The following is a 72,089-nucleotide window of genomic DNA, read 5'->3' as shown; positions in this document are numbered from 1 at the left end:
GATATGATGGAGTAAGAGAACTTATTAAGAACTTCTTGGAGAAAGAAAATTTCAAGTAAATTCGAAGATGGATAAAGATTTGGCTAATGATAAAAAAATGTTATGTTTTTTCAGCTCCAGCTAGAAATTTACTTTTTGTAAAACCATCACAGAGATAAACAAAAGTGGATTCTAGTCCAGGCTTAGTTACTGATTCATTTTTACTATGGGCAACTCTTTCAGTCTTTGAAACTCAGTTTACTCATCTACAAAATATGGACCATAATATCTGCTCACCAATTCATGGAATTCACATAAGATTTATGCCAGTGGACAAATATTAAGCACACTGAAAAAAAATAGAGTAAAAGCTCTATTCAAGCAAGAGCATTATTTTCATAGCATATGCTTCCTCTGTGCATAAATTGTAGTCATTTTCTATCAACATTATTTATAAAAGCCTGAAGAAATTAAGTCCCTGTTACAAGAGCAGGTTTTAAACAGGTAGCTAAAGGAACAAATTTTATACCAACTAATTTATCCATTAATTAATATTTTATCCTAAACCATTCTTTTAATTTGATGAAGCTAATTTAATTTGACTAAGCATTCCTCTGTAGTAGAATACTTATAAATTAAATACTATGCCTCGAATATTCTTTTAAATTGCATCCAGGTGAAATTTTTGAGTCTGTATGTGGGTTGTGTAATCGTGAGTAAACAGGGGAGTCTTTCTCCACACTGACCACTCATTTCCCCTGAATCTTTCCTTGGGTAATGTGAGCCCTCCTCTAATTTCTCCTTATGAGAAATGTCTTTCTTACCCCATGCACTCCAACCCTCTTGAGGGACCCTCTTCCCATGCAACTCCAGGTGAAAATAAGTCATTGATATATGCTAAGCCTTTATCCACAGCCTTAAGAAAAATAGTGAAATGCCACATTTTGTGAATAACTGGTTCGTAAAACAAACCCAGAGACAAAAACAACAATAAAAAACACCCAATGGAATTTGTATTCCATCTCATTTATTTTGACAGTTGCAGGAATTCAAGTCCAATCATGCATGTTGATACTGGTAAGCAAAGGTATATAGGGGAAAAAAATTTATTCAAAGAAGACTCAAACGCTCTGAAGCTTAAAAGCCATTAAATTGGGACTAAGCAGGGCACGCATTTCTCATATGATTTTGAGATACACTTTGTCAGACTGTTCTCAATTTTTTCCCATAATCTGTCCTGTATTAGGATCAATAATGACACAGCGAAAGCGTTCTCTCAGGCAGCCCACAGTTACGGAGAGCAGCAGGCTACCTCTGGTCTCAGAGAGATAGATGCTCTTCCCGGACAGGATGTCTGGATCTTAAAAAGGAAAAGAAAATTCTCTATTTTTTTCAAACTTAGTTTTTCTCTTTGTGTTTGATGTACGGTAAAGAGGGCATTTTGAAAAAGGGATATAGAGACAATATAGACTTTAAATAGAATAAATAAATAAAATGAATTAATCAAAACAGACATATAGAAATATTACTGAAACATTGTGATCTAACATTAATAAATGATTACAATTAGGTGTCTCACCCTGGCTGGGTGGTTCAGTCGGTTGGAGCATAATCCTGTACACCAAAGGGCTGTGGGTTCGATTCCTGGTCAGGGCATATATCACAGTTGCAGGTTGGATGCTAGGTCTGCGCATGTACAGGAGGCCACCAGTTGATGTTTCTCTCTCACAGTGAGTTTCTCTCTCTTTCTCTTTCTCTTTCTCCTCTCCTCACCTCCCTCCCTCCTTCCCTTTCCCTCTCTCCTCTTCCTGCCTATCCCTCTAAAAATCAATAAACATATCCTTGGGTGAGAATTAAAAAAACATTTGGTGTATTTAGAGAGTGAGATTATAGCTGGAGCTCAGTGAAATGAAGAATTTTCATCGTGAATGAAGCTTTGGACTATTGGATTTGTTTTTATTATGCATGTATTATTTTAGTGATAACAATAATGATAATAATAATATAAATATGACTATAGACCAAAATAATTAAAGCTGAGGTGGAATGATACCCTACTCCATGAAACAATGAAATCATCTTTTACAATTATTAGTCTATTGAAGCATCATAATAACTCTGGGTTAGATACGTCAGACTTATTTTCCTATTATTCAGATAAAAAACTTCAGTTTCAAAAAGTTAGGGATCTTGCTGTGGCTGGTGTGGCACAGTGGATTGAGTGCCAGCCTGCAAACCAAAGGGTTGCTGATTCAATTCCCAGTCTAGGGCACATGCCAGGGTTTTGGGCCAAGTCCCCAGTGGGGGGGCACAGGAGAGGCAACTCACATTGACATTTCTCTCCCTCTCTTTCTCCTTCTCTTCCCCTCTCTAAAAATAAACAAATAAAATCTTTTTAAAAACTTAGGAATCTTTCCAAAACTCACCTAGCAAGTGGGGGATAGTGTAACAGGGAGATAATCTGCCTCTGAGCTATGCTGGAGTGCCCTTTTCTGCTCACCAGGTTGTAGGAGATGTTCCCAAGACACCTGTTGCGAGAGCAAGAAAGATTTGGGACAAAGGCAAGGAGTGAGAATACCACCTTAGCCAAAGAAACATCAATCTGAGAGATGATGTAAGGATATTATATTATCTATATTAGCCACCTGTAAAACCTTTATTTCTCACCTACTTTGCAGACACGGTGACATTTTGGAGGCTGAGATTCCCAGCACCCCCAGAGGCATCCATCCCAGGCCCACGGGGCACATGCGGCCTCGGATGGCTGTGAATGTGGCCCAACACAACATGGTTAATTTACTTAAAACCCTTTTCTTGCTTATCAGTTTTCATTAGTGCTTGTGTATTTAATGTGTGGCCCAAGACAACTCTTCTTCAGTGTGGCCCAGAGACACCGAAAGGTTGGACACCTCCGGGACAGTTGCAGGCCTGAGGCTTCTAGAATGCACTTGATTTTGCTGTTTATCTAGTTTATTTGTTTATAAGCAATAGCTTATTTGGGAAAAGATTTAAAATGCTTAAAAGAACAGCTGTTTTTTGGTTTTCGGTTTTTTTCTTTATCAAGGCAGTGTGTTACACTGTCCCAGGTCTTTGGGGAAGTTAAAGGTAGCCCTGTTTATCCTGGCCAAGCGCACCTGTGAACGTGGACGTGAGGAGAGGGACAGAGAGAGAAGCGGGTGGTGTAGATTATCAATTACCATTTCAAAGGTAAAAACCCATAACATGTAGCAGCTAAATGTTTATATTCTCTTCAAAACGACCACAGTGATAGACATTTCCTAGGCCAATTGTTCTCAAATTCCAGTGTCCTTCAGGATCACTCTGGGACCTTGTTTATTTAAAAAAAAAAAGAAAAGAAAAGAAAGAAAAGAAAAGAAAAAAAAAGTAGAATCCTACGCCTAGCTCCCATGTCCGGATACCGAGGACCTTGAGTGCAAACAAGGAGCCTCAATGTTTAAAAAGCACCTGAGATGCATCTGATGAGCAGGGGGCCACATTTTAAGTAGTACTGAAGTGATCAATGCCCTCTGATTGGTTTCTGTCTTGCTTATGACTTGTTATTGACACCTGTCCTTTCGTTGTTGATCCCTGCCCTGCCCTTCATCCTCCCTAAATTTGCTTTTAGTCTGCTGTGTGAGGCTAACCTGCTCCCGTTGTGAAGGTCACTTTATGAGACTGCAAACACCTGTAGCCAGCCTTCCCTGGAAGGAAATACGAGTGGAGGGAAAAGAAGCAGACATGGCAGAACAAAGGACGATTATCAGTCACCTCACTTAATAAAGATAGAATTTGGATTGCCATTGGCCCCTTTTGTTAGTATTTGAAGAAACTGCTGTTCAGACAGCTCAAGTCATCGAACCAAGATCACACAAATAGGAGAGGAAAGGCAGCAAGAGCGAGATGGAGAGGGAAGACTATTATGAACAGGAGGTCTGTCGAGTCTGAGTTGGGGGGGCATTCCCCACTATGGATGTTAATGAATCATTGAGATCAAAGCAGGCCAATGTACTGCCTGTGCTAAACAACATGGATCTGATCATAAATGAAAGAAAATCATAGTTTCGGTTACCCAGCCCTAGAAGAAAGCAATTAAAAGTTAACCCAAAATAAGAGTGGGGTCTCATATCTGCTTACAACCTGGCCACAAGTCTGGCCAACACAGGTGTGTGTTTGCTTGCACACATGTGTTTGCAGGTGTGCGTATGCGTATTCCCACGCACCTGTGGGATAAACCTTCAGCAAAGTGATCATCCTCTTGTCCTGACGGAGAACAGCTGAAACAGTGCTGATCAAAAGCTGGCACCAGACACACAGCCCCAATAATTAAAACTTCCACTTACAGCCTCTCTTTTCAGAGGAGACGGGTTGACTGTATGTTTCTCAGCTCAAATAAACTGACTTCAATAACTCTGATTTCTAAGCCCCAGCCCCTCTCCAACCCATCTCTCCAGGTCACCCCGCAGCTAGACTGTGATTTAACCCTGTGAGGTCTGCCTGCGGCCACTTCGTCCAGGGTCCTCAACTGGCCAATAAGACTGACATTCAACCATCAGCACGAACAGAAAGTAGCATTTCATAAATGTCAACTTTCATCTCTATGCAAATGCAACCAACATATTTAAAAGATGAATTCATGAATCTGTACATTTATACTAGTTGTCTAGGAAGGTTTTTAAAAATTACATTTTAAATAATGGTATAGAAGTCCACTATTTTATTTTATAAAACCCAATAATTGACTATATGTGAAGCTATAGAATAGAAATCTGTCTCCTATTTAAATAAACTACAACCACTAAAATCTTTCTAAGCTAAAAGAGGAGTGATGCTGAGCATAAAGATACCAATCTGAAATGTATTTTGGAATATTAAAATGAGCCTCCAAAATGCACATTTTAACAATGCTAAATATTTGAGCAATATAAAACCAACAATGACTAAATTGTTGACATTTATTCAGAATTGGGCAATACTATAAGCACCAAATAATTATCTTACTCTTTTTCAGCCTCGGAGTCTAACACAATACCCCACCTATAGTGTCTGAACTATAGGCATATGTTTATGATGAGAGACAAATACAGACTTTGCATCTGACAGGATTCTTCAGAGAAACAGAGCCAGGAGGGTGTGTGTGTGTGTGTGTGTGTGTGTGTGTGTGTGTGTGTGTACTATACAGCGATTGTGGAGCTGGCAATTCTGCAATTCATCTGTTAGGCCAGCAGAGCGCAAACTCTGGCAGGATTTGTTACAGTCTTGAGGCAGAATTTCTTCTCTAAGAAACCTCAACTTTGTTTGTAAGGCCTTCAGTGATTGGATGAAGTCCATCTACATTATCAAAGACAACTTCCTAAGAGTCCAAAGTCTATAAACGTGAATCATATTTACAAAATATCTGGTCTAGTTCCTGACCAAAGAACTGGTCACTGTAGTCTAACTAAGGTGACATAAAAATTCAATCATCGTAGACTTATAGATGGGGGAGGCAGAGCCCTCTTTTTGAGAGCAACAGAAGCTTCTATAACAAACATGCCTATTTGTATGATTTAACAAAGTAGAAGCTTATTTTTACTCTTACACAGTCCTATGAAATATTTCAGGTTGGTCAACACTCTTCCTGCACACAGTTACTCGAAATTGGGGTTGTTTTTGCCTTTTGACTGCAACACCCCCCACTGCCTTATTATCCTCTGAAGCCAGCCAGCTAGACAGGAAACACAATATTGAAAGTAAACCACCACTTCTTCAAGACTTTGCCCCGAAGTTACAACATTTACTTCCACCCACATCCCGATGGCAAGGACTATCATATGTCCACAATTAGAAGCAAAGCGGCTGAGAAACGTGATTGGCTGCCAGACAGCCCATTGTCAGCAAAAATTCTCTACCTTGAAAGGGGGAACACACATTTTGTTGACCATCTAGATACTACGACACAAAATTAATCTCAAGAATTCATCTAGAACAGTCATACAATGAGTGATCTAAGTATGTAGTGATTTTTTTCTAATACATATTCCTTTGACTCTTTACTTATACATCATGCTTTAGGTCGTCTGTGGCAGTATCCAGGAATAGATATATTTTTTAAATTCCCCCAGGTCACACTGATGCATTTGACCCAGAACCACTTAATTCAAATGTGTTATTGACCTCCAAGCAGGAGCACAGTTAGACTAATTCAGAAACAGATATCTACCTTGGAACTTAATGGTTCTCAAATTTAGTAAGCCTGTAAATTCTAGCCTGGGTTCCATCTATATTCATTTTAATAACCCCACTGGCTAATAATATTAGGTAACTAATCTTTATTGAACATTTCAGATGTGCTAAGCACTCTTCTGGGAGTATTGTATGAATTACCTCTGTTCTCTATGCAGAAATGTTGTAAGTTAGCTATTATGGTATATAGTATTTTACAGATGAGGAAACTGAGGCACAGAAAGATTAAATTAAAGTGGCCCTAGGGGAAAACAGAAATGGGATTCAAGGCCAGTGTGCCTCCCAATCTTGCATCTTTCCAAATACACTACCATATTTTTCAGACTGTAAGACGCACTGGACCATAAGACGTACCTAGGTTTTAGAGGAGAAAAATAGAAGAAAAAAAAAAACCCCGCTCCACCACTGTCCCCTACCCCCAGCAAGCCAGGTAGGCTACATTCGGACTATAAGACGTGCCCCCATTTTCCTCCCAAATTTCAGGGGGAAAAGTGCATCTTATGGTCCAAAAATACGGTATTTTCCAGGTGACTCTGAAACACATTATAGTCCAAAACACACTGAGTTAAGGATAAACATAAAAAGGGCCCTGAGACTGAGCAGAGTTTTTGCTGAGAATCACTTCGATAAATAATGCGTTCCTTACTTTTACTCTGTTACTTACATCTCCACCCAAACAACTTCTCTGAGCTCCAAGTCTGTATCCCCAGCTACCCCCTCTGGATGTCTCAATGACAATTATAATATTACGTCCTAAAACAAATTGACACTCTTTTTCTGAAAATGCGGTTCTTTCCGCGTACTACAGATGTCAACAAATACAGGATTGCAAGCCTGTGCCTGGGAATCATGCTCACCACATTCTTCTCCAACATTATCCACCATCTCCATACAGCTGTAAGTTTTTCTACCATTTTATTTCCCAAATCCCTCCCAAAACCATGGAACGTACTTCCCACCTCCACTACCAAATCCCAGTCCACACCACCATCACGTTGCTCCAGGAGCCTTCTAAATGGGCTCTGGCCCTTGCACACTCCAATCTAGTTATCACAAGTGGAAAGAGTGATCTTTGCAGAGTGCAATGGCTGAAGCCCCGGATACTTAGCATCTCATGAAGAATCCTCCGTGTGCCAGCCCAGTTTGTCTCATGGGTCTCTGCTCAGACTACTTTTTTCCATCTTCCCAACTTTCCGACGTCTCCCTTCAAGATTGCTGCACACGTGGGCCTCTATATCTAAGTTCACTCCTTAATCCATTTTGGATAGTTGCTTCACCACTCCAAACCTTATTATTTCATATAAAAAATACTGAAGGCCACCATGTGGGGAGTTATAAAAAGATGAAATAAAGCAAGTCACTGGCAAATAGTTTTTGACACTTTCTTTTCCTGAAAAGTTCCAGCTTTTTAACTTACATAAAAAGATCCATTTTCTTATTCCTTTAAGGGCGATGTATTAAATCTCTACAAAGGATTTTTAAAGATTTATTTCAATTCATAAATTTATTAAAATCATAGTGCATCTTTATTTGAAGGAGGCTATAGCAGCTTTAAGTTACTATCAGATTAATAAAACCTCTTGGATGTTGCATCTTTGCTAAATAAAGGTGCCAAACGGTTCTCATTTTCAACACTACTGTTTGTTTCGGAGTCATTAATGAAATACATATGCCTTCAGAGGCTCTGCCATGAAAAAAATGAAGGTTTCAAGTAAGTGAGCAAGCAAAAGAATATTAACATCAAATTTGAAAGAGCAGAGTGCAGCACTCAGTAATATGAAAATAAATTGAAATTTCATACTGGTATAAAGTTCTGTTTGAGATAAGATTAATGTTAACTCAAATATATTGTTAACAAAACTGGCTTGTTGAAGAAATGAGTTTGTTATATAAGGACGATCTAAATCAGAACACATTCACCGTGGTACAGGAAGAGCATTTGAAGGAAACAGTAGACCTGGGAAAGTGGAAATGCCGAAAGATTCTGAAGATAAACAATAGCAATGACAAAAGCAGTGTTATTTATGCAGTTTAATTTATTAGAAAATTGATTAGTATATTATCTGATGTGCAGAAAAATCAAAATAAACAAGCTGATGATATTAATATATAAAAGAATTAGCAATGTGAGGAAATTTTAATTACTTGTAAAAACATATCCTTAAGACATTGAATTGACCGAAATTCAATATTCCATAGTTCATTAAGCTCCTTTGGGTGGCCTTTGTAATATCAGTTGTGCTTCCAGGAAGAGCTGTAGACAGCCAGCCCACTTTTACCAAGGACTATTGGACGTAGATGGTAAAGACACAGAACTGATCGTTGGCCATGCTTTGAACAGCACCACAGGGACGACGCTCAGCTTTGCACTTAGACATGAGCTCAGTCCCACCTCTAACCCTTGCAGACTATGCACACTTGACCGCTTACATAACTGTTCTAAGCCTCAGTTTCTTCCTCTGAAACACAAGGATAGTACCACCTACTCATTGGTTTATTCAGGGGATCAAGTAAGGTAATCATGTAAACTGGCAGAACTAAAATTCCAACCCAAACATTCTAACTCCAGAACCCCAAATCTTAAAAGGAAAATGCTATAACCGCCTTTCCACTCTACCTACATGATTTGGGTGATTTGGCCGTGCACAAGTATGCCTGAACACAGTAAATGCTCAGCACAGCAGAAATTATAATCTAGAGTAATAGTTTATTTCACATATTTTAGACATTTGACAAAATAATAAAGAAAACAAACATCAGGCTTTGAACAGCATGTCATCTTTAAAGATGGAAAACTGCAAGGGAGACCCAGCAGGAATTGGGTGATGCTGGGGCGGGGAAGAAAATGGATGGTGTGGACAACAGCAAGACATCCATTTCCTGGAGGCACTTACAGAGAATACGGTGTGCTGCAAGCTGGAGCTAGAGCTCTTTGGTCTTTTGATTGCTTTAACATCAAAAACAAATGTCAGTCTCTCACACACGCACTCATACCGGGAATCAATGCAGTTTAGCTCGGACAAGCTGATCCCTCTCCTGTGATAAAGGTTGAATACTCAATATACCTCGTCCTGGGGAGAAATCTGTGATTTACGAGTCAACCTCTCTTTTTATACTAACTGGGGTGGGAGGAGGGGAGGCTGGAGTCTGCCCCTAAATTAAGATTGAGTTATTTAAAAAATTGTATTTTAAACACACTAAAGATCACTAGTTTAAAAAATCCTTAAATAAAACATTTTTAAAGCAACAAATGTTTTATTTAAAAGTATATAATAGGTCTGTGTCTGTTTTGTTTACTGCTGTATTCCCATTATCTAGTACAGTTTGGCTCATAGAAGACATGCCATAAATATCTGTAGAATGAATGAGTGCATATATTTGTAAAACGATGATCATAATAGTATCCGTTTCACATACTTGTAATGAATAAGATGATTTATGTCCCTAGATTATAATAAATGCTCCATAAGCTAGTTGTTATTAACAAATTAGCCTTTTGGCTAGAGATCCCAATATGGGGTGATAAAAGATTATGTTCATGAGGGGTACAAATAGTTAGCCCAAGAAAAAGATCATAGGTCATCCTCAAGAATTTATACTTTAGTAAATCAAACTTGCACCCAAGATGGAGGCATAGTTAGACATGCTTAGCCTCCTTGTACAACCATAAGAAGGCACACAATAAACCTCAAAACAAAACACAACAAGAATGGCCAGAAAATCAAACTGTATGGAAGTCCAACAACCAAGGATTTAAAGGGGAAATATTCATCCAGATGGGTAGGAGGGGCAGAGATGGGGACCTGGGGCAGAGAGGTCATGGTGTGGTGGTGGCAAGGCAGTAGCAGTGGCTGGCAGAACAGTTAGTCCCACATACACATGTGGCAAATAAAAACCAGGAGGGACACCTGGGGAGCGAGCCATCCCAGCCCCAAGCCCAGGGTTCCAGCACCAGGAAATAAAGCCTCATAACTTCTGGCTATAAAAACCAGTGAGGGTTGGGGCGGTAGAAGAAACTGCCAGTCTCTCAGGAGAGTCTGTTTAAAGGACTCACAAGGCCCTAGAATGTACGCAAACCCACCCATTCTGGGATGCAGGATGAGGGTGGCAACTAGAATGGCTCCAGTTGCATAAGGGAAGTGGGGGAACTGACTAGAAACAGGGTGAGAGTCGAGCAAGCAGCATTGTTTCCTCTCTGACCCCTCCTACACATCCAGCATCACAAAGTGGTGAAGAGAGTTGCCCCACCCTGGTGAATACCTAAGGCTCTCTCCCTTACAACATAACAGGTACACCAAGACGGAGTCAAAGCAGCTCGACCTAGCACACAGAAACACACACAGGGAGGCTGCCAAATTGAGGAGACAAAGAAATATGGCTCAAATGAAAGCACAGATCAAAACTCCAGAAAAAGAACTAAGTGAAATGGAGATAGCCAACCTATCAGATGCAGGGTTCAAAATACTGGTGATAGGAAGCCTGGAGATCTCATTAAGTATGGCAAATGCATAAGGGAAGAAATGAATGATACACTAAGTGAAATAAAGAAAAATCCACATGGAACAACAGTGAAGGGAAGGAAGCCAGGGTTCAAATCAACGATTTGGAACACAATCAATGATTTGGAAGAAATAAACAGTCAACCAGTACAGAAAAAAGAAACAAGAATTCAAAAAAAAAATGAGGAGAGAATAAGAAGACTCTGGGACATCCATATCATAGGGATGCCAAGAGAAGAGGAAGAGCAAGAAATTGGAAACTTATTTGAAAAAATAATGAAAGGAAACTTCCCTAATTTGATGAAGGAAATAGACATACAAGTCCAGGAAGCACAGAGTCCCAAACCAGTTGGACCCAAAGAGGGAAAAACCAAGACACATCATAATTAAATGCCAAAGGTTTAAGATAAAGAGAGAATCTTAAAAGCAGCAAGAGAAAGAAAGTTACCTACAAAGGAGTTCCCATAAGATTATCAGCTGATTTCTCAAAAGAAACTTTGCAGACAGGAAAGGACTGGAAAGAAGTATTCAAAGTCATGAAAGGCAAGGACCTACATCCAAGATTGCTCTATCCAGCAAAGCTATCATTTAGAATGGAAGGACAGATAAAGTGCTTCCCAGACAAGGTAAAGCTAAAGTAGTTCATCATCACCAAGCCCTTATTAAATAAAATGTTAAAGGGCCTTATTTAAGAAAAAGGAGATCAAAACTTTGTATATTAAAATAACAACAAACTCACACCTATCAACAACTGAATCTAAAACAACCACAACAAAAACAAACTAAGCAAACAATTAGAACAGGAACAGAATCATTAAAATGGAGATCACATGGAGGGTTATCAGCAGGAAGGGGAAAGGAGGAGAATGGGGGAAAAGGTACAGGGATTAAGAAGCATAATTGGTAGATACAAAATAGACAGGGGGATGTTAAGAATAGTACAGGAAATGGAGAAGCCAAAGAACTTATATGCACGAACTATGGACATGAATTAAAGGGGAGGATTGCTGGAGGGAAGAGGGGTATCAGGTGAAGAGGGGTAACGGGGGAAAACTGGGATAACTGTAATAGCATAATCAATAAAATATAATTTTAAAAAAGTTTGTATTTTATTCCGTCAGTAGTGGAAGAGTTTTTTAGGAGGGAGTTACCTCGCCTCTAAATGCATCAACATCATTTGGGCATCAATGTGTAAAATGATGTCCAAATATGAGAGGTGGAAAAAAAGGCAACCCATCTAATTCCTTCAAGCTTCAGCTTACTCATCTATAAAATGGAGATTATATCAGAGTGCACAATTTATCTCATGATATTGTATAAATAAAAGGTCAGGGAAGGTATCGTTATTGATGAAGACAAATGTAATATGCTATGAAGGAAAATATACATATGGTCATCTGTGTCATTGTATTTATGAGTATCAGTTGTGATTCAAGAAAACGTAATCTTATAAATTAACTCAGCCTTTCCTCTCTTGGGCCTCACTTCTAGCAGCCTCCTAGGCCTGTAAACAAGGTGAGGGTTAGGACTGATATGACTATAGACAAACTAGCATTTTCCTGAAGAAGAACAAGAAGGAAACCGGGGAAATGAAGCTCGGATGAGGAAGAGAAATTTCTCCCTGGGAGGAGGACTCTGAAAATGCTGTGCTGGCCCCTTGTCATTGGCATCTGTACCTGTCCTGCCTTCTTAAAGAGCTCCTTTGAGCACCTGGGCATTTTAATTTTACAAAATAAAATAAAAATGAAGGGGTTTGTAATGACAGTCTGAGGTAGCCTAAAGAGATAAGAAAATTTAATCTCCACCTTTATTTAATTAAACTAATGGAAAACTGCCTCCTTACCAAACCTATTAGCCCCTGATAATAAAGTTATTAACAGAGGTCCAATAGCTGATTATTTACTTTTAAGGAAAACAACGTGCTAACATTCCACTTTTAGGTTGAGTGCTGATTAGCTTTTCACCTAAAGTTTGACCTTACAAACGGAGTTGTTTGGAACTATCTGAAAAGGTAGAGAGTTGAGTACCAAGCTGAAGGCTGGGTCGAATTAGAGGCAGATTCGTGAGGCTGGTGTGGGTTGGGAAAGACCGGGCAAGGAAGAAAATATTGCTACTGAGAAAGCAACACTGCAAAAGGAGGCTGGCACAAAACAATAAATAAACAAACAAACCTGGGTCCAGAGAGGCCAGTGAAGACACATGAGTCAAATGCTCCCATTAAGTCCAAGGCATGTGAAACACGAAAATTCATTCTGAGGTTTAGACACATTATTTGCCATGACTTCCATAGGTAATACTAAGTGTGGTTGGACAGGACAGTAGCCTTGCATATTTAAAGTCAGACAGAGAATATGTATAACGTAAGTGCTATTAACTAAGGCAGTCATGATCCCAGTTTATCCCACAAGAGGAAAGCACAGCATTAAGAGGAAAGCTAGGGGACCAGAAAGTAAGAGACCTAGGCTTACATCTCAATTGAAATTGAAAAACGCCTTATAGCAATTTGAAGCTTGTGAACACTCTTTTCTGAATATTAATACAAAGGCTTTCATAGGAAATGTGGAAATACAGAAAATACAAATAAATGGCCCACAATGTGACATGCTATAGATAACTTATATATATTTCATATATTTCCATCTAGTTCCCCCATGGAAGGATCCTTTATAGGTAGTCTGGTACCCTGATTTCTTTCCTACATTTTGTGCTGAGTATTTTCATATTTTGCTGTTTCAAGACTCTAAAGCCACAATACCTAATGGCTGTGAAGTGATCCATTATATAAGCGTAGCATCACATACGTAAGTCAACTTATGTGAGCCTGTCTGTCGTGTGGAACCACCATAGGGAGATAAAGGAGAGGGAGCAGAGTTGGGAGAGGGGGAGAGAGGAGACTTGAAGGAGCCTTGGCTGTTCCAGCACCCAGCTATCCCATCCCAATCGCATCGTACTGTTTTCTTTGTAGCTCATATGCAGTAAATACACGAAGAAATCTCAGAAAAGTACCAAGCCCATGAGAGTAGAAGCTTTTCAGAAAACAAAACATTTGTGGGTACCTTGTCTCCTTAGTTCAGAAGCCTTCAGACTGAGAAGCACGTTACTCGAAGAGTTATACTCAAGAACTTGAGAGACCACATTTTTGAAGCTTCATCTATACCTGAACCCGGCTGAGGTGGTGGGATACTGGACCTTGACCTGAGCCCAGTCCTGCAATAGATGACATTTTTGAGGGGGGGGATCTTAAGAGGTGGTGAGTATGTTTTGTATTCGGGAGAAATATAAATAACTTTGGCAAGATGTTGGCCTCTGTGGTTTGAAATATGTCTGCAAACCATATGACTCTTGCCATCAAAAGACGAAGTCTCTTGACCCTGAATGGTTTTACTGACTGATCAACAGACTGTAGGAAAATGCTTGCTAACACTAGTTAATACTTGCTAACCCTGCACGCTTGCTAACACTAGTTAACACTTGCTAACCCTGCATGCTTGCTAACACTAGTTAACACTTGCTAACCCTGCATGCCTGCTAACACTAGTTTGGAAAAGACCCTGCTGCCATCCTGGTACACTCATTCTGAGTGTTCATCTGCCAGGTAAGAGTTCAGCCCACCCTGAGGCTGCCATGCAGAAGGTTGACTTGAAAGGGAGGGAAGTTAGGGAGCAGAGAGAAGAGCCCCGTTACCTGAATCTAACCAAGCTGCCATATACATAATTGAAGGAGCTTTCTCATGACTCCAGAGCCAGTGTCTGTCTAACGATAGCCTGAGAAACCCTGTGCCTATCTGAACCCCATCGGTCCTCAGATTTGTGAACGAAATAAATGTTATCTTGTTAAGCCACATGATGGGATGGTTTGTTGTGCAAGAACTGGAGTTACCTGAGACAGCACACAGGTTGATGCAGAGGACAGGGCACACGGTACATATTGCAAAAAGTCAGTGCCCTTCCCCTGCCTTTTGCAGGAAGTTCAGTAATTCAAGAGCTAGAAACAGTATCAAGCAACTTTTAATCTAACCCCTGTTTCTCCAGACACCGCCCTAGATAAAATTGGGACCATGTCCTTCGATGTGACTTCTGTAGGGAAATCCGCAATGTTTCCTGGTAATTAATGGTTTCAAGTGTCCGGGCTTCATTTTAATTAAATTTAACTTTATTTTTGTTTTGTGTTTAATCCAAACTCTACTCAACGTAACATGGATTTTTGAGGTCCTGCTGCACACCCAGGACTGTGTTGGATAGCGAAAGGACAAAGCCAGCCCCATTTGCTATTGTGGCACCATTTGCCTGGCCGGCCTATGACCTTATTAAAAATATGACTGCCATTTTACTCTTCTGGACTAGAAATTACTGGAAAGAATGAACAGAACTAACCACTCCCTGCAGCCACAGGCGGAAGATAATATTAGAACAAAATGCAGCTTGGTGTTGCAATGCCTCGACAGCCCAGGGGCCAAACGACAGCAATCCCCACCCCTTTTTGATCCAATTATAATGCAATAAAAGCTCAAAGCCCCCCACCCCTCAATGCTGGTGTCTCTCTCCACACCATGCCCCTCTCCTTTCATGGAGAGTGAATAAAAACTTTATTCTCTACACTTTCTCCTCTTTGTGAATCTTTCACACAGCGTGTCACCGACCACCCTGACAGATGATGAGAGACAAATACAGTGTCAATTCTCAAGGAACACCTGGGAATTATACTGCCACCCTAACAGCAGCCTCTGCTCAGCCCTTAGCCTGGTTTATACAGCCATTGAGAACAACCCCCTTTCTTTACTTGTGTGAGCATGGGCACACGGGTTTGGATATGTAAATATACTGAGACACAAAGTAAAACATGTATGGAGTTTTGTAAGTAAAAGGCCCTATTTTAAGGAGTTTGCGTGCATTATCTTATTTGAATGATCTCATTGACCCCATAAGTTAGGTATTATTTTTACCCCACTTTGGAGATAAGGCAGATTTAGACCTGGCCAGGTGGCTCAGTTGGTTGGAGCATCATCCCAAACACCAAAAGGTTGCTCTTCAATCCCCAGTCAGGGCACATGTCTAGGCTGCAGATGGGATCCCTGATCGGAGCACGTACAGGAGGCAAATGACCAATGTTTCTCTTTCACATCAATGTTTGTCTCTCTCTCTTCTCTCTCTCTCTCTTCCCTCCCTTCTTCCCTGTCTAGAATCAATAAAACATGTTTTCAGGTGAGGAATGAGTGAATGAATGAATGAATGAATGAATAAATAAATAAATAAAAAGTGGCAGATTTGGGAGTCAAAGCCAAGTCAAACTGACTCCCAAAACCTGCACCCAGATAAGAAAGGTAGTCAAACTCTTTGAACGTGTTTGTTTATCTGCATAATGAAAGACCTACAAGACACGAAGACTGGGTTTCTCCAAAATCTGACAGTTCACCAGAGGCAGACAGACCTGAATTCAAATCTCAGACCTACTACTTATCAAACTTGAGCAAATTTCTTAGCCCTCTTACACCTCCACATCTTAATTAGTGAGATAAATATAGCCACATTATCTATCTCAGTAGTTACTGTAACGGGTTAATGAGGAAATGAATGATCACTTAACAGGGTTTGGCACATGGTTTATTTTACTACACGGTGATGGTAATGTTAATGTTATCAGATAATCTTTCATCTGGCCTAGCCGGATCTCTGTGAATTTATACTTGGATTATTTTATTGGTCGACTCACCATATTCAGTATGCTCTCTTTCAGATGTTGAGAACAAAGTATCTTGAAATAACCTCTCCCTGTGCCGAAGGGAAACTGAGGCCAGCTGGCGACAGCAGGGGGCGTTAATGAGGAGAGCGTCAACTGGGATTATAACCTGTGCCTGCACCTCACTGAAAAACCTGCCTCCCTCTTCCCACCCCCCTCCCTCCAACAAGTTAGGTCATATATCCTGCAGAGAGGTTTCTTTATGTCCTTTGTTTACCCCTGAATTTCTTTCAGCCACTTAGTTCTTCACAGTGTTACAGCCTTCGCTGTAAATAGTTTCTCTACACAGTTAGAAAATCCTTTTTCTAGTACTTCACAAAAATAGATCTCCTGATGGCTACAAAGAAAAAGTCCATGACAAGAGAAGGTGTTTCTCTCCTTGAGGGTAACTGGACAACAATCAAAAGAAACATTTAATCACTGTGGCTATCATTTCTCCTACAAATCTAGGTCTCTTTTCCTCCCCAAAAGAATAAGACCGGTATGTGCATTTCCTCTGGCAGCTTAGGGGATGTGGGGTGAGGTAGAGAGGGAGGAAGGACCTGTGAATAAATAAAAATAGACAGAGTTCTAATATCTCCAACCTAAGGGCTGAAATGCCCTGGAAAATGACCAAAAGCTCACCTGCCCAAACTAAAAGTCCACCCAGGCAGCCTCTCACATCCCAGTTGAGTAGTAAGAAAGAGCAGGTAGGTACAATGGCTTGCAGAGAGCTCTGCTTTGTAAGGCTGTTGTGAGGAGTGAAGTGGCCTGAGCACCACAAATTTGTTGGTTGACTATTTTTTTGCTAAAAATCGTGTTAAGATGCATGACTTTGGGCTCAGTTACTTAACTAGAAACCTCTGTTTTCCCTTGAAAGGTGGAATCGAAACCGGAAAAGACACTGGCATTTGGGCTGCCTGTCACTACCAAACCCAACAAGCAATGACAGCGACTGAATCTTTATGGGCGCTTTATTCAGATGGCCGACGATCTGAGAAGATGGTGCGTTCATATCCTAACAGACCATCTTATCTTTTCTCTCCAGGCCAGACTTTTTATAGCAGGGAATAAACAAGGTACGGTGAAGGGGTTTGAAATTCAGGGAGGATTAGGTGAAAGAAGCTGCAACATTCCTGTCCTGGGTGGTTAGCTGTTCCCAGGGGCGGGTGGTCCTCTGTCTCTGGCTGGAACACAAAGGCCAGGATGCTTCCAGTTGTCCCCAGGCAGTAATCTTTAGCAGTGCCCCAGGAGGTCCGCTGTTTTCCCCGGAGCCAGGATGGGCCTTACCTGTAGTTTCTGAAACAAAAGCTTTAACATTACATTACTTGCTAGACTTATAACTTTTTACCTTAAACTAAAACTTTCCAACTCTTGAGTCCCCTATCAGAATGAGAACCATACCCGTGCATTGCTGGCTGTGAGGATTAAACTTCAGCGGAGTGGTTAACAGACAATTAGTGATTCATCGGTATGTTAAATAACAACAATAAAACAATTTTTCAACAATAATGAGTAATATGTGCAAGGCATGGGCGCTGGTGGGAGATGCCAACCAAACCTCTGCCTTTTAGAATCATCCCTTAGGTTGGGGATGGGGAGGTCAACTAGAAAAATACCAAATTACAATAAACAGCAAACCAAGCAGCTTTTCATACAATTGTAGCATGGAGCCACCTTTGAAGAAACCTCAGTGTGACAACCATAAATAACTAAACTTTATTTTCCCTGAAGCCTCTTTGTATATTCCAAGTGGGGATCCCATTCATAACCCCCAGCAAACCTCCTTAAATTCTTTCCCACACCCCTCCCCCACTCATACCTGGCTGCAGGCCTCCAAAAATCTTTCTCCTTTCCTTCATTCCAAAATCAACTTTAAAAATACAAGTAAGAAACCATCTTTCTCTACGTCAGCCATAAATCTAAACAGGCTTTTATGTTATCCTCCTACCTCTGGCTTAGTTACCATTCCTATCAATTTAAGCCTGAGGCCCCTTTCAAAGTCTCTAGTCCACTCTATTCAGATTCTACACCATAAAGAAAGACCCAGGAGCTGACACAGAAATCAACCGTTACTCCTCCACAAAAGTCAGCAAGGCGGGGAAAGGGGCAGGGGGATTGCAAACACTTATGAATTCATACCATTTTCTTTATTCCTGTCCAAGGTAGAAAGAAATGCTAGACTTAACATACGCCTCAAAAGAAAAGGTACAAACCAAATGCCCTGTGCTGAGCTGTGCCCAGGCAGAACTCAGGCAGCTGTGTTGGTTTGCTTAGGGGAGTGAATGAAAGGTTTAAGTTTCAATATTTGTACCGGTTAGAAGAAGAAACACAGGATGGAAGGCATGCCCCCTCAAGTAAGGCAAGGACTCTTAGTTCCAAAGCATAGGTGGACTGATTACAATAGTCTAAGAGAAACTGGAGACAACAAGGCCAGACGCTGCCCATTAACTGACAGTAAGACTCAGAATGGAGGGGGTGGCACTGGCCAAGTTTCTCAAGGCCGTCAGGGACCACCCTTCCCAGACACGTGATAAGTCATTGGAATGATGGGTTTAATTCACTGTTTATTATTTCATTATTATGTGTTCTAACGTGGAAATAGGTTAGGATTGAATTTGAAATTTAGAAGACCTGATGGTGTGTTTCCTGTATATGACATGGTCTAGCTCTGACAATTTGTGGAAATGCTTCTTCAGCTTTGTGAGTTGTCAGGAAAGGAGAAACCATATTGTTACAGTGACCGGGAGAATTTGATACACAGTGTTGCTAACTAGGTGCCAGGTTATAATCAGGTAACGGAAAGTGTTGAAAGAAAAAGGAGACTCAGGTACAATGGAGAGAGTGAATGAAGACCACTTCCACATCTAGGCATGAGGAACAAAGGGGAGAGGTTGGAATTATGAAAATTTGGAAATATAAACGGAGATAGCTGAAACTCAGCCTCTTAAGACAGATGCATCATGAGACAAGAAACTAGACCTCTTAGAATAGGCTGCTTGCCCCCTGATGAAGTGTCTCTGAACTTGGAAAAGAAATCACATGTGCCTGAGACCCAGACTTCTCAACGTGGGTAACCAGGCAGCTAGTGCTGGGGACGCGTGGAGGTCAGTGTGAGAGGGTGGTATGGCAGTATGAAGAAGCTGATGCTGCAAGGCTTGGGAGAAACTGCAAACAAGATTCAGCTGCTGCCACAGGAAGGACCAGGTGCTGCTGGGGCAAATAAGCACATCTGGGGTGATGCTGTTAGTCCCTCCCATTTTGACAGATCCCAACACACAGGCATCCCTGGGACTAGCTCTACCCCTGCCCATTCTATGATTTGTTTATTGAAACCAGTAAATCTCCCCATTGTACTCCTACCTTATTCCAACTAAGCTTCTGATACTTGTAATCAGAAGAGCCCCTCCTAAAAGTCAGGAGATCCCAGCACTAACACTAAAGCTATGAGAGGTAAGAGAGATGGCATTGCTTAAGGGGTGGGGGGATTAGTAAGACTTCCTGAGAAAGGTGGAATCTAAAACAGAATGGAGCTCCCACACATGGAGATCAAAGGAGACATGTTCTAGGAAGAGCAAAGACCACACAAAAACATGTAATCAGGACGAGTAGAATGTGCTCAGGACAAAGAGGCCAGCTGGGACACGGTACAAGAAAGAAAGCTAAGACATCGATCCCAGGGGTGTTTGGGTGGCTGATGCTTTCTTATGTCTCCATTTCCTGTCTGACGTCCTCTTCTCCAAGGAGTCTTCCCTAGCTAATGTCCCCAGCCACTCACTGTCACACGCTTGTCTTACTGACTGCACAGCACTTACGCTGTGTGCAGCCAACTGATCTGTAACTTCACTGTTTTCAGTCTATATCCCAGCAGAATGAGGACACTCTGAAAGCAGCATCCTTGTCCACGTTGCTCTCCGAGTCCCCAGCGCTCACAAAGAAGCCTGCGTGACCCGGGCTCTCAGTAAATCCTGTGGAGTGAGCAGGTGCTGAGACTAGCCAGACGAGCTGGAGCCAGATGGTAGAGGGTGCAGAATCTGGACCTTATACAGAAGCTAAGACAGAACTAGACATAAAGTATCAGACATAAACTGTCGTTAGGCGATTCCCCTGGTCTGAAGGAGGCAGAGACTGCGGGCAGGCACAAAGGGTAGGAAGAGCAGCACAGGGGGCACTGAAAACTTCCAAGCAATAGGTCACGTTTATTTGATCGAGCAGCAGTCTCAGTGAGTGATTTTCTGAACCTTCCCCCATGTGAAAGAATTAAAAAAATGGTTGGTAACTCTTCCTTTCCTTTCCTTTCCTGTCTCAGAGCTGGCTGTTGGGCAAAGACTTTCATCTTTCTTCAGATAAGGTTTTGTAACCATACTCAAATAATGTCTTACACATGAATCCAAAACAGCTTTTTCCCCCCAGGTAATGGCTTTGAAAAGAGGACAGTGGCAATGGCTGCTTGATCAGATGACGAGAGCAGAGCAATTCTCAAAGCTCCAGCGACAAAGCCTGCGTTCCACAGGCTGCCCGGCTGCAGGCGTCCCTGAGTCCCTGAGCCAAATCAGGCTTGTCTCCTGCCACACCACCCATTCCTAGCCCAAAATACTTCCTCCCCATGGACTATGTTTATTCAGTCTCGATGGGTTTCTTTGTTTTATGTTCCAGGTTTTTGTATTTGATATAAATAGTACCACACAATTTTACTGTTGGGAACTGATCTTTTTCTCTTAACCTTAGATATTTTTTTGGTTACACTGAAATATGAAGTACTAGTTCATTCATTTTCACTCCTGTATATTTTGCCCTCGAGAGAGTGTATACCACCAATTACTTAGCCATTGTCTTGCTGAGAAACATTTCATTTAATTCTAATTATTTGGGGTTTTACATGCAATGTTACATTGGACCCTTTTCCAAATGATTCCTTGTACAAATATGAAATAATTTCTGAGATTTATGTATATCTTCTGTATACCCACAAAAATTGCTCAGTCAAAAGTATAAAATGAATAGTCAACTTTATGAAATTTAGCTAACTTTCAAACAGAAGGATTTTTGCCATTCCACATTTCCACCAGTGGTCTATAAGAATTGTCATGTTTGCCACATCCTTGTCAAACGCTTGGAGTTTTCCAAATGTAGCTATTATAGAATGACATTTCGTGTTACGTTAACTTGCACAAGCTTGGTGGTTTGAGAGGGGAGCACGCTTTCACGTCTTTGCTCTTCGTGTTCCCTCTTCTTTGAGTGGCATTTTCGCTCTGCTGTGCCCCTTCGTTAACCTGCCTTTTTCACACTGACTTGTACGAATTATTTGTAAACGCTTTATATAATTATGCACCCATCTTACTCACGTAAATAACTATTCCAAGTCTGTATTTGGATTTGGGTTATTTTTCATTTTGAAACTGATCACACATAATTTTTTGTACGGTTTTTGATTTTTGACTAGTATAAAAAAATCTTTTCAAATCCTGATATCATAAAAGTAGTCTTTTCTATTGTATTCTTAAAGTTCTAAATGTTGATCTTCATTTGTAACTTTGCTACTTGAAATGTAATTTGCCTTACTTTTTCTCTGCCTTTTCTCAGGAACTCTGCTCTTAAGTAGAGATCCTTGATTCCACCCATGCACCCCCCCCATCTAAATCCTGATTCCTTTCAAGATAGTTCCCACTTCCTTTGTGAGGCTTCCTGACTGCTCCAGGCCTCACTGACTTTCTTTTATCTCCCTGGGTTCCTGTAATATCACTCACGGGGTTTGGATTTAATTATTGCTAATCAGGGACTGTAAACTCATGCACCTGCAGTGGAGGGAACTTAACCCAAATGGGTAAAGTGGAACTGAACTAAGACATTAGAAAGTGTACAGACTGAAGCAATTAATTAACGATCTTTGTCATGTGGGAATGTAGGCCCAGAGTTGCTAATCATTTGAAATTATACAAACATTAGTATTATGTTAGGAATCTGTATTTCTATTTCAAAATATCTTTATAGGTTGGAAAGTGATTCAATTCCTTTTAAAGACATTCACTTAAAGTAAAATAAATAAAATTGTATCGATACTCTGAATTTATCTCTTTGGCCTTCAGTCTGTCTTGATTTATTTTTGTCTAATCATTCTGCACTTTCTAATTACTATTTGTCTCCTACATAAAAACTGAAGCCATTCGAACCCAGAGATCCTGCTTCATATACCACAGATCCAATCCCAAGAAAAAGACCATAACGTCAAGAAATTCACAGCTGTGTATCGGTTGGCAGGAGATCTTGTAACCACACCTTTGAGCACACAGCTATGTCCACAGTCTAACATAAAGGAGAGGTTTAAAAGATAACTGCACATCTCGATGTAAGTTTTATTTCCATCCAGACACACGTACAGAAAATGGCAAATGGATAGAAACCTTCTTCCAAAGTCCAGATCGTCTTCACCCCTAACAGGCCAGGAGGCAGCAGGTGCAAAATCTGTCCTAATAGCACCAGTCTATGTGCCAGAGAGAGCATTTGCACTCACCTCGTGTGTGCACCCCCCCCCCCGCCCCGCAGGTGAGCACGTGACTCTAAGACTATCTCAAGCATGCACATCGCTGTTTCATTTCCAGAGCTGCGTCTCTCTCACCGAAATTATCTCCTTTGCTTTACACCTGGTCAAATCCTCTATAGCTCATTGTCATGGTTAAATCGACCCAAACTAGGAACTGAGTTTGTCCTAGAATATCCTTAAATAGTTGATTTCTCTGAACATTTATTTGTTCATCTGTAAAGTTAGAATAATTTCAATTCCAATCTCACAAAATAATATGAGGGTAATAAATCTACCTAACTGAGTTGCTCAGATCAAACAAAATTGAGATCAAACCTGTAAAGCTGTCTACAAATGTAGGTAAAGTAAAATAGATTTGAAGGTATGAAAGCACTTGGGAAATGTACAGTGTCACTCAAATATTATTTATTATCAGTTTTAGGATTCCTTTGGCCTGCTATTCATATGTCTGTCAGCATGCCAGACAAGGTGGAAAAATTTCCCATCGAATTTTCTTTTTCATTGATGTGTTGAGTGGTTTTCTCCTGTGAGGCCATCCTACCTTCCACAATACCCCTCTCAGGGAGGGATCTGGGAGCTTGCACTGAGCTAAGCCAAATCATATCTGTAAAGAGGGAGCAAATAATTCCCACTAACACTCCAGGACCTTTCACAAAGCAAACATGTAAAAACTTTCAAGGACAATTTTTGAATGTATCTCTTTATTCGTGTCTGTTTATGACTTCCTGTCTGGTCCCTCTCTGTCTCTCTGTGGATGATTCTGTGTGTGAATCCTCAACTATCTCTATTGTAGGCAAGTCTGTGTGCTCAGAACTATATCTACACAAGTGAGCTTTCCTGTACACCTCGGTCTGTGTGTCTGTCGTTGTGTATGTGGCTATCTTTGAATACCTATACCTGTGCATACCTGGGTTTGTGTGCATTTGTGTGTGTGTGTCTATACCCCTGTGTTGTACATATGCGTGTCCACTCTGTGTGCCTGTGCCAGTGAACATCTCGGCGTCTGACTGTGTCTGAAGGTGTACCTGGGGCTCCACAGCGTGTGGGGCTCCCACACATTTGCATGTCTATGCCAACGAAACTACGTTTGGACCAATGGACGTGCCTGAGTTTTTGTGTAACGAAGGAAGGACTGAAGGACTTCTACTTAGGCCAGCAATGCTCCCACACTCTTCCAATGCTATTAAACTGATCCCTCAGAAAGGACATTGTTCAGAATCTGGCTGCAAAACAGAATCACCTGGATGCTTTTAAAGCCATATTGATGATAACATCCTATTCCTCCCAAGTTTTAATTACTTATTCTTTTCTGATATGAGGTCCAGGCATCTGAAATCTTTTACTCATCCCCCCATAACTCTGGATGATTCTAATATAAAGCCAGATTTCACCATACCAGAGAAAGGCTGAAATTCTTCATGGAAAGCATCAACGTACTTCAACTATATATGTAATTACTTACATAACAGTGGAGTAGAAAAGAGTATTTACATCTTATGTAAAAAAGGACTGATCCCCTCCTTTCCTGCTGAGAGGGGGGGACCAACCAGACTGGAGTCTGTGAGAGAACAGCCCCAGATGCACCTATGACTATAACTGACGGGAAACTACCTCCCCCTCTCTCATGCAGCATGTGTTTGCTCCTATGTACAGCTCTGTATAATTAACATGACAAAGTGCTTTCTTTACATATAAACTCTTCACATAAACTATGGGCCGTTGGCAAACAAAAGAGAGTATTTATTGGTATAATAAAACAAGTACTACATAAACATTTAATTGCATGGTTTGGAGCATTCTTTACAGAGTAATGAAAAGAGAATGGACAGTAAACAGAACAAAATTGATAGCCTTGAAGGATGGGGATCTAAGGATGGGAAAGAGAGAGGATCTAAAAGTTGGGAAGAAATAAAACTGCAGATGTTTAACCCTGGAAGGCAGAGCCTCTTTAAGCCTAGAAAGGCCCTTGCACAAATTAAAAGCCCACTTTCCTCCAGGATTCAGCCTCATTTACCTCTTCAGCTTCTTCCTTTTTTCAGTGAAAGTCCCAGAAGCCTGTCTGGTGTTCACCCAGCCCTTCTCTCGCCTCAAACTCTCACCCTTAAGAGGAGCTCTCCATGATTTGACTCTGCCACCTATAAACATGAACTCAGGTGGACAGGCAAGAGGGAAACCGGATTTATAAGTATTTCTCAGCTCCACGATTGCATTAAGCTATGAGAAACATAGTAAATGCTGCATAAATGTGTGTGGAATAAAAGGAATGTTAATACGAAATGTCTAACAAAGTGTCAGAACAGAAAGAGCAACTCACAGGGCTCGCTCAAAGGAAGCCGACACACCCACAGAATCAAAGGGGAAATTTGTAACAGGAGCACAGTTAACACCCCAGGGATACGTCTTGGGAACAAAATATTTACAGAAACGCACGAGGAAGATGTTATTTCTGATCCTTCAATATGTCTTCTTCGGCTTATCTTTGTCTATTCATTTTCCCTTTTATCTCGAATGTACACAAGATGTTTATTGACTCCGAAAATTGAGGCATGCCTTAATGAGGAAGCTATGCAACGCCTTGCTTGGGGATGTTTAAGACAAGAAAGACGAGCCCTTTGTAGAATGTTGTTCTGGCAAAGACTCTGGAGACTATCTGGTTCCTATCTCACACTGATGCTGAGAAAACTGCTTTTCAGTGATATAGGTGATTAGTCCTATCACGGGTCAATGATGGAAGGCGAACACGTACTCAGGACAATTTTCCCTCATCTGTTACTCTGTTTAGAAAACCGTTCTGCTTTAGCTCTCTTTAGAATGTCTTGACAAAGCCTATTTTGGTAGCACAAATATAAGACTTATTGACCTCATGAACCTTTTGCTGGACCATTTGGCCCCAAGACATTCTGCTTCTATGGTCTACAACGAATTTATCGATAAAAAGATCAAAATCATTTTCTTCTCCTTGGCGGAAATAAGGACTCATCCTTCTTTTTCCTTTCTCCATCATCTGAAAACTGTTTAGAAGTGGTATGTTAATCCAGTCTCTAAACAGACATTGCGTTTAGCTGGCAGTATTATTCCGACTTTTAACTTAGCAAGACAGATCCCTCGTGGTGGGGGGGCGGGGGAGTGGTTACTAAATGGCAGATGTCACATTCCATGATGAACTCAAATCTCTAAGACTTAGAAAGAAAATGAAACAAGAGGAAGAAAGTGAAACAAAAAAAAAGAGAGAGAAGGAAAAAGCTTCCTGTAAATGAACCCAAAGTTTTAGAAATTCACACAATATTTGGTCGTTGAAACAAGCTCATTATTGGAAGTAAGCAATGCTAACTGCTACACTGATTCTGCTTATCACGCACATTTAACAGCTTTTTATCTGACCCATGTGCTTATTTCTTACACTCCACATACTCCCCACTGCCATCACCATATACATTTCTATGTGTAGCTGGCTATCCACAGTAAAGAAGACCAGGCTGTGACTTACTATTTGAAAACCAGCCTTGAGAAGCAATGGTGCAAGATTTCCAGATATGAAGATGAAGGAAAGCAAATTCATATTTCACCATGGGTTGGAGGAGGTCATCGAGAGGATGCAACCTCTGGTTGACCAGCCAGCTGGATCTGGGCAGCTGAGGCTCCCCACCCCTTCTTCTGTGCTTGAAATGTACATTCTGCCCACCTTTGCCACAGTGAGGGCTATTTTCAAGGGCTCAGCCTTGAGAGAGCAATGTGTTGTTGAGACCATCTGGGCAGTGTGCAGGCCTAAATCCAGTTAATGCCCCTGTGTGAACTTGTAAGTTCCTGGCCAGTGGGATCAGAGTTCTATTGTACTTTGCCTACATAAGACAAGCATCATATATCATTTCCTCACTTATTAAACCTGCCGCCTCCCACTCTGGGGTGACCTTTCTGGTTTTGGTTTTGTTTTGTTTTGTTTGCAGGGGAGGGGACTGATTTCAGACTTCGCCCAGGAAGCTCCCAAGTTGGTGGACCAACACCCTGGTGGTGATTTGAAAGCTCCTACTGGTAAAGCCACCACTTACGCTGGCAGAAGATCTCAAATGCTCACTATTTGTAGGTTTCGACGAGCTACCCCAGAACTTTAAAAAAATGAATCAATTTAAATGTTTGCTATTATTTACCCATTTTCTATGAATATTTGCAGAAATAGAAAATTTTCATAAATCACCAAAAATAAACCTATGAGGAATTTTCTGGTGAGGAAATTTTAATGGAAACATTTTAACTGCATAGACATTTGAAAGCCACTTAAATGAATTTCAACGAAAGACATGCAATTCCTTAATCTGTTTGTAATTTGGGGTTTTTATTAATATATGACAAACATCTTTAGGTTTAAGAATTTTCTTATTTACATATTTGTTGCTTTGTGTATAAGGAACTTTTGAAGTTGAAATGAAAGTTTCTTGTATTAAATATGAACAAAAGTAGCCAAACACAATTATAGACTATTGAACACAAACACGCAAAGAAAAATAATTTTTATAGTGACTGACAAATTTACTAAAGCCAAAACTTGGGGGGAAAAAAAACCCCAGTAATGCTATTAGTCAATGTTAACACATATCCATGTGTAAATGTAAACTTTCTTCAAAAAAAGATACAATTAACATAATTGGAAAGTATTAATTCATTCCTTTTCCTTTCTGTACTATAAATATTTTTTATGTTATACATGCAAAGTTCAGTAAAAGAAAAACTTCTCTCCAAATTTATTTTTGACCATTTTTATTATTCACTTCATGTAATGATTATTAATAGAATAGTTGTCACCTAGAGGAAGGGGCTGCTGGAAGTATGATGCTGTCTGATGTCAGGAGCACTGGGCGTACCGTTCGTTGGTGACATGAAACTAATCCACTGTACCGCTTCCATTTTCCTGGCTCCTCAGACTCTTTACTATAAATATGGTCACTCCAAGTCTCTCCAACATATACTGAGTGGGAAAAGGCTGCCTTGTGCCAGGCTGGGAAGATGAGTGATGGGATTATGAGTGTTAGTTAATTTTCGTAAGAGGTGGCAAGGAATTCATTAGCTACTGTGCACAAAACGGCCATAAATTAAGAAATGTTATGTAGCTTGCAATTGCTTTTCAGCACATTTCAGCTTGCACTTCCTGAATCTTACATTATACATCATGATGTAGTGATTTCTTTAGGACTTAAGGAAACTGCAAGCTGGTTCTTGACAACCCTCTTGCCAAGAGACTGCCCAGTGGCTAGGAAAGACTGCGTAACAGCAAAGAGGACGGAAGGGAAACCTCAATCAACTCAACGATGTGTTCCGCAAACGCTCTGTGCAGCGTAGTCTTCGCTAGCAAAGTTTTATTTCAGACACAGAAGGGATGCCTATAGCTCAACGCAGCAGCAATTATCATCGGAAAGAGAATGCTGGCTCTAGTTAATTAGCATACGTATGTCGTGTATGTCATCATTTTTTTTCTTTCACCCGTTTCTCGTTAGAGGGTAGGACAAAGACCTACTTCAAGCATCATGAGGAATATTTTGGGCGAGGGGGTACTTTTAGAAATAGCTCTCCAGTTTGATTTGTCTATGAAAAGATAAAAGTCAAAACACCAAATTCAAGCGCGTACCATAACATTCAAAGAAAGAGCCTTACTTCCCCAAAACACTTTCAATCTGAGGAACAGAAACCGGAGAAATAAAAGAGAGAAGTGGCCACAATTAAGAACAAAAGACACCAAAGTAGGTGCCATTCAGGGTGTTTTCAGCTCCAAGCCACAGGAGTAGCCACTAAACCCTAAGGACATGCATCATTTATGTGGCACGTCAGTTGGAGGAGGGGGGTCCAGAACTGGTGCAGGACTTCAACAAGGCCTACGCCCAAGTAAAGCCCCCGGCTCTGAGGGGACAAGGGGCTCTACGAAGACACTCAGCTACTAAGGGTGAGCTCTGGGGCCCAATCACAGATCGGACTTCAGAGGTCATGTAGACCCCAACTGCTTCAAAGGTCAGTAAGACTAGGCATTGGCCCTCACAAGAGAGAGTGTTGGGATTCTCTCCCAGGCAGTGTGAGCTCAGTGCCTATACCCTTAGCTGCCTCATTACCGGGGCCTCCCCAGAACAAAAGGGAGTTGTCAGACTGGCTGCTGAAATCACGCCCACTCACACTGGTTCCCTTCCCCAGTCCCTCACTAGGGTGCTGGTGAGGGGAAGGCAGGGGATTCAGGAGGTGAAGGGAAGGCCAATACAACCAGGCTGCCTCAAGTTCGTGTGTCTGCCAAAGAAAGGGCTGAACTGTCAGTTACATATCTATATTTTGGGCATGCCTGAGGCAGGAAATTGCTAGAAAGTTAAATTCAAACTCTAATCAAATTTTAGTATCAAAAGTTTTACCACCTTGAAAAGGGATAGTTTGTCTTCACCTTGCTGTGTCCACAGAATAAAACTATCAAGTAAAGAGCTCCTCTTGCTTTTGATCATTGGAAACTATGGATTTTAACTAATAGCCAGTTGTTTTCTGGAAATAAGAAATAGCCCCTGAGAAACAGAGAGCTCCTGCCCTGCCAGGTGGCTCAATTGGTTGGAGCGTGGTCCCCTACGCGAAAGTTGCGGGTTCAATCCCTGGGGTCTGGGTGGATGTGGGAGGCAGCTCTCACACGGATGTCTGTCTGTCTCTGTCTCGCTGTCTCTCTCCCCACCTTCCTCTCTGTCAAAAATCATTAAAAACATGTCCTTAGGTGAGCATAAAAAAAGAGGTGCATATATGTTTATACATATACCTATATATTAACATATATAAACATATATACCTATATAAACATATAATACCTATATAGAAATGTGTGTATATATATGTGTATGTACACACACGCACACAGATTGATTCTTTCTCCCATGAAAAGACTGCCCAGGCAGAACCTCAAGAGTAGATCAGAATTCCCTATATTGGGGAACTACCATACATAACACTAATTAGTTAAAAATTTTAAATTCTATGCACATAAGTACAACAAAATAAAATTCAAACTATTCTTGTCTTTGGTTGACTTTATATAAATATAACCATAAGTATATATTACTTGCATAATCAGAGGGGGAAAAAAGCACCTTCATTTTTTCAAAATTTTAACTACATTGTATCGTTTCCAAGATTCAAGGTGTCAGCCTTGCCTTTCTCTCCATCTACACACAGGGGCCTTGCACTGGGCTCAGCCTCTGGCAGGCAGCAGAGCTTGAGTCTTAGCTCTTTCCCCAATGAAGCCAGAAGAGTCAAAGAACATGAGGAGTTGGAAGCAATCTCACAGCTGCAAACCTCTGTTTCAGAAGCTCCTTGCCCGTATCCTAGCAATTATTGACCCTGTCCTCCTCCAAAGGGCGTGGTGAGTGAGCAGGCAGTCGTGGGAACAGTGGCCCTTTCAAAGGCAGCACCACCCTCCCCAGGAACACAGACTCCTTACTAGAAATGAAAGTCCTTGGTGGGGAGTGGAAGCAGCTGCTTCCAGCATTGTCCTCCAAGGCAAAACCTCTGACTGCTCCCCAAGAGCCCGAGAAGTGTTAAATATAAAGAAAATGGAATGATAAAAAGCTTCCCTGTCAACTGTTATTTTAGCATTTATTTCTAAATACAGTTTAACCACTTCACACAAACAGCTGCAATCAGAGCATATAAATGCCTGGCCCTGTCCACAGGAAATATGGGCTTTGGAAGGGAGGGGGGGATGTGAGAGAGCCACATAGTCCACCAATGTAAATTCTCCCTTTCAGGGGCTGCAGGAGAGTTTATACCCTGGCTGTGGGGCTTTAAGGACAAGCTGATGTTTCTAGAGCTAAACCTGGGACATCAGGAACAAAATGGAAGTGAGGAAGAGGACCAGATAGAGTGGCAGGAGCGAAAGCGATGTGCTGTGAATTTAGGGGGCTTATAAAGATAGTCCCCATTCCCCATTCAATAGGAAATCTTACTCTTTAATGCCAAAGTCAGACAATAAAGTATCCCCTCCTTAGGACCATCTACAGCTCTTAGAACTTCTCCCATAAGGATTCCCATGGCAGTAATTTCACATCATTCTGAACACAGATGGATGGACAGCTTCCACCATTTTCCTTTAAAAAGGCAATACACCCAGACACACAGTGTGACTTGCCGTAGGTCACTCCTCAGAGACAGTGGCAAAGCTGGGATGAACACAGAGTCTCCTGCATCCCAGACCTGCGCTCTTCCACTAAGGGAGAGGGTGGCAAATGACAGCCCTGGGCCACACTTGGCCCATAACCTACCATTGTAAATAAAAGGTTTTTTTGTAACACAGCCACATTCATCCTATAGCTACTTCTGAGCTATGATCTCAGAGTTAATGATAACAGAAACCAACACCGTGGCCCAAAAGGCCTAAAATAGTTACTAACTGGCACTTTACAGAAAAAGCGTGGTCCCTGCTACGCACCCACCCGCGCCCTCCAAGGTCATTGGGAGGCCCTTTTAATCCACAGGTCCACCTCTGGTGATGCCTCGAGGGGTGGTTTGAGGCAGAACAATGCGCTCTGTTACAACAATTTTAAAAATTTGTCGTGACGCCAGACCTCCTCTTTGGAGGGACTCGTTCGTAAACTTGGATTTAAGCTTCTGTAGCTTTAGCTCATGAACTAAGCCACTGCTCACTATATCCCATGGAGAGTTTGTACTACCACATTTCAGGAAAAGAATTATGGCTCTAAAAATGCTTTTTAACCATATATATGACTTACGAGTCACTTATCTGAATCTGGTACTCTCCCATACCCATCCCTCACGTCCATCTTCCCAGCCTGATTCTTGGTTCAGTCCAATACCCGCCCCCCCACCCTCCCATGACCTAGCTGCTGGTCTCTTGCTCAGAACAATTTCATTTTCTTTTTCCTGCAGGTTGTGGGACTTCCAACCCCACTGAATAAGGGGACGCATCATGATTTCCCCCACAGATTCAGGTACTTCATCTCCAGGAACCCCAAGTGCTGTTCCTCCTGGGGGCCAGAGAGAGGAGGAGTGAGAAAGGAGAGGTGCGAAAAGAGAGGAAGGGGGATCCTCCCTGAATTATACTCTGACTGTGCCGTTTTCATCTCTTTTTCCACCATACTGCTACTATGAGAACAAAGCATCCCTGCCTGCTTTGTTCACCAATGGTCCACCCTCGAGCACAGTGCCTGACACATGCCTGATGTTCACTAATACGTGTTGGAAAATGAATAGAATTAATCAGGTTTGGGCCTTGCCAAAGGCTGAGAAGGATAAAGTTGGCCTCAAATATTGGGCTGCCCAAAAAGCTCCTTTAGTTTTTTCCATATGATGGATTTAGTAGCACTTAGTTGACTTTAACTTCATTTGAAACAATTGTTAGATTGTATCGTGACAGTTGTCATATCAGCATGCATTTAAAAACTTATCAAAATTAATGAATTTTTATGCATCCATTTAATATTGAAGATGGAAGAAAATAATGGAACATTTTTGGAGTATTATGCTTTATTGTTTCCAGAAAGGTAAAAATGCAACTGAAATGCACACAAAAAAGGAGGATTTGTGCAAGATGGAGAAGGCGCTGTGATAGCTCGAACTTGTCAAAAGTGGTTTGCAAAGTTTCTTGGGTCATTTTGGCCAAATAATTCTTTGCTGTGGGGCTAATGCATCAGAAGATGTTTAGCAGCACCCCTGACCTCTACCCATGAGAAGCCAATAGTGGGAGACAGCGAGGTACTCAAAATATCCAAATCAATAAAGTTACTGGTGAAAATAAAAAATGTGTCTTTTATTTTATGGAAAAAACAAAACGGGCATTTTGGCTAACCCAACACATATTTTTGCCAGCAGTTACAACCATTGTGCCTAGCAGTATGGCTTTTTCTTAAAAAGAAGCTCAGGCTGGCATTTAGAACCAGAGTCCTGGCTCCGAGCTGTCTGAGTAGAGGGGAGAACCTGAGCGCAGAGTGAACAAACACTGAGACACCATTTCCAGCCCTTTCTGCAACAGGGATTTCTTTCACATAAACTCTCATTCACAGCCACCAGCCTTCCTAGAAACCAAAACCTAGATAAAAATTTAATTCTCTTAAATTTAATTCCCTTTTCTCACATTTCTTTCAGAAGTTTTGTTTGTCACAGGCAAAAATTTTGAAGAGCAAGGACACATCAGGTCACACTTGCATGCATCGTCAAGTTTTGTGAGGCTGAACCGTAAAATATTTCTTCTTACCACAAGGTGTATCCCACAGCAGCACGAAGGAGCCCATGTTTTGCTTCCGTGGGATCTTCTGTGAGATGCCACAGAAGAAAAGCAAGCAACCAATTATTTAATCCACAAAGCAGGAAAACTAATGACCCCCTCACTCAAGTAAAATGGTCAGCTGAGCTACTGGGGCAGCATGGGCACCAGGAGCCCTGGTATTGGGCTTAAATAAGCGCAAATCATCAGCGAGAGCCCGCCTCCTGTAAATTAACCTACACGTGGGCCCTGGGGAGACACAGCTATATTGGGTCATTACCTGCCTTAGCTGGATCAAGTCTAGGCTCACATCATTTAACAAGATTCCTAATTACCAAAGCTAGCTTCAAGCCAATGCAAGTTAGGTCCATGGGTCTTTGTCCCTCAATTTTAGGAGCACCTCTCTTATCAGTTGAAGACTTCTGGTCAGATGGCTACATTAGGACTCAGTGTATGTAATATGGGAGTGGATGTATGTAAGTGTGTATAGTATATGTATATTATATGTATATATGGAAGTATATATGGGAGAAAAGATAGCTGTGCTGGCTGCTGTTAAACTGAACCTAACCTAAATATATAGGAGACTGTTCTGCGTGGCGTGGGCCCAGCTCCCACTCCGAGAGGCCAGTGGAAAGCAAGGTCCAGCATACAGGACCCACACCCACCCACAGGTTCTCCCATGGGGAATCAGGCCTGCATTTTACCTAGGCCACTTTGAGATTTGCTTTTTGCTAGAATTCCCTCACCCTGAATTGAGGCAGCAAATGTTTATTGCATATCTTTAAAGTAACTTCCTAAAATCTATGCTAAACCTCCCAAGGACCAGTGTAACCAGTTCAACCACTTTTCCCTTTACATTTGCAAATATCCTTCTTCTTTGATGTAATTGGCAGCATTCTTTCCTTTGTTTTCTGTAAAAGGTAACCACCTAAAGTGAATCTGTGCATAGTGAATGAGGACCATCCTCAATGAAATGGGCCCAGAAAAGCAGTAAAAGCCTGTGAAGGCAAGGGTCAGGGTGCTTTTCCCTGGAGAGAGTGGCCACGCTGTCGTCCCTTGTCCTCCACAGGACTCAGCAGTCTTTGAATTTGTCTTGTCTCAGCCACAATGCGTGGAAACTGTGGGCCCTGGTCTGCATCAGCTGGCGCCCGGAACTGGGACCCAGGGCTACAAGCCGTCATTGTGGACAACACACCCACCTGGTTGGAGTGCGCACATCAGCCCAGGTAAGGGCCGACGACACCAAGTGCTTTCAGAGGAAAAGGGTTTTCTTCCCAGGTCGCCCTCTCTTGCAACCGCTTTGCAACTGTACCTCCTTTAGTAAGCACGAGCCTTGCTCGGGGGCACGGGTCAGGCAGTTAAGAGCCACAAGGGCTCTTGCCACTAGAAGTCACCTGTGACACGATTAGCTGGACGTGGACCAGGTCAGAACACCAGGTTTCCCGCCATCTGCAAGCAAAAGTCCATTCAACGAGAGGCACACTGTAAAAACACTCACAAGTCCATCCCCGAGGCAGGACCCCCAACTAGGTCTAGGCTTGGGAGAAAGAGCAAAGACTTTCCCTTTAATCAGCTTTAAAAACAGCAACTAGTTACAAGGATATTTTAAAAGCATCTCGGCAAATTTTTTATTTTAAACTGCCTCTTGAGGTCCTTTCGATTTTGCCTTTTCCCTCCATACGCCTGCATAAGGAAAAGCGGATAGTGAATGAGTGTTTCGGTTTCGACCAGACTCTGAAGATTGCTTTCCAGGAGAATTTAGTGTTAGTCACAGGTTTTGTATGAGAGCCTTCGACATTCTCCAAGCTCCAAAGACAAAAGGCACTTCCTTTGGGTGTTCCCACGTGAGTCAGAACCTTTCCAGGGTGTCTGCAATCAATTCTCGAGACCTGCAGGGGCCTTATAGGGACCTGCAATGCTGCTTAATTGAACTTCTGGCTTGTCCGGGGAAGCGAGACATAAAGGTTTGTCACCTAGAGCTACAAGCCCCCTCTTGCAGTCCTAAACACTGGGGGAGAACCCAAAACCCATAAGCAGGGTGAGGGTATTCAGAAAGTCTGGTACCCCTCTCCCTGACTGTCTCTCACTAAGAGCACATTTCGACCCATCACACTATATCCCTCAATAGCTAACTAGTTAGCGTTCAGCACAGGTGGTGGAATCTGAAAAGACAACAAAAGTAAAACGGAGCCCTTTAATAGCAAGAATGGGCTCTGATTTATCTAAAGAACAGGAAGTTTACTTGTGGGTGTCACAGCAGCTCCTCCGGGGAGTGGGTTGCAAGGTGAAGGAACAGCATCTCATTCAGCTTTTACAAACTATAAAGGAATACTACCCTGCTTTTCCTGACAAGGGAACCTTAGATGTAAAGATTTGGGAAGATGTAGGCCATAGGTTAAGATCTCTACAGGACAGTGGTGTTTCTACAGGAACTCCAAACTTAGTAACTTGGGGGCAAGTCAGGACTGCTCTCCTGCCCATAGGGGCTAGGAGATTGGAAGTAGTCACAAAGGAGGATAAAGAGTATAGTTCAGAGGAGGCAGTCATATGTAATACAGTGGAAGAACCAGCTATGAAAGTTCTGCCTACAGCCCGGCTGGAGGACCAGCTTTGTAGCTGGCGCTCCTTACTTCAACTCTGGGAGTGTTCTTCCTCGCAGGATGACTCACCGCCAAGAGAGCCAGAAAATTTAGACATATGTCCTGTTAGGGCCATGCGTCGGCAGGCAGCAGAGGCTGGGGATTTAGATGCCCTTTCAGCCTTCCCCATTATAGTCAAGGGTCAAAGAAATGTCCATGAACCCCTTCCTTTCTCCCTTTATAAGAATCAAAAAAAGAGCATTAGAGAAAATGGGCTTCAGTCTCCTTATACTAAAGGGCTATTTCAAGCCATCACAGACAGCTACAGAATGGCCCCTTGTGACTGGATTGCCCTGGCCAGGACAGTCTTAACCCCAGCTCAGTTCACAGTCTGGCATTTGGAGTACTCTCAGCGAGCCGGCCACCAAGCAGCGGAGAATGCGCAAATGAATAACCCTGTCACCCTCCCTATGCTGCTTGGGTCTGGGGATTTTGCCCCCGCTGTGGATCAGGCCATGCTTGATCCTCATGCTTTTAGTCAAAGTGCTCAAATTGCTCTCAGAGCCATGAAGGCTGTGCCTGATTCTCAGACCAGGGAAACTTCTTCCTTTACCAATATCCGTCAGCGTGCTGCGGAGGCATATGTTGACTTTATTGATCACCTCCAAGAAGCTATTGAAAGGCAAATAGATAATGACAGAGCAGCCAAATCTCTTTTGTGGCAGCTAGCTTATGAAACAAAGACTGCAGGGCCGTTATAGGACCCCTGCAAACTACCACCAAAGACATCAGTGAGTTTATCAAGGCTTGCCAAGATGTTGGCACAGAGCAGCATAAGGCTTCCCTCTTGGCTGCTGCAGTTACGGGAGATCCCAGATGTTACAATTGTGGAAAGCCCGGTCACCTGCGCAAGGACTGTTCCTCCACACCGGAAGGGGGGAAGGGTAATTACAAGCTTCCTTTAAAGGATTGTCCGCCCTGTGGCAAGGGCAGACATTGAGCAAAGGAATGCCGCTCTAAATTTGACAAAAATAGCCAACCTATTCAGGGAAACTTCTGAGGGGGTACCTGCTCCAGCACCCCCAACCCCAGTTGGAGCTTTCAGAACAGTAATCAATATCAGGGAATTCAGGGAAATGCACAGTTTCCAACCTTCGTGCAGCCACCCACGGAAGCACAGGGTTGGACTTGGTCACCACCACCAAGCTCATCTTAAAGGAACAAGATCAAGTAATTATGGCTCCCACTGGCATCTGGGGACCTTTACCCCCAGGAATGGTCAGTTTAATCTTAGGGAGATCCAGTATTACTACCAAAGGCATTTTTGTTCAGCCAGGGGTCACTGACTCAGACTATCAAGGAGAAATTAAAATAATGCTTAAAGCTTCTGATTATCATATCGTCCTGCCCTGATGCCTATTGTCCAGCTGTTCCTACTCCCCTACGTGATCTCAAAGACTCAGAATACAGTGAGGGGAGAGGGAGACTTTGGTAGTACAGACAATCAATCAGTTTTTTGGAATCAATTAAATTAAATAAGCCAATCTTACAAATAAAGATAAAGGATAACACCTTTCTTGGCCTCAGAGATACAGGAGCCCACGTCTCTGTTATCTCAAATCAGTTTTGGCCTCTGGACTGGCCTCTAACAGACAGCAGAATGCCTGTGACAGGTGTTGGAGGAGTTTCTCAACCACAGGTCAGTGTATGGTCTCTTAAATGTTATGGACCAGGAGGACGGGTAGGGAGAATTCAACCATATATCCTGCCTATGCCCCTTAATATTTGGGGCCATGATCTCCTGAGTCAGTGGGGGATGGAAATCTGTCTGCCGCATTTTCTCTAGTGGCCACTGGTCTCATAACTCCCCTACCACTTACCTGGATCTCCTGTACACTGGTATGAGTTGACCAGTGGCCACTTAAATGAGAGCAACTTGAACAGACCTGCCTTTTAGTTAAACAACAATTAGAAGCAGGTCATATTGAACCCTCTTACAGCCCTTGGAATATGCCCATTTTTTGTTGCACCAAAGAAATCTGGCAAATGGAGGCTTATTCATGATCTAAGAAAAATCAATGAATCCCTCCAACCTATGGGCCCCCTACAGCTGGGAGTCCCCAATCCAGCTTGTATTCCAAAGGATTGGCCACTTTTAGTTATTGACCTAAAGGATGGTTTCTTTACAATCCCTTTAGCAGAAAAGGATCAGGAGCATTTTGCATTTTCCCTCCCAGTCATTAACAATTCTCAGCCTTTACAGTGGTTTCAATGGAGAGTTTTGCCTCAGGGAATGCTTAACAGCCCAACTATCTGCCAGCATTTCACTCATACAGCTATTCAGCCAGTAAGAGCTCAGTTCCCTAATTCAATTATCTATCATTATATGGATGACTTCGCATTTGCAGCTCCTTCACAAGATATTTTAGCAAACGCTGCTTCCTTTCCTAAAAATTCTGTAGCCTCTGCTGGGCTAGTAATTGCTCCAGAAAAAATCCAGCATTCAGAACCTTGGAAATATTTAGGCTATATCCTTTTTAATAGGACAATCCGGCCTCAAGTCCTTCAAATTAATCCACCAAATGATTTAACTCTTAATCCCCTCCAACAACTCCTGGGAGCAATCAACTGGGTGTGACCCAGCCTTGGAATACCTACCCAACAATTAACTCATTTATTTAATGTCCTTAAAGGGGACCCAGATCTTAATTCCCCCTGAAAACTGTCCTCTGAGGCCCTACAAGAATTAAATATAATAAATCAACATATTCAGCAGTGACAACTAACAAGAATTAACTCAGTTTCCTGTCTAGCTTTTCTGTTTCCCAAACTTAGGCACCCCAACGGGTCTTACAGGACAGCTATCACCCCACTTAGCTATGATAGAATGGCTTTTTCTGTCTCCTCAACCACAACGCACTATTACCACCTATATAACTGCGTTGTGCCATCTTACTATAAAAGGACATGAGCAAACACAGCAGTTACTTGGGTATGAGCCTGCCTTTATTCACGTCCCCTTAAGTCAAGTTTATTTACAACAATTGGCAGCTCAGTCTTTAGAATTTCAGTGTGCTATAGCTGATTTCATAGGAGGACTAGAAATTAACCTGCTCTCAGATAAATTGCTTCAAAACATTCCATTCCTTCAAATAAGGCTAGCAGAAAAGATCCTCCCAATGCCAATAACTGGGGTGAGAACTGTGATGGGTCTGGAGAAACCAGACAGGCTGCTATTACCAGGCAAGGGGACAAAAACGGGAGAAGTTTTGTATTCTCAGGACATTCCTCTACTCAAAGGGCTGAGTTTTTCAAGGCATTCATGGCCTTGTAGCAATGGCCCCAGGAACCTTTGCATATAGTCTGTGACTCAGGGTATACTGTTTATACTATTCTGCATCTAGACCAGGCATTAACTAAGACTTCTATTGACCCCAATCTACTTAACTTATTTTTGACCCTACAGTCCCTCCATGACAAGTGAGAACATCCCCTCTTCATTACTCATATTTGATCCCATTCAGGCTTGCCTGGCCCCCTGGTGGATGGTAATAATAAGGCAGATGCATTAGTCAGCGTCCTTATTGCCTTCCAGCAAGCAACATGTTCTCATCAGTTTTTTCATCAAAATAGGCAATCCAAAAACAATTGACATTCCTTGCTTCCAAGCTAAGCAAATTATTAAAGAATGTCCTAATTGCCAAGCTCTTAGCAAGGCACCCCCATTTATAGGAGTTAATCCTCAAGGACTAAGTTCTCAAATAATTTGGCAAACAGATGTCACTCATTACGCTCCCTTTGGGAAATTCAAATACATTCATATTTCTATTGATACGTACTCTGGTGCCCTATATGCATCTGCTTTAACAGGAGAATCTGCTAAAAATACACAAGCCCATTAGGCTTGAGGTCTTTAGTCATTTAGGATGGCCTCAGCAAATTAAAACTGATAATGGCCCTGGATACCTTGCCCATTCCACTCAGGTTTTTCTTCAGCGTTGGAATATCCAACACAAAACAGGAATACCTTACAATCCGACCAGTCAGGCAATTGTAGAACAGGCTCATCATACTTTTAAAAATCTTCTTAAAAAACAAAAAAAGGGGAGTCATCAGTCCTCCCCCCAAAATTTGATTGTTAGCCATGTTTACATATAATTTTCTAAATTGTGATGAATCACTCTGTACTCCAATTGAGAAACATTTTCAGAAGAAAGAGCCAAAGTCATCTCATCCTCAGGTTTCATATAGGGATCCACTGGGAGATGGCTCTTGGCAGGGCCCCGTAGACCTCTTAACATGGGGAAGAGGGTCTGCCTGTGTTTCCATTCCTACAGGTCCTGTCTGGCTACCAGCCAAAAGAATAAAGCCTTATCATGAGCAGAATAGACACCAAGTTCGGCTACCTGGAAGCGAGAACCGATTGACTGACAGACCAGATGTCCCAGCTGACCCTGAACAACCAGAAGGAACACGGACACCCACACCATCACTCTCAGGCCTGGGTCCGCCAACGGAGGAGGATGGGGCCTGCCCCGATGACAGGGGCTGAGGCTCAAGTGCCTCCTGCAGAGGGCAACAACCCCTCAGTGCCCCATAATGTTCCCTTTAGGTGTGTCCCCACCACATGGGGGGACATCAAGGCTCTTAATGCTTGAGCAAAGGTCTTACTGAACAAAAAGTGTTCCAGACCCTTCACGATAATCTACAATGGCTGAACCCTAAAAACTGGTTCAATGGACTAAATTTATGAGTTTGGGTCATGGCAGCCCTTGGATGCCTGCTTGTCTTAATCCTTGTTTGTGCTTAACATGTATATGGAGGTTGTTTACTCAAGATTGCATTCGGGAACAGCAAATAGTAGGTTTCACAGGCTTAACAACTATAATTGCGTTCACAAACAAAAAAGAGGAGATGTTGGGAACCACCCTGCCTGGTTTCAGAAGCTGAAACCCCCCATGGCTAAGGCAGAGTGAGAGACCTTGGGACCCTAAGCCAATGAGGAGATGAAGCTTATCTCCCTGGCAGGAGCACCACCTCTACCCACTTTACTTCACCCTGTCTGGCCCCCAGTACATGACCGGTTAGCCAATGACGGGTAAGATTCCTCAAGGGAGGGATGACCTAAGACAGGCACGATCATGAGGGGGCCCTCAGGGAAGGACTTGGGGGGATATGGAGAAAGGGGGTGATGGGCCTTTGCCCCTCGGGTTTGACATAGCCTCATTCTGTCTGCAAGAAGTCTCCTAACCTTTTGGCTGCCTTACTTCCCCTGCTTGACCTAAACCTGAAACAATGCCTGAGGTGGGTGTGGCCCTGTGCTGGAAAGGGCGGGTTCCCCAGGGCCATCAGGCCTAAGAACGAATGCATAAAATCCTGTGAACCTTGCTTTGCTAATACTCTCAATTTAAATGATAAGGGTCCAAGCCTGAAATGAACTTGTTTCCCCAAAGTTTTATGGCCCTTTAGCCATCTGACTCAAAATAAGTCCTCATAGTTCTTTGCATGTTATCTATTGTTTGATCATTACTGCCTGACAAGGACTGATGGGCTTAATCTGAGAATGTGGGTCTTTGGAGCCACTGGTTGCTTACTAATTATAATAATGCTCTGTGTATTTTGACGCATCTGCAAATTATTTTCCCAGGGTCATGTGAGAGACCAGCAAGTAGCAAGCTTTGTGGGATCTATAGCGGTCCTAACTAAAACAAGGGGGGAAATACAGGAGACCGTTCTGCGTGGCGTGGCCCCAGCTCCCACTCCAAGAGGCCAGTGGAAAGCAAGGTCCAGCATACAGGACCCACACCCACCCACAGGTTCTCCCATGGGGAATCAGGTCTGCATCGTACCTAGGCCGCTTTGAGACTTGCTTTTTGCTAGAACTCCCTCACCCTGAACTGAGGCAGCAAACATTTACTGCATATCTTTAAAGTAACTTCCTAAAATCTATGCTAAACCTTCCAATGACCAGTGTAACCAGTTCAACCACTTTTCCCTTTACATTTGCAAATATCCTTCTTCTTTGATGTAATTAGCAACATCCTCTCCTTTGTTTTCTGTAAAAGGTAACCACCTAAAGCAAACCTGTGCATAGTAAATGAGGACCATCCTCAATATAATGGGCCCAGAAAAGCAACAAAAGCCTGTCAAGGCAAGGGTCAGGGCACTCTTCTCTTGCAAGAGTGGCCGAGGCGCTCTGAGGTGCTCTCCCCTTGAGAGAGTGGCTGTGCCATCCCTTTTCCTCCACAGGACTCTGTAGTCTGTGTGAATTTGTCTCGTCTCAGCCACAATGCTGCAGACACTGTGGGCCAGTGACCGCATCATAAATATCCATCAACAGGCCGTGGAAAAGTAACTTATTGCATATCCAATGGTAATTATAAAAAATAGTAGGTATATCCATATCAATAGTTCCCAAGCCTGGCTTGCAATTAGAGTCACCTGAGGACTCTTACCCCTGCCCAAACTAATCAAAGGAGAGCCTCCGCAAGTGTAGGTGTGGTGTGGGTTTGTTTCCAAAATTCCTCAAATGATTATAATGTTCCTCACATGTTGAGAAACTCATATGTATAACTTGAAAAAATATATAAATCAGTTTAAAAACAATGAGAACAGTATCATACCATTTTGTTCCAAAAATCAACCAACTTAATGTAAGTGTATATTTTTAAATAAGCAAAGACAAAATTGAAATATGGCAAAGTGTTACAAAGATGGGTTCTTCAGTCCACTAGTGTCCCTTACGTTACCCTATGATACTTTATACATGATAGTATTAACAAATAATGTAAAGCTGTTAAAAACACATTAAACTTAGCACCAGATACTTTTTGAAAGGGAGACAATTTTTAGTTTTTACAGTTGTGTATCCTTTTTGTACTTTTACATTTAATAAAACATTTATTTCTTTTGTCCTTTCCTCCTTCCCTCTCCTCTTCTCCTTCTCTCCCTCCTCTCTTTCTCTGCACCCCACCCCCAGCCCTGCCACCAGCTAAGGTTTATATGAGAACAGATAATCCGTGAACACCTACTATCCTACACTCAAAAATGACAAGCTGAATTCTCAGTCCCTGCTGCCTCAGGCTGAAAACTCTCAGGGAATGTTTGCCTTTCTCAGGCTGCTCTGAATGGTAACGGGGCAGTATTCCCTGGCCTTAAGGAAGTAAGAAGGGAAGGACAACAGAGGAAGGGGTTCAGAGTGCATTTTCTTACAGACAGTCCCTCTCACGGCCCAGGGAAAGGTCCCCAATGTAGGGACCGTCTTTCCCATTTGCACTTGCCCCTCAAAGAATTCAGCTTCACAAATTTTCACACCACTGTCACTAAAGTTTTGCAGATAGAATTTTATAACCTAGTTACTGAGGAGAGCGGGGAGAACTAAGCCTGAGAAAAGACAGCTGGAACAGTCGTATCTGAATAATTTGTTAAGCTAGTTAAAGGAAAAAGTAATAAACTTAGAAATTAAGTAAAATATGCAAATAAAATAAACACCAGTTCTTTCCAGCTCAAAACTTGACTGAAAGCCTTTTCTTTATTCTTGACTGGGGTATGCTGGTACTCTGAGCCAGGGCTGGCAGTAAACCAACCCAATCTTTTAGCATGGCAATCTCATAACATGTAACAAGGGCATTACAAATTAAATCTCTGATTAAATTGATGGCATTAATATTGTAGTAAAATTATTGCTACAAGTCAGGGTCCAAGCAGATAGGATTATTTCTAACTACCCAATCAGTAGTGATCCATGCTACTTTCCTAGAATTTGTCATTTTAGGCAGCAAGAGGCCGGCAGAGAAGAAATGGCTGTAGTTGGAAGGGCCTGATGCATGGTCAACAGTCAGCACAAGTTCAAGTGCCCTCTTTCTCATTCCACCCTTCAGGGCCTTAGGTTGCCCATCAGCTTTCCCTTTAAAGAGGCTGCTGGAAGCACAGTATATCTGTTGACTCTTTGGAATCCAAATAGGATGATGAGTTGGAAAGAAAGCTGGATGTGGATAGTTTTGCAAAATTTAGACATTAGACCTTGACTGTGCTGGGTTTAGAGAGTGACCAAGAGTTGGAGCACCAAGATCTGCATTTTAACAAACTCCTGAGATAATGAGGACATTCCAAAAATAAAATAATCACAGAGCCCTGGCCGGTTGTCACTCAGTGGATTGAGTGCCGGCCTGCAAACTGAAAGGTCGTTGGTTTGATTCCCAGTCAGGGCACGTGCCTGGGTTGCGGGCCGGGTCCCCAGTTGGGGTCATCTCTCACATACTGATATTTCTCTCCCTTTCTCCCTCCCTTTCCCTCTCTCTAAAAATAATAAATAAAATCTTTAAAAAAATTATTACAGATTATCTCTAAGGCCCCTTCCTGATCTGATGATTTGTTACCTACTTTTGGGAGATAAAAACATGGGTTCTGTAATGATCATGTGTTAGGTTGACATAACAGTCCACTGAATATAGCTGACTCTTTTCATCACTCACATTTCAGCTAGAATATTCCTCCCTTAGAAAGTATTTCCTCATCCACCCAACCTAACATTTCCCCTTCTGACACCCCTTATCGCATCACCCTATTATTAACTTTACATAACTATCATCATCTAAAATTAATTATTCATTTTGGGTATTGGTGATTTTATCTCCTCTTGTCTACTAATAATCTATGACATTAAACATTGTTAATATTTGTTTAATGAAAAAGCAAGTGAATGTGTCAAGTACTTTTCACACGTTGATTAATAATTTCAAATCCCTCTGGCTCCAAGAAGTGAAGTGATTTGCTCAAGACTATTGATTTATTTAATAGCCACATGAATAATAAGATTAAACTTACTCTCTTTGGCTTCAGAGCCCATGCTCTTTCCAGTACACCACCCTAACTCTTAAGATTGACACCCATATACCTGCCCCACCCATCTCCATCTACAGGCTCGCCCAAGATGCCCAAGGGAGGCTGTCGCTGACATCTGTGTGCTGTGTTCCTACCACACCTGTGTCTCCTCTTTTCAAGATCCGGTTCCTGTAAAATATTAGAGCTAGATCCAGGAGTTAGGTCATCTGTCCTTGCTACCCCTATCAACACAGAGCTTGGCATACTGGGTGCCCCCCAAAAGTACTGCTTGAACTCAGTTGCAATTACGGTAACAGTCAACACAGCACAGCATTTTACCACGTGGGGTGTCTCATGTGTAGAATCTTCCTTGATTCCTGCAATAACCCAGGAGAGATAAAGAAACCAAGATGCAGACAGCTCCTTAAGATTTGATGGTAGAGTCTGGGCTGAAACTCAAAATTTTCTCTTCTTTTTTTCATTATTTTTCCACCCTCCAAATCTTTCATTTAACATTTCTACTTGGTGAGCTGCACTCCAACATCTAGAACCAACATAAACTTTATCACCTCTGTAATAACACTGTAAACAAAGTTTATAGCAGGTTTAGTCATAAAACTTGGAAACAACCAAAATGTCTTTGAACAGGATAATGGATAAGCAAATTATAGTACATGCATACAATGAAACGATATTCAGTAATAGAAGAGGAGTTATTAATTCATGCAAAAACATGGGTAGACCTTAAAAATCACATTGCTAAGAAAAAGAAGTCAGACCCAAAAGGCTATACAGCCAGCGGCTGCATTTCTGTAGCATTGTGGAAGAGGCAAAACGAGGAGATAGAAAACTGATCAGTGCTGCCAAGTGCAGAGGGAAGGGCAAGGAGTTGAGTATAAAATATCAGAGGAAACTTTTGGATGATGGAACTGTTTTTAAAAGTACCCACCCGGTGGTGGATGCGTGACTATGCATTTGTCAAAACAGAACATTACAAAGAGTACAATTAAAATTAAAGTCAACCCTAATGTTGGGGAATCTCAGGAAACGATGCATACTGTGAAGGATTAATTTAATTTGATTACAAATGTATAATATAATCTCACTGAAGGGGTGGAGAGGAAAGTAGCTGATCTAAATAACTCTAGAAAATAGTATTTTGGCTGGATAATATAAGGCTAAAGACAAAAAGAAGAACATGGAAACACTAGCATTGGTAAGTAATTTTATCATCGGAGTATGGGTTCGTAAGCCTATATCTACCTTACCTGTATACTTGGATGTGACCAAAAGCAAATAAATGGGAGCAAGTTTTTCATCATCAGGGGAAAGACGTTCCAGTAAGCAAAGGTGGAAGGCTAGAATGAGCCCTGTGAGCTGAGTTAAATTCGGTGAGATCTCTCAAGGAGAAGCCTGACCCCCCACTGCGTAAGTGTGGACTGCACATGGTGAACTTCCTCCCGAAGAACACAGTTTGGAAAGGGGGACGAAAGAGTAACTGGAGAAACCCGATAAGCACTAGCTCAGCGAGCTGATGAAGATTAACATCAACAATAACAATTCATGCTCCTGGTGTGTAGCCATGATGTCATGTGATGAAAATGACAGTTCTCCCCTTGTAATCTTCTCTCCTCAAGCATATGAATCATAATCACGGAAAACATCAGATAAATCCTAATTCATGGACATTCTACAAAATACCCAAGAAGTGTTCCTCTGAAATTCCAACGTCGTCATAAACAAAGGAAACCAGAGAAAACTGTCAGAGCCACGAGGAACTTATGGAGACATAAGAGTTAAATGTGATGTGAGATTCTGATGTAATCCTAGAACAGACGAGATACTTTAGGTAAAACATAAAAAAACGAAAGAAACCTGGATAATGTATGGGCTTTGGTAAATAATGCATCAACACTGGTTCATTAATTTTGAAGAACGTACCATATTAATGTAAGATGTTAATATTTGCAGCAATTGGGTGTAAGGTGTGTGGGAATTGTCTTTACCTCTGTTATCGTCTCAATTTTTGTGTAACTCTAAACTTGCTCTAAACTATAAAACTATTTATTAATGTATCTCTTTTTGTGAATAAACATCAAACCAATACCCACTGAGAAATATTCCACAAAACAGCTGACCGATTCTCTTCAAAACTATTAATAACATAACAAGAAGAAAATACTATAAAATTGTCACATACTGGAGGAGACAGGATATCTAAATGTGATGTGATATCTTGAATTTTGAAATATAAAAACATTAGGGGAAAAGTTGTAAAAAGTGAATTATCTGTAGTTTAGTTAACAGTACTGCACCAATATTAGTATCTTCATTTTGATAAATATACCATGGTTTTGTAACATGTTAACATTATCAAATCTGGGTGAATGGTATACAGAAAATCTCTCTCCCTTCTTTGCTACTCTTCTATGAGTCTAAAATTAATTCAAGATAGGAAACATATAACTGTTTTACAGATTATTCACATCCTATTTTTTCATACCCATACCTTAGCATAAATACTATTTTTCATAGTAACCCTCACATAGTAAATAGGTCCCACATTTGTCTCATGCGTATATTTGACTAGAAGCATCCAAAGCAAAGAGAAACGCGTGCGGCTCAGAGGTGGCCAGCCTCCTGCTCTGGCGTGGTCCATCCTGACTCTCCCGTCCGACGTGACTCTGGTTGCTGCAGGAATGCTTTTTGGCCAGGGTTTCCCTTTCAGGAAAGACAGAATCATTGTCGCTATCTGCTATCTAGAGAAATAACACAGTCATTAAGATAGACAAAAAGATAACCAGTAATTTTCATATAATTTTAAAGGAACAAAATAAGCTCTTCCTTTGCAGCAGGTATGCACATACTAGAAAAAAAAAAAAAAAAACCCACCTCCTCTTAGTGTGTGTGGGCGGTGTCATTATTGAATATAAGGCTTCGGAGAAAAGATTTCTCTAATAAATACGCTTTGAGTACTCATATTTAATAAATATTATCGTTTACAATTCATTCCACAAATCTCCTCCAGCCACCCACCCTCTTCCTATGTCCCGACCCAAACACGCATCGCAGGCTTTACAGCACTTTGGACAAAAACCTAGCAGGGCTGTTGCTTCATTTCTTAACTAGAATTTCTGATTTGCCAAAAACAATGAGCTCTCTTCTAGTCTTTCCAAGATTTTTCTTTCAAGATATAAATAAATATAGGAGTCAAATGAGTACCTTCCAACTTGGATAGTGTTAAAAGGCAGAAATTTTTCAAGTCCAAAGTCCTCTGAATCTTGGCTTAATAAATCTTACATGTTTCAAGAATTTAAATTTTCTGCTTAAATATAAAACTTTGATTAATTACATAAAGCAGCAGGAAAGTTATTCAATTAGTACAGGAAGATTCAAGTTCAAATTGGAGGATTAATTTTCAGGGTTATGATATGAAAGATAAGGTGATTGAGTAAAGAAGTGAAGGCAAAAGTCTCTCAAACCTGAATGGAAAGAATTTCTGATTCAATTATTTGATTAAACCACTCCTGGGAATGGCAAAAAAAAAAAAAAAAATCATGCCTTCTAACATAAGGTTGCAGCGCAGGGTAAGCCCAGTGGGCGACCCACTAAGTGCTGTCACCGTGGTTTGCCTTCATGTGATACATATCTACTTACCAACGAAATAAAAAGGAGCAGATCACTATTTTAAAATGTGCACAAGTTTTAATAAAAGGCTAAAGATGAGTACAGCTAACTGAAGTAGCACTTTTCTGAAAACGTTTCTGGCAACTACATGACAACTGAAAACATAGGGAAAGGCCCCGGGCTGGATAATCTGTGCCTTTTTGCGGGAACTAAATTTGTCGTCTGGCTTAGAAGTTCCCTGGACACTTGGATTTTGAAGAAGATGGGGATGAGAAGGGGTGGAGACAGTTTTTGTCAGGCCCTAGTTCATAGCTTCTCCCAAATCTAGAAGCCCTCATCCGAACCTCATTCTCCTTTTAAGCTCCTCTTCTGACTTTTACTCTTTCTACCCTTCATATCTTTGCCCCCAGGCCCATCAACGCTTCTCTACTCACTTTTCTTCTGTGTGTGTGTGTGTGTGTGTGTGTGTGTGTGTGTGTATGTTTTAAGCAAGAGCACTAAGGGCTCACGTCTTTTTTGTGCATTGAGCCTTCTGTTGGACCAAGCCTGCTGCCAGTACGCTTCAGCTCCTGCGTCAAGGCAAATCCTTGCCTTGCTCCCTGGGCGCAGGGCGCAACCCCGGGCTCTAGCTCCCTTCCTCTTCTCCATTCGCTCCCTCTAGAGGGCGCCCTGACTCAAGCAAGGGTGTGGCTGGAGCCCTGCCCATCAGTTCCAAGTTGAAAACCCATCGTGGATCCCTAAAGTCCAGAGCTGCTCCGAGTCCCAGGGCTGCAGAGGCCACCGAAGCTGTTCCCTTCTACAGCCCGGGGGGAGAGGATCGCACCACTGGGGAAAGCGCACCGAGCGCACAGCCGCGCTGAGGAGAAGGCGCCGCTGCCCCCCCCCCCCAAGCTTTTCCCACCTTTTTCCCAAGTTGGACCGGAGAGAACTCCCAAACCTGAATGGTACTGCAGCGATCTCCCCTGAGCGGTTCTAGGGAAGGGCAGTTAGGTCGCAGACTCCACGTTGGAGGGGGGTCAGCGAAGACCACCTAGGGTTGGTGGCCCCTGCTTGAAGCGGAGCCTTGCGAGGTGGGAGGTGGAGGAAAGCCACGGGCGGAGGGGCTGCCGGTGGGCCGGCGTGGCCGGCAGGAGTGAGGGAGCTGCGGAGCCGGCTGAGCCAGGACTGCAGGCGCCTCCGCTCCAGTGACCCGCCCTCTGGGCTTGTGGGTGCTGCCGCCCCTTGGCCCCACACCCTGCTCCACGTGGTCTCCCTTTGCTGCCTCCTCCCCACCAGGAGCCTGTCTCCAGGGACTCTGTCAGTGTTATTCGCGTGCGTGTGTGGTGTGTGTGGAGGTGAGGATGGCGTCTTTTATGCTCTTGGGCTATGAGAATGGACACCTTGCTCTGACCCAGAGCACAGTCTGAGTGCCCACCCTGGAGGATGTCCCAGAGAAGGAAGGCAGCGGAGGGGGTTGCATGGGGGTGGGGGGTGGCTGGTAATGCCAGATCGCGCGTATTTAGCTGTAGGAACCCAAAATGCCTTTGCAGTCAGAATCCTAATCCCCATGAGAATGATGCCGAAAACACAAATAACAATTGCAATAAAATAGTAAAACTTCCCGTTTCTAATGCAGCTTTCTTATTCTTTATACTTCAGTCGTTTCCTCCAAGAATACTTAATCCCTGCGTCTCAGACAGTAACGCCTTGAAGATAAAGTAAGTGTTAAAAGTTGTTGGTGAGATCTAACAAAAATGACTTAGGACGGGCTGCGTTTTGTAAGAACGGCCGCAGCGAATTCACTCATCCCACGTGCCCCGCCTATCATGTGACTTTGGCATGCCCTTCTCTTAATCTGGGCAGACGTAGCTAGGAGAGAAGTGACAGTATGCTACTCCTGAGGTTACAGAAGAGAAGACAATACAAGTTCTGCCCGGTTCTCTTCAGACTCTGGCTTTGGAACTCAGCCACCTGGCTATGAGGAGGAGGAACAGGCTCTAGGCCCCAGGCTCTAGCCCCACCTGAGCCACAGAGGACAGCAAGGGCCAATTTGGCAGCCCCGTGAGGGACCTCAAAATGGGATGCTCGGCCCCCATGAAGCTGCCCTGGCCATGGCAAGGGAAACAGAAGAGCTGATCCTGCCAGGCTCTGCCCAAAGGGCAGATTCCTGAGCAGAATAAATGTGTTGTTTTAAACCAGTAAGTTTGGAGCTGGTATGTAACACTAATGGAAAACTGATACACTTAATTCTCCTGCAGACCTTCACAAAGTGTGTTTTGTTTTGGTTTTTTTTAACAGCCCTCTTTCCGAAAACTACTGCAGATGCAAGGGAAGGAGGCTTCTTAGTCTTTGATGTTGGGCGGCATTTCTTTGACATGGTTTGAGCACAGCTAGTATTTTTAATTCATCCCAGTTTTCTTTGTTCAGATCTATCTTTGGAAATGATCTGAAATGCAAGATTCTTTTTCCCCTGGTACCCATTGGGAACCAAGTCTTCCGTTAATTAGTAGAAAAACACTTGTAATTACCAGACATGCGTGATTTAGTGCACCATGAAGCCAAATTAAGAACAGGACCGCCTACAAGAGCAAAGGAGCAGCAAAGTGAAAATGGTGTTACCAAATGCCCAAGCCATAGAAATACATGAGTAGCAAGCTTGTTATGTCTTTTCAATGGAATATCAAATTAAAATGACAAACACATTTTTCCCTTTAAATACTTTAATTAGGTTTGTTTGAACAAAGTAACTAAAAGTGACTCAAAGTGCTTATCAGAGAGCTCAGGCATAATAGTTGTAAAAGCAGAGGCAGCACCGACAATGGTTAAGCACATGGTTGGAGGAACGACTGCTTGGGCTCAATTCCCATGTGTGATACTAACTGATTAGGATGCAGAACATTTGGAGATACTTTTCCATAGAGCAGCCTAAGAGATGTTTTAACTGCAAAGTATGTAAGGAAACTCCTTTGCTCAAAACCCTTCAGTGGGTTCCCATTCCGCACGATGAAAATTCAAAAGCTTTCCAATGGTCTACGGGATCTTGAGTGAGCTGCACCCCAACTCTCCAGGCATGATGCCCCCTCTATTCAGAATGTGGTCCAGCCTCCCTGGTCTATCAGCGCTCTCATTTTCCCAAGTATTTTCACCTTCTCACTACTCTTGCACAGGCTGTCCCCCTACTTGCACGCTTTTCCTCACATTCTTCACGCAGCCACCTCTCATGTCCTGAACAAATCACGGGAATTGGATACATTCCCTCCTTAGCCAACAGAAATTCCTCACTGTTTTTTTTATTCAATTATTCCCTTTGACTCTGTGTTTTGTCTATCTTTCCCACCAGATGGAAAGCTCTTGAGAACAGGCTGTTTCTGCTTTTCAGTCCGCTTTGTTCCCAATGCTTCTCAGTACCTGACTCCCCATGGTGGTCACTAAATAATGGCCCATTGACTGAGTGATACCTGCACAGCAGCCAAGTCCGCAAAAATATCACTACCTCTGAGTTATCAAGTGTTCACTATGTGCCAGGAACTTGCTACATATGATTCTGCATGCATAGGCGCATTCATTCTTACAAAAACTGTCTGGCGTGAGTACTGTTATGCAAGTAATAATAGTACTGTTAAGCACCATTATTTAAGAAATAATAATACTCAAGTACTATTAAGTAACTAAATGGATTGGTCACATGGCTACTGAATGGGAAAGTCAGGGAATTGTGTTTCCCACAATTCCTGCTTCATTATTAGCAGATAACAACTAGTAGGCAGTTATTATTTCCAGACCTTTTATGAGCACTTTTGGTTATGTTTAGTTATTTTGTACACAAAAATCTCATTTTGTAACATATATAAAAGCAAAAAAGTGTGTTTGCCATTTCATAATGCCATTGCGTTAAAAGGACAATGATTGTGTAAAGAGCGTGTCCACTGACCACGTGAGCATTAGGAGGCATCGTTCTTACCTCCCCCATCTTCTCCCCTCACTGGTCTTTCCACATCTGATAGACAGTTGGGCTTTATCTTGCTCTCAATCACATGTCTTATAATAAGAATGTTTTTCTAGTCATTAAGAAAATACTTAGTTGCCATGGGCACCAGAGAAAGTGTCTTGTATTTTGGATCAGTTTCAAATACAATCAACGATGTATAAAAGTGGGCTGAATAAAGATATGGGTCATACTCAAGCTGTGCCAAAGAAATGATAGGATTTTTAAAATAAAAATAATATTCTTTAAAATATTACCAGCCCTACCTGTGATTGTGCATTCACGGGTTCTATTGTAGACACCACTGGACAGTAATCCTGGTTAACAAAATGTCTTGTCATTAACTATATTGGGGATTCCTTGAGTTGACAAAGCACAAAAACATTCTTGCCCATAACTGTCACTATAACTTTTTACTTGACTCTGGAAGAGCTTAGTGCAGGAAAAAGAAGAATGATGATGGGGAAAGAAGGTTACAAAGGCAATGATCTATAAACTCTATTTGCAGTTTTCACCAATAATGATGGTATCCAATGAACAGCTTCAAAAGAAGAACTCTTTTTTTCTCCAACTGGTAAATAATATAGCAAATATATATCAATGTAAAGATTTTCCACATTAAGTAATGAAAATATTGCCTTTTTTAAATTGTATGTGAAAACCATAAAGGGCAACCATAAATGCCTAAAATTTTAACTTGCTTTAAGAGGAGATCATCGGATTAGAAAATTACAATTGTATAAGTTTTGGGAGGTAAATCAAAATTATGACTGAGGAATCTCTACAGAAGATTTTGTAAGTACATTCCCGCTCCCAATCATGCCCACTGCAAAGTGCCAGATTGGGGGTGAGATTTTCCATCTTAACTTACAAGTGATATTAACCACCAACGTGGCTGAATTGGGTTTTACCCATCTATTTACTATCTCAACATCTAATAAACAACTATTTTGCTGCAGAAACCGATTCTCTAAGACTCATGCCATAGTCTTGACTATAAACTACATATTGCAAAATATTAAAGATAAATTTCTCCCTGGCTGGTGTTGCTTTGTTGGTTAAGCACCCTGTAAAGCGAAAGGCCCCAGGTTCGATGCCTGGCCAGGGCACATGTCTAGGTTGCGAGTTCAGCCCCCGTCAGGGCACATATGGAAGACGGCTGATGGACGTTTCTCTCTCACATCGATGTTTCTCTCCTTCTCTCTCCTTTCCTTCCCGTCTCTAAAATCAATAAGCACATCCTCATATAAGGATTAAAAAAAGATAAATGTCAACCAGGCACTAATATCCAAATGAAAATTTCCAAAGTTAGGTTTCAAATTATCACATGCAGAAGTTAAAAGGCAGTTTTATGAATCAATTCTAGAATATTTGTACTCCTCAGCTAGATGAAATGTATAAAAAGGGGTTGGCAAGTGGAAAGAAGAGAGTATTTTGTTAAAAAAATTTTTGAGAAGAGTTTTTCTTTAGAAAGAGTTGTTGTGCTCTGTTTACCCACCACTCTGAAGCTTCCTCCCTCTCCCAGTGAGAGAGGGAACCCTGAGTCTACTCAGCACATGGGCTTCTATGGCTGCTGTGACTCCCAACAAGGACAGAAAGAGGGTGCAAGACCTGCTACTTGGTGAAACATCCAGGAAAGGAATGCTGCTTTGCAACCAGCCTACCTCTGAGAGTGAGTCAGAATGAGGGACGTGCGGGTATTTCCTACAGGTTGAAGGAGAAGAACCAACCTGGCTGGGTTCATAATGGGTCTTATTAAGCCGAATCACCACAAGAGATGCACAAACTGTAGCAGCAAAAAAATATGACGTACACCTGAAACTAATATAAAATAAGAGTGAATGTAAATGTCATTGAACAGTAAGATTTAACATTCTTTTCAAAAAAGAAATAACTACTAATTCACAAAAATTTTTAATCACCATGTTTTGGAGAAATAAAATATTTTCTCTTTCTTAAAAAAATATAAGGGCGGCTTTGTATTCCTAGGAATTGCTTCATTTAGGGAAAACCACCCTCCATAAAATGATGCATCTGCTCGCTCAGGTCGCAGGAACTGTAGTTAGAAGGAAAAACTATCAACTATGAAGAGTCTCTGACATCAACACAAGAGAGAATCATCTGTAAGCACCTTTGAAAGCATGAAAACAGCTTACTCTTATACCTTTTAAACAGATTTCACTTTTCCTTATCGCTCCGCCATCACCTTTCCCCAACCTTTACAGGTGTCAGATGTGCCCAAGAGGGTGAGATGAGCACAGAAAAGCCCGGATAAAGAATCAGACAAGAAGCTGATCGTGCCCGCTCTCCTGCTGCAGCCTTCATTATCCCTGAAGGAGGAGAAGTTTTAATGCTAGATAAAATTCAGAGTTTTAATCAATATCTCCATGTCCTGGACTGGACACTCTGATTTCTGAATTGAGACTTGTATGTGACATAAAGTGCCCAAAGAGGGAGTGTAAATGGCACTGGTCTGAAAGAGGTTTCATGCAAGGGCAGAGGAAGACCACCTTGACTTGAACTGATTTTAAGGGGGAGGTGAAAGGAAAAAGGAAGTGTTCTGATGATGTTAGTCGTATGCTTCATCGATAGGTTGGTTTCACATGCGTGGACACTTAAGAAAATGGCTTCAATTCCAAGCCGCCCAGAGAGGCAGAGTAAGGCCGGGTCTGTGCACGGAAGCCTGTTCCAGAGCAGGTTTGTACGGACACAGTTCAGATGTGGTAGGAAACACAGACTGTGAATTTAATTCCAAAATCATTTATAACGTTAGAAAGTATGGGCACGAGAGTGAGGTGAAGAAATGAATCTAGACCAGTGTTTTCAACCTTTTTCATTTCATGGCCCACATAAACTAATTACTACAATTCTGCAGCACAACAAAAATATATTTTTTGCTGATCTCACAAAAATATAGGTTAATTTTGATTCATTCACACCGAATGACTACTGTTGTGTTGACCGTTGTCATTTTCTTTTATTTGGCAATCTAAGGGAAAAGAGGTCAGCGCCCCTGACTAAATAGTCAGGTATTGCATGTTTTAAAAATCCTTGCAGCAGACCGGTTGGAATTCGCCGATCTAGACCTTCCATATTTGATCTACGCCTTTCTTGCAGCACTAGTTCTCTTACCTCTTCCATAAACCGTAGTTTTCACATCTGTGTAATTACAGGCTGGACTAAATTATCTTTAATGACGATGGACTATGAGCCTATGAAATACATACCCAAAAGAATTAATGAATAAATGGTAAATTCAGTACTGATTCTTAATGTGAAGTATGACCTTTGCAAGTTTCCTAATTTCTCTATGCTTTAGCTGACTCATCTCTATATATCCTTCATTTCTACAAAGCAGATGTGAGCTCCAATAATAATAACGATAATAATAATAACAGCAATGATAAATGAGTTCTGATAGATTTAAAACCTTATGCAAATTCAGGATGCAATGGGTTCAAGATGGCTTTTTAAAAAATCATGTCAAATGAACACTGATTTATTTGAAACACTCCAGAACACAACCAAAGCTGGCGAGGGAGGTTCAGAACCGTTTTGCACTCTCATACATTATGTTCCTTCTTATCAAGATGACATATTCTTTCCTTTACTATTTCATGCACAGAAGTTCAAAAACATTCTCTGCCACCGACTCCACAATTTCACAGTTCTTATATATTTACCTCATTTAATCAATCCATGTTAATAAAACATCAGATGACAATAAGTTTGATCATTAATTGTACCAGCAAAAAGGAAAATATTTGCTGTATATTTTGAAAGAGAGGGAATTCTACCCGAAACAAGTTAGGAGCTTTTGCCAAAGTGTTTCCCTTTAATTATTCTTGTTTTTAGGTGACATGTACTATTTTACTGCTAGAATTATCATTATATGTGTGGCTAAAAATATGTTGTAAAATTTATTTTGCTAATGGACTTGTGATCACTATTTACACAGAAATAAAAAGAGGAAAATGTCTTTAAAAATAAAATGAAAAGATTTCGTACCCAGAGTGTGTGTGGGATCAATCTGATTCCGCATACACAGGGTTCTCCCGCTCGACATATTAAATAGTAACATCTTAGATTCTTCTTTCTTGTTATACATTTCTGAGATTCTTTAATTCTAGATAGCGTTGTTGATATTAGAGTATAAATTCATGAAGTAGAGCTTGAATCTTAGAGTCACAAAATCCCCACTCTTCTATTGATGAATAGATATGGGTATAGTTACTGTATTTTAAGTATGAAAAAAGTCATTTGCAAGGCCAGAGATCCATGAAAAATAATCTCAAAATATTTATCATATTTTTTTAAATTTGATTTGCTCGGTTTTGTTTTCTTCCTTTTGCTTCTTTTCAAATTGTCTGATGTCTGAGTGGTCACTAACACAGCACTTGCCATCCACAGGGGGCAAAGGAATATCAAAACCAGAGAAGGAACTCGACATGATTTACCTTGGAATGTTGTAGGAGAATTTTCAGATGTCAATTTCAGGGATTTGGGACATAAACAAGGTGGGAAATGCTCATTAATCAAGCCCAAGGTGCCTATTTCTCAAAGGACATAGAATCAATATAGGTCAAATTTTCTATTTCTCCAAAGCCTATCTCACTAAACACTTTGAAAGAGATTTTATGGGCAGTTTTCCTGTAGATTCGGTGCTTTGCATGCAAGAACATCAACCTCTTTATACGTTGTGCAGAACTTTAAATTGTGAAACAGGTATGCCTGATTGAAGGGTAAGAACAATCAAACTCCAATTCTATTCTGTGGGAATGCATTCTGTAATAAGATAGTGATGTAGCCTAGTGAATTTTGAATTTTCATATTGCAAATATTGATTTTAGAAAGAATGATTCTACCACTCCCTACCCCTGAAACACATACATAAACAAATAGAAATGCTACCTTTACCAATGTAAATTATAAAAAACATTACATGAAAATATTTGAGATATATATGTGAGAAAAAGTTATTATACTAGATATATAGAGTCCCTACTATCAATTAAGGAAACATAAATATTACAATAGATTAATACCCCAAATACATGTATAAGCAAATATATTAAATGCTAGTTTTCACTAATATTAAGATATGCTAATCTAAACAGCAAATTTTTATTATTAATGTAACACAATTAGAAAAAATGTAATTGTTGAATTTTTTTCCCCTAAAGATACACACACATTGCAAGTGACAAAGATGTCCTTCAGAAGGTGAACTAATGAATTAACTGTGCTACATCCAGGGAATTGAATATTAACCAGTGCTGTAAAGAAATGATCCACCACATATATGAGGAGGTAGATTTCTCTGAAGTCCCAATTTCCACAATCGGAGAAGTATCACATACCTCTTCAAATATATTTTTATTCCACCTCTTAACATTGCTTAACAACATACTGAAAAAAATTGGAGCAGCTTCAAGTTAATGATATAATCCGATAGACAATTTTATTTAAATAGCTCTGAGATATAAAAGAATGAATGCTATGCCATTGCAGGAATACATTTTTCTCTAGGAGATCTACCTGCTGCGATCAAAATGCATTACTGATTGAGTAAAACTTTCATTCAAAATAAGACTTTGAAACTAGGCTTGGAGCAAAACCTAACTCCTGCGTGTGTGTTGAGCCCTCCTCTTTCTTGGAGTTCTCGGTTTCAAAGTCTCTCCCATCCATGTGCATAGCACCTCACCTGGTGAAGTGACTTGCAACAATTCTCAGTGTTCATTTTCCTTCCTGGGGACTGGCCTGTCTTGATAGGCTGCTGCTGTGTGAGAGTCGTAATGATATTCCCCTCGAGGCTTTTCTCTCCCTGCTCTGCAGTGTGAAACAGATGGACAGATGTTCCCCGAAAACTCAGGGCTCTTTCACAGATTAAATGTCACATGGGAAATTGTAATAGTAAGTAAAAACGGGCAGCCTAACTCCAATTATCCTGAAGTGTGTTTTTATTTCTGAACTACTAAAGAATAATACAGATAATATTACTCTTTCACTCTAACATTTTAAAAAGATTTTTCTCCCAAGCCGGCCTGGAACTTAAACAGGTGAACTCTCCTCTTTTCTTGACGTAGTCCTAGGTCTGCGGAACGAACAAAGGCTTTCTTAGAGGAATCTGAAACTCAGGGAAGATGACTCAATTGCACAAACTCAAACTGCTCATCCATGTAGAACCGGGATCCTAAATTAGGCCTTTAAATGCCTCGATAGCTCAAAATTTTATTTGGTCTTAGGTTACTTCCTCTCAGGAAGATTATGCTTGACCTTTAACCTAGACCACAAAATGTGTATGGAGAAAGGATGCTCTCTTTCGCTCAGGATCACATGTATATCCTAGCACAGGAGTAAAATAATAAACAGTGCCTCATGCATTATTTATACATGAACCAAGTGGGAAGATCAACTTATATCCAGCTTTATAAAACCTGTGCTCATCCCTATAGGTAAAGACACATGACCCAATTGAGGGAAAAATGGACACAAAACCCAAATAAGCAAATAAACAACTTACACAGGCATTTCATTTCATAAAAGGGGATATCTACATCTCACATAAAGCTACGAAAATGTACTCAGCTTCTTTAATCATTAGGAAAATACAAACGAATCCACAATGTAAAGCATCTACACATTCTTAAAATTATCGAAGATAATAATGAGGAGGAGCAAAACGAGGAGGAAGAGAATTTTAAATAGTAAAAGCTACCTAGTGTTGATAAAGATGATAAGGAAGGGAAGTAACTATAACTGTCAAACAATGCTGGACTGAGTAAGTTGATGCCCACTTTGGAAAACCATGGCACATCAATGGCGTCGCTGGCCTCATGTATTAATGACCTTTGCTGTCAAGGAGCAAAGTGTGATCTCTGGCTTCTCAATTCCGCATTCATGTATCTGATCTGCTCTGGACAGTGTCAGCGAGTGTCCCGCCAAGCAGAAACGTGTGAAAGCAGGGGTGCATTTCCACCTGTGCCCGGGCACCTTTGCCTTGGTGATGAGAACATGCCCGGACCAGGGCTGCTGGAGAAGAGGCATGAGGAGGCCTTCAGGTGACTCTTGCCCCAGCCCAAGCTAGCCTAAATCGGCCAACAGCCAATCTGTCCTCCCACCCGTGAGCCAGTGCATCCACAAACAGGACACTAATTTACCTGGACCCTAGCTGGCCCCAGAGGAGTACCCTGATGAAAAAACTATTCTACGGCACTTCCTTGCTTTCCAGGTAAAATCCATACTCCGTAGCACAGCTTGGACGATGCCACCTGGTTTAGCCCCTTCCTACCTCTTCAGTCTAGTTCTTATTCTCTTATTTTTCTCTCCTTTCTTATATATGCCTACTGCAAAAATGTGAAAAACAATCCTCATTTGTCACCTTTACTTCAATTCCTTCCTGTTCTCATATACGAGACTTGGTAAAGAGCAGGCCCTCTGTAGACAGGAACCATTTGAATGTTGTGTCCATCATTCACCTCCTCCAGGTAAGTGAGAAACACGTTATTCTTCCTAATCTGTAAAATGGAGATAGTAATAGCCGTTAACACATGAGGTGACTGAGAGCACTGAGTGCAGTGTTCATGCCCGGCAAGCACTCTACAAGGGCTTGTTATTGTTATTAATATTCTTATTTCCTCTTTTGTTCACCTTAGAATCTCTTATTCGATTTCCAACAGGCAGACCATGGACTCTCGAAGAGCCTTTGCTGACTGTCCTCCCTGCACCCCACCCCATCCTCATCCCTCCGCTTTGTTCCCATTGTACCCTGGCAATCCATTCATACTCCTTCTTACCAAGAACAGGATCGGAGTTCATCAGTTTGTCTCCCCTCAGAGGACTGCCAGCGTCTTGAGGGCAGAGGCTGGGCCTGATTCACTGTTGAATTACCAATATGCCAGCATCTAGTTCATTGAACAGGTTCATTCAATGAACAAGCTTCCTTTTGCAAATTTTGGAAACATCAAAACCCCTCTTTGGCAGAGAAGAGAACAAATCATCATAGAGGAAAAAGTTGTCAAGAATGGAGAGTTTTTGGCTTGGTTAAGGTTGTTTACTCAGTCACCTTCTACAGCAGGGACTGGAAGCATTATTTTGCCAGCCAGCTGAATCTGGACTCACATGAAGAGCTGGTAATCCAGGCATCCTATCAAAATTCTGGATCTAAATGACTTCAAAAGTGCTAACTGATCATTATTGTTAAATGAAAAACTGCCACTGAGAAGCCAAAATTTGGGGTGAATATGAGAGGTTACCCCTTCATCACAATCATGATGGAAAATTAAAGGTCTCACTGTAATGAATCTGCCAATTTTCCACCTTTCAAGAGCAACAAATCCGAAAGTGAGACATACTGCAATTTTCCCATTTGGAATTTCAAAGCAGTCTCTCATTAATTTGGACACATTTCTCCGTCAAGAAAGATGACTACAGCCAGAATTAAGAATATGATGTTCTTATCCTGAGTCAACTTCATTTTTCAGTTCAGTTCCCACTATAGAGGAGATTCGTTTCCCTTCTAATTTTTTTCTTAGAATATAATGAATTTAAGAACAAATCAGGGAATACACATGAAAGGTTCAAACAGATACATACACAAACACAAATTCATACCAATATATAAATATAGATGTGTAATTTTTCCAGATTCTGAGCGTAAATTGCCTCTGTAAGATGGATGGGTGAAGACTAGAGACCAAACCCCACTGAGAGACAGTGGCAGACACAGTAAACTACAATCACCGTATTTGTGACTGAGGCGTGATTGTGCTTAAAAATCTAAAATAACTATTTAGGGTACAAGCTATTCAAAAGAAAACAAAACAGTCTTAAATCCCTGTGATCAGATGTATGAATTTGTCTCTAAGTTCTGGTTAAAGTTATTAAAGTTCATGCTAAAGGAACTTTAAGTAAATAAGAAATAAACCAAATACTTTATCCATCTCTGTAAATCTACCCTTAGTGCCACTTCTGAGTCTATATACCTGCAAAATCTGAGACTTTTTAAAGGAATGATAATTCTGTCAGTAGGCAGCATGCCAACGATCGCCTGGTAAGTTGTTGAAATGCTCAGTCCGCTGACGGTCATTGCTCACAGCAGGATCGACTTCAGTCTCTGACTTCACGGTGCACATATACGGTTTCCAGCTCTGACTTCTACATCTCTCTCTTCCAGGGCAGAGCGGATTTCCCTTAGCTGCGTGCATTGCGCAATGGGGTTACGGCCAATGGCGACTCTTGTAGAAGCGGAGACCACTAAGCCAGAGTGGCTCCAAGACTCCTTTCTCCTACCCACGTTGCCAAGGGGTGAGCCGGGCAAATTTTAAGAATCCATATTCCTTGCACATGGAAACCATTTTCGTGTTGCGATATTGACATTTCACAATTTGTCTTTTCTTACCTCCTTTCGTATTTTTTTCCTGAATTTTTGCCACATTGACAACTGTTGCCAAAGTTAGTCAAACTAAAATTCATCGGTTTTCATTTACTCCCAAATCCCCATTCCCTTCTGGATTCTCTATCCTGAACATATTGGCTTTCCACTTACAACCAGCTTTAGCATTTCCCTTATCCAATCAGTTGCCAGATTTAATTAAGTTAATTAAAAATACATCGGGAGCTTATGATGTGTGTTACAGGCACATCATGCAAAAATCCTTTCTCTGAATTGAGCTTTAAAAGCACATATTCCCTCTCTCCTCCTACTCCTCTGGAGTAACAATCTCCTAGTTGGTCTGTGTCTCCTTTCTCTCTTCCTCTGTATTTTACCTTTATTGGCAGTAACTTGTGTCAACCTAGCTGGAGAGCTAACATCTATTTTGCACCATAAAGAAGATATGAAGGTAGCCCGAGACCTTAGAGAAAAAGGAGAAACACCATGGTATGTCTTAGAGGCCATGCGATTTCCTTGTTGATAACAGCCCTGTAACTGCAGCCTCCAAATAATCGACGATCAAGTAGGAGAATTGCACAGCACACCAGTCCCATTGTTCTTTCCAGAAAGATCATTATCTTCTGACTTAATAAATAGTTTACTTAGTCATGTGCAGTATTTATAGTGCTTTCAGTCAATGGGCTGGTGCGTGTGTGTATGTGTATATGTGAGTACGCGTTAAACTTGCCTCAGCTGTTTGTAATTCTGCAACAGTTTATAAACATCACTGACCATTTCTCACGGTACCTTCAAGCATCTGTGAGGAAGAGCTGGAAGCAATAAAGACCGAACACTGATTTGTTGAGAATGAATAAAAACAGTCAAGACCAAGGCCAGCTTTTACAACCTGGAGACCATTTTAATTTAGCAAAATTTGGTCTCCTGTGACAAATACAAATCCATTCACATTTGCGTTTCCCTATCCTAGAGAAAAGACTAAATGAAAGAAGTGAACGACATTCTCTGCTTATTGCAGTGATTCTGCTGTGCCTTGCTGCACCATGGAGATACTGAAAATGAAAATGTTTAACGCTGCAGACACTGCCCCCCTTCCTTCTGAAACAGGCCCTCTTACTTGTGTTGGTATTGCTGGGTTTGTTTTCCCATATTCATAGAGTTCTGTATGAATCTAAGGACAGCATTCATTAAATGTGAACGGTCAGCCTAGAGCATTAATCAGACAAATAGTGTTCCACTTGGAAAATAATACTTTTTTGTTGCCTCATGTCATCTTCTCTTTGCCCTTGCCCCCTGACTTAACTCACTCAAATACTCATGACACCACCTCAGTGCTCGGGGGTAAGGTGAGGTCACGGTTTTTCTTTTCAGGGAGAGAGGATATTACAGAAGGTGGTGAAGACATGGTGGGTGGTAGGCTCTTCCTGAGTCGCCCCACCCTGTGCCTTGCGAGATCCCTGCGTCTGAGAGCAGACTCTATGGCACGACAGTGAAACACACTATGGGCAGTATATTTATAAGTCAAGAACCTCCACATTCAAATCGCTGCTACTTCACTTACCCCATAACCTCCTAGTGACCATTTATTATTTACCTTTTGAAGCCTCACTTTCATTGTCTATGAAACAGGAGAGCTGTGAAAAAATACAATGAAGTAAATACAATGAGCATTTACTCAATAAATGTTAATGGTTAGGGTTTTCTTTTCTTTTTCTTTTTTTTTTTATAATCCCAGGGATGTAAGAGGCTCGAGGAGACCTACTCCTTGTGCACTGCTTCTGCACACAGCTGGACTGGATAGAATCATCACAGCTGCTAGATAAGAAATACGTGTTTTTCATTCTCTACCCCACACTAGTGAGTTAGATACTATGATTACTACACTGCTAGTAATTCTTCCAGGCGAGTCTGACGGGCAGTCAAACTCGCCAACCAGTATCTCATTCATCCCACCCTAAATTCCATTGCTCGAGTCCATTTTTGCAGTATTGCTGCCAAGTGTTTCTGTAACCTCTGTTTAAATACTTAAACAGGTGAACTCAAAATGCCTCTTGAAACATCTGTCTATAAATAACAGCTTTAAGAAATTATTTTTCTTCCTACCCAAGTAAAATTTCTCTCCAGGATTCCTCGTTCACTGATGCAAATTCAAACTTCTAGAGTCACGTAGAAAAAAACGAACACAACCCGTCTCTGTGTCTGATAGCCATTCATTCATTCACTTGGAATCACAGTGGCCCCGCCAAGTCGTCTCTCCTCTGGACTAACACATTGTTCACCGAACTGTCAATTCCCAAATCCCAGATTCAGCTTTACCTAGTCCAGGCCAAGTTATTCTACTGGACAGAGTAAGCTTAGAAAGGCCCAAGTTCATTGTCCTGATCTTTCACGTCACCCCTGTCAGGATACACAGTTAGTGATTCAAGGCCTGAGGATTAATTCAAGGTCCCTGAACCCAGAAGAAAGGCTGAGCGTGTGTTGTTTGGTTCTACTAAAACTAAAGCCCCAATTGATGTTATCTCTCAAAATTCTGCACCCAGCTTTGGAGTTTCAGTGTTATAATTTCAAAGACTCTGCAGAGCTGGGTTTCCCTGCCAGTGATTTGAGATTCGAGCACAAAAAGTGTCTGGAGTTTATAGGAAATCCCTTTCCAGTTTCCTGAGTCAAGTGCCACATTCACAAATTCTCAGTCCGTGGCCTCAGGGGACACCGGGAGTTTTGTGGTTCAGGAGGCAGCTATTCCAGCTGTACCTGTGGGTATGTGGGTATGTCCACTTCTAGTTATTCAATTATTATTCACTTATTCAAGTTATTCAGTTTTAGTCATTCAATTATTTATTCATTTTTACGAACATATATTTATTTTCAATAAACATCTACTGAGTGTTGGGTGTGGGAATACCTTATTATAGTTAGAAGAGATGCTAATTAAGGGGCTGGAAACAATTAGAGCCAGACAGGTTTCTAATCAAATTGTGTTTCCAACTGTGCTTTTATAACCTCTGCCTCCACACTGAACTTTACACGTATATGTATTTTCCTTTGCAAATACATAGAATGTACTGAACTATACAAATAAAATAAAGTGTTTATACATCTGTGGTGATACAAAAATACCCTTGAAAGAGGCAACATAACAGACTTAACCATTCCTGATTTGCTGCAGTGAACTTGGGTTTTAGTTTGGTTTGGCTTCTCTTCAGCTATTTCAGGGCTAAGCATCTCTGAGATTTTGAAGTTTTGAGATACAGAGGCTACTCTCCAGTGCCGTGAAGAGTAGAACAACAACAGGGGGTTTGTGGAGACGTGGAGAAGTAGAACAGGAAGAGACAACATTCTTTTCCTTCTTTTTTCACTTTTAGTTTGCAGTGTCTGTGGATGTCAAGCAGGCAACGCCAGGCAAACAAGCTGATGTACAGGTTGCAACTGTGGCACTGATCGTGCTGGGGACTCAGGTGTGGAAGTTCTCAGCATACAGATGGGAGCAAAAGCCAAGCATGTGGATACACCTGCCCAGAGAGACTTCTACAGTGAGAATAGATGCTGAAAAAATCCAAAGAGGCAGATAATATGAACAGAAAAAAATCAGTTTCAAGGAGGTTATTTGCTTTTCTCTTCGACACAATGGACACTAATTTTCAATTCAGTGTCCTTTGCTCTAAGCCATGCTGTGCCTCAGGTGAACAATAACTGCTGAGTGACTACTATGTGCTCATCAGCTACAACGGCACATAGAAAACAAAGGAAGCACAAGGCAAAGCCCTGCACGAGTTCGGAGTGGCGTGGCATGTGCACCACTTGACTAGTTGCTACTGGAGATGCTAATCCTCACACCTGGATGCTCTCAGTCCATTTTTCACTCTTCTAAGTCCTAGTTAGTCATACCCACCTTCTTGACCATCACTTCCTCTAGGAAGCCTTCTCATAGCACCACTACTGATAATTTTGAAGCAGATATTTTTAAAACTGATTTTGACACATAATGTTATCTTCTTGCATGTATATACAATGGGGGACCCCTCCAAAATGGAATTATCTTCAGGAGGATGGGCTCCTTGTAGCACAGGCTTCCTTTGGTAGGTGAGTGTTTTAGGAAGCTATCTGTATCAGTGTACCAGCTGGCATTGTTGTGAGAGGCTGCATTCAGCTTCAGTGAATGTTTTTTTGGAGACTCTTTCAATGCATTTGCCTATTTCATGATGGGTGATTTATGGGTGTATCTGCCACACCACACTGAGTGTTCAGCAGTATTTGACCAAAAACAGCATGACCCCTGTGCTCCACCCTCCCTATTCAACCAATCTCCCCCGAAATGACTTTTTGGTTTGTTTGTTTCTCTGGATGAAAAAAGTCCTCAAAGGGAATCGTTTTCCCGAAATGGAAGAGGTGAAACAAAATTGACAAGTTCAAATATTGTTTTGAGCAGTGGAAAAAATGTCTCAATAGGTGGATTGTATAAAATAGAGAGTATTTTGAAGATGAATGAAGTTTAAACATGGTAAGAATAAATACACATTTTTTATAAGTAAAATCCAGGCATGTTTTGGGGTTCCCCCCCTCATATCTTAACTTCTCAGCTGGATGGAAGATGGAAGAGGCTTCAAGAATAAAAACTCCACTACAAATTTTTTCAGTTGATCTCCTTCAATACAGATAATTAGAGGAATATTTACTGGAAAAACAAGAGAATAACAGGCAATTTACATGCTATAAGTGAAAAAGTAAATAAAACTACAAAAGCATTTACTAATGACTTGGCTAATGGGTAGAAATTTTAGTTTGGGGTCCAGTAATCATGAGTTCTAATCCAGAAACTAATTAAAGGAGCAAATTATAACCACCAGAACATCCAGTTTGCACTATTTATAAAATGCAAATAAAGCTACTTTTGCTGAACTTTTGGCAAATAAATTGGAGGAAGTCAAAATAACACAAATGCACTCTAAACTCAGGATGTCTTCTTGGCACTCCACCCTCTGTCAGACTCATTGAAATGTTTCCAGTTTAGACACTAAGGATTTCATACTGTACCAGCTTAGAGAAGTCGCTAATCTTGGCAAATACTCGTCAAAATGAAAGGTCACTGGATCCCCTGGAGGAGAGCTCTTTCAGGAAGCCGATTAGTTTAGTTCCAACCCACGATAGCTTACATGCTACTATCTTGTTCTCTTTTATATTCTTTTTGATCTGAAATTAGTTTTTACTCAATATAATATCCATGACCGCAAGAAGAATGTGGTTATAACAGCAGTATCACCTGATACTTCTCTAGGAAAAGAGAAAGCTGGTGATTAGAGAACGTGGGGAGAGAGCATCACTCAGGATAAAATGTTGGGGACATGCCACTCATTTGAGGATAAGAGGGGACCTTTGTATCATGGTCCCACATAGAACTCCCCGCACTGCAGCAGGCAGATCCTGCTGAGAATAGCATGGGCTCCTGAAAGAAGTGATAGTGATTTGATGGGTTATGAAAGGCATTATGGTTTCTGGCCTTGGTTCTCAAATGTATGCCACCTTTTCCCCAGCACCAAAGAACACAGAAGGGCAAGTCAGAGCCAGATTTCAGGGTGTGGTAGATAGAACTGGTCTTGATGAAGTGAAGTTAGGTACAGTTTGAACACTCAGTTCCTGCCTAATGAATCCTCCACAAGCCCCACATCACAAACATTTACTGATGTTCTCTTCCCACCCTTCCACTTGCTCTCCGACCCTTCATCTGCTTGAAAGGGTCTACGACTGTACCACTTCTCCCTAGAGTATATCCATCAATATTCAGTTTATTATTTATTTTGTTCCCAATACTAGGTTATCGTTCTGATGGATGTTGCCCTCAAGGACTAAGTAGACTAGCAGGAGTAAGGTGAAAACAATATTTGTGCTTCACTGACTGTGTAACAGGCCAGGCTATGGAACACAGCTTTTTGTTTAATATCTATCATGATGGATGGATCAAGATAATACAGCTACCACTGTCTATAAATTTCAAGATGCCAGAGCTGAGATTTAGAGAAGTTCAATGATTGTTTCAGGGTCACGGGTTTGTTGTAGGTAGAACTTTGATTTAGTCCCAGTCCTGCTGACATCAAAATTCATGCTCTTTCCCCGTACTGCATTATGTGTTTATAAGTAACTGTAACAAAGGGTTTAAAATAATAAAGTAAATATTAGCAATTGTAGGTGAAAGTGGGGGAGATTCAAAGGATTATAACTCAAGTTTCTTTTGTCAAAGCTATATCCCTAGTGTCTGGAATGATATCCTCATGGAATTGAGACTTAACATTTATTGAGGCTATGTTCTGGCTGAAAGTGGCAGGACAGAATTTTCAAGGTGTGTGTGTGTGTGTGTGTGTGTGTGTGTGTGTGTGTGTGTGAACAAAGTACAATTTGAGATTGGCCGTAAAGAATGGGGAGGATGTGGGTATGCATACATTAGGAATAAGTGACGGCATAGGATTTCCTTGCCCGTGGGGACAGAATGAATGAGCAGAGACATCCAGGCAGGAAACACTAAAGGGTTTTTGAAATTGTGAATAGTCAACTCTGAATTAATAAAATCCTTGACAGGCAGGAACAAAATTGTCCTATTAGAATTTTACATCATTACCTACCAGCATATAAGTAGGAGAGTGATATTTTGGGTAAGGACCATCCTATTCTAGCCGGAACATCCCCACTCATAGAGTATCACAGGTAAGTTTATCTTTGGGGGTTCCCCACACCAGGAATTTTCACTAAAGCCCTCTTGGGAGACCTCAGGTAGCCAAGTGAAATGACCAGATACAAGTTAGTCATCTCTTTGAAGAGTGTATTCATCTTTTAAATACCAGTGATTTTGCATTTTATTCATGTTCGATTTAATATAAAAATGTTTCTCTCAGTTCATTAAGCAGGGTGCGCAGTCCTGGGAAAATGGTCCATTATGTACCCGTGACTTCAGGTACCTTGTGACCAACTGCTTATGCATCCCTGAAGCCCCCCATTTGTTGGTTGGTGTCTGGCTGGGATTTAACTTGTGACCTATCTTCCTACCAGGAAAACCCAAAACAAAACAAAATGTGGTGTGACACCCATTTGTTGTTCCTATTCAGAGAAATTTAACTTTGTTTTAACAACTCCTTGGAGACATTGTTAACACACACAGATTGGATATGTTTAAGGCATACAACTGGATGTTTTGATACAAGCACATCGTGAAAGGATTGCCAGTCAAATTAACTGACTTGTCTGTCACCTGTACATAGTTACCATTTTTCAGTGTGCTGTGCGTGTGTAGTGAGATTTCATTTAATAACTATATATCCTCTTGGCAAACTGACAATACAATATTGTTAATAGTGTCACACTGGTGGGCATCAGACCCCCAGACTCCATTCATGTTGCATAACACAATCTTCGTAGCCTCTGACTAACGTCTCATTTTCCCTCCTCCCCACTGGCAACCACCATTCTACTCTGCTTCTATGAGTTTGACTATGTTAGATTTCTCACAGAAGTGGGATCATGCAGTCTGCGTCTTTCTGTATCTGGCTGATTTCACTTAGCATAATGTCCCCCAGATTCTTCCGTGTTGTTGCAAATGTTAGTATTCCCTTCTATGTTAGGGCTGATTTTATTATTATTGTTAATAATAATAATACTAATAATAAGTGACTATGTGTGTTCACTTTTTCTATATTCATTCCCTTCTATAGTATTCCTATCTATTTTAAGGCTGAATAATATTATAAACAGTATTTTTGTGCATTTGCACACACAGACTTTTCTATATTCATTCAAGTACTGATGGACATTTAGGTTGTTTTCATATCTTGGCTGTTACTAAAAAATCTGCAATGACCATAAGAGAGCAGATATCTCTTCAAGACCCAGACTTCACTTCCTTTGGATCTGTACCCACAAGTGCGATTGCTTGAGCATATGGCAGTTCTATTTTTAATTTTTTGAGAAACCTCCATACTGTCTGTACCAGTTTACATTCCCACCAACAGCACACAAGAGTCTTTTCTCCACACCCTTACCGTTGTTTGTAATCTTCTCTCCTTTTAACGACAGCCATTCTAACAGTTATGAAATACTTCACCGTAGCTTTGATTTACATTCCCTCATTATTTGTGGTGTTGAACACCTTTCCATGTACCTGTTGGCCATTTGCATGTCTTCTTTGAACAAATGACTATTAGGGTGCTTTGCCCATTTTTCAATTGTGTCAGTTGTTTCCCTGCTGTTGAGTTAAGTTCCTTACCCATTTTGGATATTAACCCCTTGTCAGATAAATGGTTTGCAAATATTTTTTCTTATTCCATTGGTTGTCTTTTCATCTTGTTGACTATTTTCTTTGCTCTGCAGAAGATTTTTAGTTTAGTTTGGTGCCAATGTGCAGATGGGCCACCAGAGATTGGATCCCATCATCTCCAGTGTAGGAAAATATTGACCTATTTATGGAATGACTAATTGTTTCTTCTGGCAGCAAACCGGGCTGGTGTAAATAGAATCTGGTGAAGAGAAAGGAGGCTTGCATGTCAGAATATCAACATTTGATGTTAAATGTAAGATTATCCCTTCATCAATAAACTCTTTTGATTCAAAATTTACAAACCAGACTCCATCAGCTTTAGATCTTTTAAGGAGATGTGAGCAGGTATAATTTATTGCTATATTCTGATAGTCTGAAAATTAACATCTTAAAATATTCTTTTTTATTTTTGAGACAGTGTGTGGAGTGATAAAAAGGAATGTAGATCGCTGTTTGCCTTGAATCTACTTCCTTTTATGTGTGTGATCTAGGACAAGTTCATTAGCTTCTCCAAGCGTCAGTTGCCTGGGGCATGACTACGCACCATGAACTGCCATTTAGAAATTTATGATTAGATCACCCAGGGAGGTTATTTTCCATAGAACCCCCTTTTCCACCCATAACCACTTCTTATATACATAAATGACTTGATTCTAAAAAAAAAATTAACCAAAAATGTCTCCATTTTCTGCCACCTAATGCTTCATCTCTCAACCTCACTATCTGTTAGATGGGGCAACACTATCGCTACAGCTGAGCCATGGCGGCAGAAGCAACATGTTTGCCTTTCCAACAGGACTCACGTGGAGATGCGCAGAAGCATCCAGGTATTACTCACATTTTAGCTTTATTTCCAAGATGTTCTGCCTATAATAGTGTCTACATGTGAAGATTTGTTTATATGACCTGAGCCTACTGTGTGAACCATTGACCATCCGTGTATTAGTTTCCAAGAAATGAATTGAAAATGAACACATAATTTTACCACACGTGTCAGAAAGAAGAAGGGAGTCTTGCAAATTTTAATAAAAATAAATCTTCTTGACCCATATTCTGTAGATAATATTTCCTTGGTAGAGGAGAGAAGTGGCTGACAAGAGAAGTCCCCCACCCCCACTATTTTAATTTTCATTTACTAATTTTGGCTCTTAAAATAGACTATAAATAATGGCAGAAGAGAAGTGAGATTCATAATAAATGAGGAAAACAAATGAACCCATAAAATATTTATCGGCAGTGAGGTGGGGTCTGAACATAAAAACATGCGAGTGGTGCATTCCATTATATACAGATTTCCTATCATAGGATCCTTTCTTGTTTTGCAGTTTTATTTAAAAGTCCAATCGTGGGTTATGAAAACAAAAACCTGAAAAATTCTATTACCCTTTCTTTTCTCCTGCTGTTTTCCAAGGCTAAACTTAAAAATATACTGATTATAGAAACTTTGCACTACATAGCAATTTAATGCTTCTACATGTAAATATTCATCATTCTGATAACCTACTAATGATTCTAAGGGTTGGCTTTTATGAACAGCCACAGTTCCTTCACGGGAGTGTTGGGGAGAATAATGAGCCAGGGCATGCCCTGCACCTGTCCAACAACCTCTGAAATGCACGCTTCTAGGAGGAAGAGTTTGCGGTTTCTTTCATGCATTTGCGATTAAGGAGGTGAGGGGAGGAAGACTACGGGAAGGTGGGAGGAGCTCCGGGATGGGGTGATGGGATAGTTAGGAGTATGTGCTTTCATGGGGTGGTGACGTGTGGATGACAGGATAGTTAAGAGAAAGTGGTTAGTGAGAGTTGAGTGGTATTTCCATGATCGAGGATTTGCAGAAGTTTATGAATGTAAGTCCCCATCGTATTCTTCGTCATTTCATGCCAACATGTGATGCCAGAATGCTCCCTGTCTCCAGGCTCTGTGATACCTGATTTCTACCATAGGTTTTTAAACCTTGTATGCTCCTTGGCCTATATTTTATTTTTTAAGGACTTTAATTTTTAGAGCAGTTTTAGGCCTATAACAAAATTGAAAGGAAGATGAAGAGATCTCCTACATAACCCCTGCCCCCCTCCCACGTGCATAGCCTTCCCCACGATCAACAGCACTTATTAGAGTAGTATGGGTTTTTTGCTTGTTTGTTTTTTCCAAGGATGAACCCACACTGACACATCATAATTACCCAAATTTATAGTTTACCTTAGGGTTCACTCTTGGTGTGGTGCATT

Source organism: Desmodus rotundus, chromosome 4 (assembly GCF_022682495.2).
Source record: "Desmodus rotundus isolate HL8 chromosome 4, HLdesRot8A.1, whole genome shotgun sequence".
NCBI classification, from domain to species: Eukaryota; Metazoa; Chordata; class Mammalia; order Chiroptera; family Phyllostomidae; genus Desmodus; species Desmodus rotundus.
The sequence above is the reverse complement of the archived record's forward strand: the minus strand, read 5'-3'. Positions refer to the sequence as shown.